Source organism: Sinocyclocheilus rhinocerous, unplaced genomic scaffold (genome assembly GCF_001515625.1).
Source record: "Sinocyclocheilus rhinocerous isolate Xijiao unplaced genomic scaffold, SAMN03320098_v1.1 scaffold861, whole genome shotgun sequence".
Taxonomy (NCBI): Eukaryota; Metazoa; Chordata; class Actinopteri; order Cypriniformes; family Cyprinidae; genus Sinocyclocheilus; species Sinocyclocheilus rhinocerous.
In genome coordinates, this window is record NW_015640043.1 from 1243102 (window position 1) to 1295569 (window position 52468).

Genomic DNA, 52468 nt, shown 5'->3' on the forward strand with positions numbered 1-52468 from the left:
GACATTGGGCAGGATGTGGAAGTGTTTTTTGTCAAAAAAAGAAAGAAATGAGAAGATCCGATTAATCGAAAAAATAATCGGTCAACTAATCGATTATCAAAATAATCGTTAGTTGCAGCCCTAGTAATCATACTGTTGTTGCATCAAAATGTGAATTAAACAGGCAGGAGACAACAGAAACATTTATTTTCTAAAAATAACTCACATCAATCTCAAAAGAATGATGCTCTCCTATGTCTCTGGCTTTCAACATCTACAAAAACAAACATTCTTTTACTCTTAGTAAAAAAAAATTTATAACATGATGGAATTCTGAAGTTTACTTGCCTTAAACCATCTTTCCCTCTCTTCTGAAGAAGCTGAGAAAATCGCCTCCTCACACAAGCAGGGTTCTATGTTGTTAACTCCCGGCGCGGGCACAATAAAGACACAAATCTCAACAAGTCTGAAATATAACATGCAAAACATTACTTTTAACAATTATCACTTCATCAGCCTCAAAATAATTAGGCTAGTCTTTATTACATAACGCCGTTTCCTTCAAGAAACTACATTCAATTTAACCGCGAAAAAGAAGTTAACAAACATGTAAATAAGTTAATAACCCTCTCTTAACACCTCAAAAAATGTAAATATTGTAAAATCTTATGTAAATATGACATAAGACACTCACTGACGTTATATTAAAAGCACCTTTTACGTTCAGTAAGACATTTTCTGAGGCGAAATCCACGTCCGCATATTTTTCAATATAAGCTATTTTCTGAATATTTCCGCCTTCCATGAAATCTCAAAATACTACCGGACTCAAACAATGAATGATGACTTTACATTTTTAATCTTTACTTACCATAAACCGTCTTTCACTCGCACTCGCTTCCATCTGAAGACGCTGAGAAAATGGCGGCTTCTCGCACTGGTGTCGTCCGATGTTAACGTGACGTGCGGTCTCTTTCACGTCTGCGTTCCAAACCCAGCACCGCTGGGTTATAGATCAAGACCAATTTTCAACCCAAATTAGGTTAAAACAACCCAACGTCCTTACTCAGCGGTCTCAACCCAGCATTTGGGTTGAAAAAAACAACCCAGCATTTTTTTAGAGTGTAGTAATCGTACACCTTTCCTCAGCATTTGAGGTATAATTCATGTTTGTAGCACAAACAGGGTAGGAAAAGATAAATTTCTTCCAATCCGTAACCCTATGAGCAATCGAAATAGTGATTCATGGCTAAGCAATCGCCTCTAATGAGTTGGTCTTACTCTTCAGTCATGAGAAGGAGAAAGAAAACCATATTCTTTAGATGCTATGTAGGTATTTTAACGACTCTTCTCTGTTCCCAACCCTTGCCAAGGGGGCTTAACCATCTAAACCGAGCAGTTGTTCTGCATTGAAAAGAAACATAGGAATAGGTGGTCATTCTGTTCTGCTCCTAAGGTGTAGCCATCTACACATTATTTTCCAGATTGGTTGGGTGCTGGTGCAGAGGGTTGGTGGAGGAGGAGCAGCCCAGTGCACCGTCTGTCTCTGGGTCTTGGGAAAGAGGGGATTTGCCCCTGAAATCATGAGGCCTCATGGGTGGAACAACCTCAATGTAGGAGCAGCCCAGTGCACCGTCTGTCTCTGGGTCTTGGGAAAGAGGGGATCTGCCCCTGAAATCATGAGGCCTCATGGGTGGAACAACCTCAATGTTTCTCTGCAGGACCAACCTACCTCCCTTTCTTTTGCTCTTTCTCCGCCTTCAGCACTGTGCAGAGCTCACGTTTAGGGTAAACACTTCTTAGAAAATCTCCCCAAGGGTTACCTCATTCCATGAATACCCCTCTTCGAGTTCTGGAAAGGGTGAAGGGGGACACTAGTGAGCCGTGTAATTGTTGGTTCAAATCCCTTTCTACTCGGAGAACAAAGTTGGAAAAAAGGTCATGCCCCCAAACAGGACACTCGGCTGAGCGAGGGGAAATCCCTCTGAAGAGGCTTCCTCTTGCTCACTAACTTGGAATTGATGAGTTGTGATAGATTTGACAGCTAGTGAGTTGTGGGTGCCCTTATATTCAGAACTGGATGCACCTTGTGCGACCCTAATAGCTATTTAAGTAAACAAATCTAATGTCAGATTAGTTTTTATTTTGTATAGGTGCCAATGGCTATTAACCTAGAAGCCACTCTGACCTGTCACCTGTCAGCACTGTGTCCAAATTAACTCATTTGTCTAATGGAAAAAGGAGTGGCTTCTCTCCTCGGTGTGAAGGTTTGCATTAAGCCCCTCTGTTTTCTTTCAGCAGTGGCCTCTTTGGTGTTAGATTTTATGCTAAGTCGAGGTTCAATTCGGGGTGACGTGCCTTGCTGAAATGGGAGGAGAAAACTCTCAGGCTTTTCATCTCCAAGTCAGCTGTGTAAACTTCTAGTATCAAACTAACGTCTGCAGTCATGAGAGCCAGATGTTACATCCAAGAGGGATTACATTATTTTCATGTTTATTTCTCCGTTCTGGGTGAAAGAGCTTTTGGAAACTGCCATTTCAAGATCTCTCAAATGTCAAGCTAAAGGGATATTTTATTGCAAAGAAGTGAAATTTGTTATCATTTATTATTCCCATGTTGTTCCATAACTGTTTGACTTTTTTTTCTCCTGTGAAACATGACAGGATAATTTTTTAAGACTGCACTGGTCACTCTTTTCTATACAAATATAATAAATGGGGACTGGAGCTTTAACACTCAACAAGAACTGAAAAACGGCGAAGTAGTAGTCTATATGAATTGTTCATTATATTCAGTTTGTTCATGAATCAGATAGCTAAAATTCATCCATTTTTTGTGTTCTAGGGAAGAAACCTTTATCCTGTTGCGTTCACACCAAAGTTCCTACTATTCTGATGTTTGTTTCACCAGCGGACTGCTGTGAGGAACAACAAATCTGCTGTATGGGTCATTTCCAAGACTGCAAGATGACAAGAGACAAAAATAGACATGTCTACTGTCTGTTACTCACGAGACAGACATATGGCATTACTACACATGTCTACATTGTACGTTTACACTAACCAGCATATAGTATCCTTCCTATAACTAACCTAAATGATTATGAGGCAAACCCCATTTCAAACCACGGCCCAGCTCATGTGCATTTTACAGTAACAAACTCTCCATTATATGACCATAATGTAAATGAACGTCAACAAGATAATATAATCACCAAATATCTGTATCAGTCTCTGTATTGCTTGACTGCCTCACAAGACAAAGATTGACTAGACTGGGATTATTGTGTAAAACAAGCATGGGCAGTCAGTATTTGTTTCGCCTAAGCCAAATGATGTTGTCAGCTACGCAGCTCTAGCTAAATTAAGCTTTGTCGTTAGGTTACAGAAGCTTAATCATTCTCAACATGGCATGTCAGAGTCTCATAAATATTACAGAACTGTACTCTAATTGAGGTATGATACCTTGAAACATTGTATATGCCATAGGCAAATCATCAATTAAGATGTTTCCAGTGGAGCCAAGGATCCTATTTGCTAAATGGAGGAGGCGAATGTGGGTCAGTGTGTTGAGTATGTAAACCACATAGCTCAGTTCGAATTCAGGGTGATTTGTCTCAGTGCCACTCGGTAGATTACGCTGCATGTTAACAGAACAAATATGAAATGCAGTCTTGTGCTTTATTTCACCCACACAATCTTGTTTACATGCACCATTTTATTTTTGCCGCTTTTTACGTCCCACAGTTGTCAACAAAGACATGACCTGAAATCGAACTTTAAGGGAACAGATTGCGACTGCAACAAACCCAAGTAATTGTGGGTCCGCTGGAAAGCCCGAAAACACAAAACAAATATGGCTGCTGTCAAGATGGATGCAGGAGGGTTATTGTCTAGTTCTTAACAGAACATTTGGGTGGAGAAGACACTGAAGTAAATTGTTGTTTATCGTACCAGCACCGACTCGTCAAGCAACAGTTGAGATGAAACGAGCGACATGCAAAAAATAAATAAATAAAATCAACTGAACATGCACAAAAGAAGATCTCTGGTCTGATGAGGACTGAGCCTTCATCCCATTTCATTGTAGCCAATATCGCTCTTGATCTGGTTTGACATATTATTGGTATTTGCAGATGACAGATTTGAGTAAAAAATACAGATTTCATATTTACCTGAGCGATTGTGAGTTTGCGGCCTATTTTGAATGTTATGCAATTAAGCAGACAAAGCTCCAAAATAATGACAAGAAACTTTCTATTGCAACATTCTCATGGGCTGCATACAAAAAACATACACTACCTAGTCCAATTCATGAACAAATTACTTAAATGAACTGGTTCCTTTTAGTGAATCATAAACATACTGCATGACTAGAATAAAGCGATTCATGAAGAAATGACTGCCTTATGAGGCAGTTTTTTTTTATAGAATTAATGAAAAAAATTAAAATTAAAAATTTAAGTGAGGTGTGGACTGTCTGGATAACTCTGAATGACAAATGATTCTTATGAACTGGTTCTTTTTAGTGAATCAAATCCAAATAGCAGGATCAGTATAATCCAATTTATGATCAAATGACACTTATGAACTGGTTCTTTTTAGTTCAATCAAAAACAAAGTGCAAGAAGTATAGTCCAATTCATTTGAAAATAATGCATTAACTGGTTATTTTAGTTAGATTTGCAGATGACAGAGCTGGGTAAAAATACAGATTTCATATTTAGCTGAGTAAATGTGAGTTTGCAGCTAATTTTGTGTGCTTCAAAATAATGACAAGAAACTTTCTCTTGCATCGTCTTCAAAGGCTGCATGCAAAAAAAAACATGAACAAATGAATCATGAACAAATGACTCATGTGAACTGGTTCACTTTAGTGAACCATAAACATACAGCGTGACTAATGTAAAGCGATTCATGAACAAATGAGTCTTATGAGGCAGTTCTTTATCGTGAATTAAAAAAATACTTTTTTGAGATGTGGACTGTCTGAATAACTCAGAATGACAAATGATTTTTATAAACAGGTTCTTTTTAGTGAAACGAGTCCAAATAGCAGGATCAGTGTCATCCACTTCATGATTCTTATGAACTGGTTCTTTTTAGTGAACTGAAAACAAAGCGTAACAAGTGTAGTCCAATTCATTAACAAATTACTGTTATGAACTGACTCTTTTAGTGAATTTAAAACCATACAGAGCTACCAGTTTACACTAAACGCAGATAAAAGCTAGGGATTTACTTACAGTCTTTACAATGACAGGAACTGTATAAAGGTCAGATCACGCATTTTTACGACTTCTGTGGAGTTTTTGTTTACTGAAAGTTGTTTTTTTCTGAAAGATGTTTCATCAGCTGAACAATAAGTATGCTGTTATACAACGTCTTTACAATGACAGGAACTGTATAAAGGTCAGATCACGCATTTTTATGACTTCTGTGGAGTTTTTGTTTACTGAAAGTTGTTTTTTTTCTGAAAGATGTTTCATCAGCTGAACAATAAGTATGCTGTTATACAACAGTCCATTGAACACACTGTACTTCTACCCCTAACAGTCTCATTTTCATTCCTGTCAAACATGTAAAATATGGCACGACCCTGAAGGTCTGTTCCAAAACAAATGAATTCTTTAGCTGGCTCTTTTAAAGAACAGTTCAAAAAGATGAGTTACTGGTTTGCGTCAGTCTGAAAAACACTGTGCTGTATAATTTACAGCATTAGCAGAGAGGAGACTTCTTTCATATGTAAACAAACTGCACATTACAAATGAAATGTACTCAGATGAACTGGAATCAAATCAAAGCAATTTAAACTAATTTAAAACGGAAATTTGCATCGATATCCAGTCCTTGCAGATAAAATATACTCATCAAATACAGAGGTGGATCAAAGGCGAATAGTGAAAAACACTGTGCAGCAACTAGGGACATTCATAAAACATGTCCATCTTTAATGCTTAGACTTTGAGCCTGCATTTCAAAAATAACAGCCAGCGTAAAAATTCAAGACCATTTCATCCAAACCATAGATTGGAGTCGGCCTGTTAGCATCTGTTTAATCTCGCTGATGATAGCTGTCTTACCTTGTATTTATGGGACCTTATCTGTAGATGTATTATCTGAAGCACAGATGGTGTGTGTGTGCGTGTGTGGTGGGGGGTTGGGGGGATGTGGGTCACAACAAATGGGAAGGAAATGTAGTAATTGGCTATGCTTCAGCAGAGGGGACAGAATACCTGCTAGAGTTGACTATGGGCAAAGGCTAAATGAGATTAGGATGTGCCATGTGGTATCTGTGGAGAGGAGACTCAATATACTTGAGCATTTTAGCCTTTAACTGAACCCTAAAGCATGCATTCATGTTATCTAAAATATATATATATAGCGTATACATAGTGTTCAGGCAAAATAACACATTGAGATTTTTGTGTCCATCTAGATGACTAAAGGCTCTCAGTTCACAAATATTTGACTCACTTTCACAATGTCCCGAACACTGTGTTCTTTAGAAGAACCAGAGAACTAGAAGCAGCATATTTTAGAAAGAGGAATTCCCAGTGACAACATTTACCCAGTGATTAGTTGCTATGCAGAATAAAAGGAACAAGGATTTTCAAATAACATTTAGGATATTCCCATTACTCTGCAACTCTATTTACTCTTTTACTCTAAATTGTTTCAAAATTATATAGTTAAACTATCTTATTTTATGCATTACTATTGTGATTTGAACTTTAATACTTAGTGATTTGAACGAACACCTAAGTAGGTATATTAAAATTATACCTGCAGATATAAAAATTATTATTTAATTATTTATTATTATTTTGATACCATAGCAAATATTAAAATATATATATATTTAAAAATAATTAAAAATGTCAAATGCTACAAGTAAATTTAGGCATAACAGGATTATGCAGTATGAAAAAGTGGATATTAATTTTGAGATTTAAAGTAAAATTTAACAATGTTAACTGACATTAACACATTAAGATTAAGTGAGCATTATATGATGGCAGAGATAATCTAAATGTAAAAACAGAAATAAGAAATATGAATGAAATAAACATGCATTAAATATTCAATATTGGTAGATACCAATTAATAATAATTAAAAATGTACTATTGTACGATAACCAATATGGTACTTTATATCATGCATCCCTACTCCTAACCCTATAGATATGAATGATATTTCAAATCATACAGCTTGTTGAGAAGAAGTGTTCTATTACTTTCCATCAGACTTCATATGCAAGATCATAAAAATCCCATAAAAGACTACAACTCCCCAGCATTGTGGCCGCAAGTTCTGTACATAAAACAGCAATGTATTTTCTTCAAAAAATGTAAAAGTTTCAACAGACTTCTTGTGCAACACAGTCTCCTAATACTCATGCTAAAAGACAGGAACCGAAAGTGTGCAGTTTCCATGAGAAAACAAAAAGCAATCTACACATTATTGAGCCTAAAACAAGCAACCATTGTAGCACTGCACAACTGTTTCAGAGATCAATAGATTAAAACATCTTTATAACCTTACAACCATTGCTTTTTCAACACACATACAGCCTGGGTAGTTTTGTTTTGATATGACAAAACATTGCTCAGCTACGATCCTGAGTATCTAATGACAGTACAAAATGGCCTCATGGGTAATAAAATGTGAGGCCCTTAGACAGGGCCTCTGCTTTTTGTGACTCAAAAGGCTCATCACAGAGTTGTCAGTCCCGTTCTACTATCTGTCTGGGTCTGCTTCAGAGGGACATGCTCCCTCCGTAGGGGCTGCTGTCTCACTGGTAATTGTAAGTGGGTGTGTGTTTGGGGTTGCGCTGTAATTTTGCATGGTGCCTGCTGTCTGGGTGAGGCTCTGACTGAACTGAGACCCAGTGATGTTGGTCACTTGCATGGGTTTCATAATTGCTGGTTTGCTACAAGTGAACCAAGATGGGAAGTTTCTTTAGGTAGACGTGGGGTTGTGAAGAACTGGAGGGTCTCCTCCACTTAAGCTTCTTTTACAAAAGCCACTAGCACAGTCAATTCTCTAAAAGACAAAACACAGATACTAAAATTAATACTAAAAGTTTTTTTTGTGATATATTAATCTAAAAAGTGATACATAATGACAGCTGTCATGCTTTATCAATATACTGAAAGAAAACTTGAAATAGATTTACACTGTAAATTTATATCCAGTTGAATGTACGGTAAAAAGTGGTGGAAGAAATTCATCATTAAAAAAATGGATGGCCAATACTCGTATAGCTAGATGGTGCACAGGGTCATACGCACAAAGACAAAACACCATGAGGGAACACAGAGACACTAAAATAATCCATTAAAAACATGAAATAACACATAATGTAACATGAAACACCCTAATGTACATTACTGATAGCAAACGTGAGAATAAACTAAATTACTTATATAAAATATTTCATGTGTCACACAGAATAATGTCTTTTTACTGGTTTTCACCTTTAATTACATGGTAATTAATAGTTTTTTGTTTTTTTTTACAAAAAATAAATAGATAAAGTGTAACCCTTTATTTTAAGGTATCTTTGTTACAGTGTAATTATACATTTAAGTACTAAGTAATATTAATTAACTACATGTACTTACTATAGGGTTAGGATTACTTAGGGTTAGGATTAGGGTTACTTGCATGTAATTATGCATAATTAATTGTTATTATAATAGTAAGTACATATAACATGTGTTACAAGGACACCTTAAAATAAAGTGTTACCTAAATTTGACACGTTTTTAAAGTAAAATAAAATAAAACAATGCAATTTAATGCAAATTACATTAAAGCAATGTAAATGTTTTACAGTATATGGAAACATAACTTCAAGATTAAACAATTAATCGTTTTTTTACTGTAGCATTTTTACAGTGATTTTATGCAAAACAAATGGGAAAACTAGCTTTAAAAAGTTATATTATGTAGTATTTCATTAAATATATGCTAATTACATATTATAATAAATGCCAGTAAATACACAAAATAAATAAATGCCACTACATTTTGATTTCTAACTTTAAAGAAGTGGTTTGCTGCACATAAAACACCTATTCGTATTTTTTGGTGTTAAAATACTAAAATAAATGGCATTTGTAGGTCTACTCTTTTGGCGCTATTAAATTAGTCTGTTTATTTGAGCATCCAGACCAGCCTGACATAGCAACGACGACTCAACCAATAGCGCAAGTTTGGGGTGTGGCTACTGTTTTTGATGGCCAATGGCTGTTAGGAAACTTGTTTGAAAACAGTGTTTATTTTGCAAAACCTTTGATGATCCTAGTGGCACTGAAACACACACTTGCATACCCACAGCACATTCACTTTGCTAACTTCCTATTGAAGTCAAACAAAAATATCTAGGCGAGTTGTTTGTGACTGAATAGGTTTGTCTGTATGCAGCACACACTGGGGAGCTCGGTCAGGTTTGTCTCTATGCATCAACACCCCCATCTCCCCATAGACTACAACACTGAACCCAGCAATTGAAAGATCCACCTCCCTCCTCTGTATGTCTGTCTCTTTCTCCCTCCACCTCCCTGTCTGCTATCCTCCCCCTTTCTCTGGGGCTGGGCCAAGATCCCACTGCACCCAAGCGTAAACTCTAGCAGAAGCTGGTGAAAGGGGATCGCATCAGCATTACTTTGCATCACGTTGGTATATTAAGCTAATGAATGATATCAGCGGTTGCTCTAATAATGTAACCAGATACACATTATGCAACGCTGCAACTGCAGGGCATGTTAGTATGTAATTGCAAACGGCGTGTGGCATTATGGTTAAAGAGTTTCCTGAAAACTACAGGTGTGGATGTGAATCACGGAACTGCAGTATATTTACAAAGATCAAGAGCAATGCCAAAATAGGCTTACAAAATCATTTATAATGACACGGGGATTTCTAAGCATCAAGTGTGGATTTAAATTTTGGCTTTCACCTGGGGAGTAAAAACGTAAATTCGTCTCCCATACTTTTTTCAGGCAAGTGTTCATGTAGAGGTTTTCAAGGGCAGTGTGAATAAATCTAGATTTCACAAGTTCACACTTACATATAATGAACTGAGTAAAGGTTATGCATATTTGGCGTGCTGTCCGGGGAGAGGGGTCCGAGCTCGGTTTTTTAGCCCGGACCCAGAGCGCTCCCCCCGAGTGCTCCTCCCCGTGCTGGGGTAGGAACGGGCTGAAGGTGAGGAGTCGGGGTGGTGGAGAGATTGCTGAAAGACTAGATATAGTGAAGGTAAGACTGCTTTGATTATTTATAGGGGTTCTCTATTGTGCTGGTTGGATAGATGGTGTAATTACTGATGATTGATTGGCCGTGTTAATTATCTGCGCGTGCTCCTCCTGAAATTTGTTAATAAAACATCACTTAAATTCAAAGAGACAAGATAGTCAATGCATGATCTGACATTTTATTTGTATCTAAAACTAGGCGATGTAAACATGGAGCGCTAAAAACTCTCATGCAGTGTACGATTCATTCATACTCGAAGCCGGAGGGCACTCTCGCTCTGAAAGTCCAAAACGGACTCACAGAACTAATAACTTATAACTTGCAAGAAATCACTAAGGCCCTGTCCCAAATCGCACCCTAAACCCTCGCGGCCTTCCTCTTTCGTGACGTAATGCCGCTTTGACTGTCGGGTAGAAGTCTTCTGCGGAGCTCGCCTCAGTGCTCGGCAGAAGTGCGTATCGAGGGCACATAGCGGCCAAAAGGCCGAAAGGGAGCACTCACGAGCACCCTTCTGAAAGCTAAAATGACGAATGGGACACATGAAGTGTGCCATTTGGGACAGGGCCTAATATGGACAAAGGCATCCAGCGATCACTGTAGCTAAGCTGAATAAAACACAACATTTGACTGATGAAATGTGAAGACAATAAACACACGATTGCAACAACATATGGTTTATGTGTGTTTTTCCAAGTAATCTCCAGCCAGGTAATAAAAAGCATCTGAATAATGTAGTGCTACCTGATACAGCATTTAGTATTTTAGGCTATAGAAACTATAAAATATTTATTCTGCCTTATTCTGTGATAAAAATGGAAAAGGTGTTTGTAGTCTATAAACAAATCATAAAATTGTCATTAGGAAAATAAAGGAAAAAAATATTATAGAATACAAATTATTGGTAACTATCCAGCAGTCAATCAGCCAATTACAGTGCCTTGCGAAAGTATTCATACCCCATGAATTTTTTCACATTTTATGTTGCTGCCTTATGTTAAACTGCTTTAAATTACTTTTTTCCCACATCAATCTGTACTCCATACACCATACTGACAAAGCAAAGACAGAATTGTCACAACTTCGAAAATTTATTTAAAAAAATACCTGATATAAGTACATTGCAACTAAATATTTCGCTGAAGCACCTTTACAGTATCGAGTCTTTTTTTGTTTGATGCGACAAGCTTTGATCATCAGCATTTGGCAATTATCTGCCATTCTTCTCCTCACCTCTTCACCTCTCAAGCTCTGTCAGGTTGGATGGGAGCAAATGCACATTTTCAAGTTTCTCCAGAATTATTTGATTGGGTTCAAGCTCAGGCTGACTGTCCCAGATAAGGGTATGAATACTTATGCAATGGAATCATTTAAGTTTTTTATTTTTAATAAATTTGCAAAGATGTTAAAAACCTGTTTTTTGCTTTACCATTATGGTGTATGGAGTGTAGATTGATGTGGGAAAAAAGTAATTTAAAGCAGTTTAGCATAAGGCAGCAACTTAACAAAATGTGAAAAAAATGAAGGGGTATGAATATTTTCGCAAGGCACTGTAAATGTAAGAGATATGAAAATAATAATAATAATAATAATAATAATAATAAAACCGGTCAATAAAAAAAAAAATCAAAGGTATTATATTTGACATTTCTGTCCCCTTCACTTTTGAAATGGTGGCTACGCCCCTGCTGTGACCTGTTGATGAGTTAGTTTGATTCAACAGTTCTCCACCCACTGGCTCCCTCTAACCTAGTCTATAATTTATAATTTTATAATCATGACTAAACTAACTTAAGCTTATGCAACTTTCATTTGATATTGCATTTCCACACGCATATGATCTTAAAAGATTCCTGTTAAGCAGACTAATACTCTTGAAATAATAATAATAAAAATAAAATAAAATAGGATAACCACTTCCTGGTGAGCCCTTCTGAAGAATCAATGCATCAGGTATGACGCATCGAGGCACACGTCCCCACATCCGACCTAGACAGTCATCTGATGCCCGATAGATATCCGTTTTATAACGATGTTTGTTTGGAGTGCGAATGCGTTGCTGCGCGCTTGGCTAGCATCGCGTGTCTAGCAGAGCCATCTAGCACAATTTGGTGACGCAGGGGAGCTATTAATATCACAGGAACTGGATGTACTCACGTCTGCAGCAGGTCACTGGAGGACAAACAAAGTGTACAACATTTGTGGAACGCTGCAGTTTTTGGTAAGGCTGCGAGAGAAAAAAAAAGTTTTCTCGCTGGACTAACACGTTTCGTCGTGTGAGACAGCGCACAGTGGGTCCCAAGTATAGGTTTCTGCAGGAAAGTAATGGGAGTTACCAGATCGGGGCGTTTTTAGACCATGTTTCCTGATTGGCTGACGTCATAGTGACGGTAGGTTTAGGGGTGGGGTTAGGTAAGGGGATCATTTTGATTGCATGATTGAGAAACACCCTTCAGTTTGAAAACACCCACAAATGCAGAAACGCCCACTTTTGCTCTGCAGAGACCTCAATCTCAGTGGGTTTGAGGAAGGAGAGTTGAACGCTGCGCAGCCCCGATGAGCCTCGCCCACTTTTGAACCCGTTGACTCGCTGCACTCCGATCAAAACAACCAGACAAAGAATGTGCACACAACGGGGGAGGGTTTTGTTTTTGGTCTAAGGGGTAGAATTAATCTTAATGGCTACCATTATGGTACTATTTGAAATGGACAGTGCAATTAAAAATCTATTTTAGTAGTAGATAAATAATTTTACAAAATGCCTCTCAAATGAAAGGGATATTTCACCCCATGGCATCATTACTTACTCACCCTATTGTTTCAAATGTGACTTTTCCCTTTCTTCTAAAGAATGTTGTATTGAAAATGAAGGGGGACTGAAACTTTGAAGCTCTGAAATGTCAAAAAAAAAAGAAAAGAAAAAAAAAGTAGGTCTAGTGATGACCAATTCATGAACGAGTCTTTTTAGTTGGATTTTTTTTCAATGAATCAGTTGGCCCAGTTCACAAAAACAGTGAATGATTAACTCATGAATCAGACTGATCTGGTTCTCAAATCACATTCACAAATCTGAGACTTTTGCTTCTCTTACAGACCCTTGTGAACACAACAATTTGTCAATGTAGTGAACTATACTTTCATGTGTCTGTAGTGTGCATACTTGTATACAGGGTGCGATTTGTAAAGAAAACAGAGGGGGGATGCTTTTGAATTTTTTCTCCATAGGTGGAGACAAGGTAAGGCTATAGTCTAAGTAACCTAATTTTACTTAATGTAATCTGTTAACAACGCACATCATATACCTGTCTTTTTAGGCAAGTACCAGATAATGGGTGTCATGTCATAAAATATTTTTAATATGACACAGTTTAATAAAAACCTTGTAAGTTAGGCCTGTTAATTGTAACAATTTAATTTACATGGTTATTCAAACAACGAATAAATTATATAGAGAAAGCAAGCAAAGAACATTAGGCTGCATTATCAAAGAATATTATCACTGACTTCAGTCAAGCACAAGTTTAAGAACTCTCAAAAAACTCCACCGTTATAAACACTGAAGCTGTCTATACACTTAAAAATACTTTTATTTTTGGCGTTTTATATGGCCTGTTGGTTTAGCAGCATTACCCTGGGGGGGGGGGGTTTTTCTAAATCCCATAGACCAGAGGGGGGAAATCCCCCCAACCCCCACCCCCCCACCGGCAAATCGCACCCTGCTTATATAGTATGCATGAATTGGAACCTTGTCTGTTTTCTGAATGCATTTTATTGATCTTATTGTAAATGACTCATCCATGTCTATGTTTTATTTTTATTTTTTAACTTTTGACCTTTTTAATGTTTTATTTACAATGTTATAACTCGATCGATCTTCCTGTGAAATAACAGAGTTCTCTCTGGTGACATGCTGGACTTCTCCAATCATTTTATCTGTTTAAACCCCACCCATTTCTTAAGATTGAATACAAGTTCACTTTCATATCTGACTCCATCCAATCAACAACCAGTGAATTGAGCCAAGACTCACCTTACATTTTTTGCTTTATTCACTTGTACATCACAGTATTGAAGAAAGGATTGGTCACTACTTCCATTACATTGTGACTTTAACTGAGTCACCTTAGTTATAATTTTAATGGCCACTATATGTTTCTACAGTCTACATTTCATAGCTTAAGGCTAAATATTTTCAGAATAAATAAACAAACCAAAAAAGTGATACAATCATCTCTGCTTCCTCCCTAATTCTCAGAGCTCTTTTTAAAGATAACGCACACTATTGCCTGCAATTTTACCTCACTATGTTATGCAACTCGATAACAGTGGTTTTGTGTACAGTGCTTGATTGTTTATGTCTCCAAAGTTCAATTTTGAATGTAAAGAGCGTGTGTCAGATATAGTTGAGTGACTAATGAATTCCATTCAAGGCCATAATAACAAATACTTTACAAACTCAGCATGTGAGTACTTCCTGCACTCCAAAAAAAAAAAGTCCATGCAAAAACCATGCATTATGCAACAAGGGTGAGGTCAGCTAATTAATGGTGTAATTAAAGCCCACATACTGCTTGTTTATTGAAAAATATATTATTGTATTATTTCCCATGGCTACCTAAATATACTGTTTATCACAGTCTTTTGGGGTCATTGTTTAGCTCCAAAAGAACAAATTTAGCCGTGAAATCACAAGCACTTGAAGATGGCATTATTTCACAGCTGCAATAATTATTTTGGTTTCATAAGATTTCCTGACAAACAATATGTTTGAAAGCAGAAATGCACGCCCACTGCACTGGCTTCATATAATATAATTCAAAATATAGATGTTTACTATGCAGGCCTATGGAGTTAAAGTTTCCAAAAAAGAATCAGTGGTCATTTTACATTTGTGTTTACTCTTGTTTTTATTGTGGTCAGTTGGTCCGCCCTCAGAACATTTTCTTCTGAAAGCTGAAAATCCCTTAAGAACACATTAATAGGAACAATCCACTTCTTTGTAGTGATTTGTAAACAAGATTGAATAAGGACAATATTAAATAAATCTTAAGAGTTCAAAATTACATTTAATAGTCTTAGCAATGATTTTGGTGCTTCAGTTTGGCAGTTGACTTCAAATCCAACCGGTGAGCTCTCTGTGTTTCAGAAGGATTTGTTCTTGTTTAATGAGAGCCTTGTTAATCTGTCCTCTCATTAGCTGCTAGAGGGCACGGCCTGTTTGGTTTTTAATATGTAAAGCCTATTGACATCCGCTGTGAGGTTTGGATGTTGGAATATTGATGTTCAATTTGCAATTTCCATAGTTTATCCCGCATGACAAAGTTTGTTGGGACAGATGTTATAATGTGATTCTAGATTGTGCCCTAATGGAGCGCAACAGTAGGATACTACAGTAAAAAACAAAAAACAAATATATATATATATATATATTTTTTTTTTTCACAATATGTAATATAAGTCTCTGGTGTCCCCAGAATGTGTCTGTGAAGTTTCAGCTCAAAATACTCCACAGATCATTTATTATATCATTTTGAAAATGCCTATTTTGAGTGGAAGCAGAAACAAGCTGTTTTTCGGGCCTGTGTCTTTAAATGCAAATGAGCTGCTGCTCCCCGCCCCCTTTTCCAGAATAGAGCTGCGCCATTACAGCTCGGACCTGCTAAACACATCTGTTTTGGTTCTGATTATCACGTTTATTTAATAGATTTTTGATAAAAATAGAACTTTTGATTTGAATAATGTATTAGTAAATGCTGGAATCAACATTAACTAAGATTAATAAATGCTTTTAAAAATATAAAAATACATTGTTAGTTTATGTTAACTAATGTGGTTAAATGTATAGTTCAGCCATGAAATTCTACTTGCGTTCTATGGTTCATTCAATTCAATGTTTCCAGCCAAACGGATTCACGTACTCATTACCGTTTACCTATATGATGTATTCAATGGATGCTAAATCTGCGCACTATGCGTGTCCTCATCTTAGCCCACCGCCTCCCCAGCACCACCCGCCTAGATCTGCTACGGGGGATCTTCAAGACCAAACCTATGCATGTTCTTTTAACATTAATAAAGATTTTATAATCTGTACCGAGAGTTGTCATGACTGAACTAATGGTAGCAAATGGAACCTTACTGTAAAGTGTTACCGAATTCTCTTATGCTCGCCAAGGCTGCATTTATTTGATTAAAATACAGAAATATTATTTAAATGTATTATTACTCCAAATTATTTTTATATACTGACTTGAAAACACTATGAAGAAAATGCATGGGGAAAATCCTTTACCAAAGGCTGCTGTAAAAGTGGGTGGTCACTGCTGAACTCCATTAGTAATGATTACGTCTTTTGATAAAGAACAGGAAAAGCAATGTTCAAAGTCCTACCTTGAGTACATTACATATGTGTACCCTAAGGCCATGCCATTGTGTGATAGTGCGCATGTACATTACACATCACTGTTGAGTTTGAATTGGGGTCGGCAAGAGGCCCTCTATACATGCCGTCATCAAGGCGAGTTAATACAGAGCCTGAGGGTCAAACTGTGTGGTTGAAGGGAGAGATAGAGATAGATGAAGGTTTCCTCCTCTTCCTCCATCAGACATGTCCCACCAGCCCACTTATTGATGCCTCGTGAATAGAGATGCTTCTCACAGGCAGTGAGCAAACATAGCTAAAGAGAGTTTGTTACAATTTGTTCTTTTTAAGCTGTATTGTGTGAAGCAGACAAAGCCTTTCCCCGCAGCATTGCTTCAGAGTGGATTGCTGCTAGCCTCAGCAAGCATCAGCCTTATAAAATAAATTTACGCTTAGCATGTCACTGATTTTTACTAATTAGCATAACTAATATGACCTTCTTGTCATCTATGTATGGTATTTATGGGTGGGACTTTCTCAATCTAAAGAGCAATTGATTGGACAAAAATATGTTGTGCAGGATGAGTCATCAGTGTTTTTGGTCTGTTTTCCCGAAAGACAACGACTATACATTTTAAATACCCATTTATGCAACATTTAAGAGTACAGTAGCACATGGACTAAGGCATAAAACTAAAAGCTACTATTTTCATTTCATGGGGTCATTAAAGTGGCTTAACTGTTATAGCTCAAACTGTAAATGAAAATTCACTGCTTTATTGCTGAGATAGAGAAGTATATAAATTACCTGTGGCACGTGTAACCTGAATATCCAGCTGGACCAAAGCCAAGCTCTGGACACTGATTAAATGACCTGCAGTTTGGACTTGTTTTTGTCTCTCAGAAGCATGAAATCCTTAACTTGTCTTTGCATGAATTCAAATTATGGCTTTTTCTCTCAAGATCTATACTACATTTTCTCACCATCATTAGTTTATTCAGAACTGCTTTATATATTGGACTAGCTGTTTGTTTATAGCTTAATTTTTCTCATTGTGTTCTAGTCTCCTTCAACAGACAAAACAAAAGCCCAGCATCTGGTTGAAGCTCAGCTCATGTACCTTTAAGTGAGCTGTTTGTTCTGGGCTGTTTGGGATACAACAGAGCAGGACAGAGTGATCCACGGTAGTCATTGAGGTCAGGAATCTTGCCAAGGACATGGGCGGAAATTTCAACATGTGAAATGATTGACCAGTCACTATATTATGCAATGCACTGTCAATGTTATTCGGGAACTTTGTGCAGGTTTTTATTCTCATGATCAGGTTTGTTTTGTAGGTTTAAGCACTTTTGTTATATGTTGTTAGTGCGCAGAAGGTTTTGTTTAAGTTGCCTTTGGGTGCTGATCTGAGACCAGTTCTGTGGTTTCTCTTTTGAAGGTTACGATCAGAATTGGGCTGAGACAAAGCTGGTCCTAGATAAGAGGGCACTGTCTGAAGACGAACAGGAAGAGAGTTGTTACATGCATGATGGGAAATGATATGTTTCCCAACTGTAGATCAAAAGAACAAAGCTAAACCACAAGTAGTAAACAGCCTCTGAGTTTCACATGTGCCAGAGCTGCTGAATTGACATTGACAAGGCTACAATAACTTCAATATAAAACACACAAAATGAAAGAAAGAGAGAGAGAAAACAAATAGCGAACACAAAATCTTTTTACAGCAATCAAGCCCTAGTTATCAGAGTCAGGCCGTGATGAGAGTGCAGGTCATTTCTAATTTATAGCTTTCACGGAAAGACGACAAACCGAACTGTATTATGTGACCTTCAGTCCATTGAGGTGTATTTGCCAATCAGACTTTCAGGTCATGATAATACGTTGTTGGGAAGCGTGCAGTCAAGTGGTGATTATGAGAGACAGTGTAAGAGGTGCCACATTATTGTCCTTCTTTACTTGTCCAGTGAGGGAAAGGAATCACATGCACAACCCACATGAGTCATGACTGGAAAAGTATCAGTTTCCGCCCATAATGACTTTGCTTAAAACGTATCAGCTTGCCTAGGTAAAAGGTTGACAGCTTTTATGGGACTTTACATCTACGATCATCTTTCTGTCTACACTCTTAAAAATAAAGGTGCTTCACGATGCCATAGAAGAACCTTTTTGTCTAAATGGTTCGATAAAGAACCTTTAACATCTGAAGAACCTTTCCGTTTCACAAAAGGTTCTTTGTGGCGAAAGAAGGTTCTTCAGATTATAAAAAGGTAAGAAAGAGATGGTTCTTTAAAGAACCTTTGTCTGAATGGTTCTTTGTGGAACCAAAAATGGTTCTTCTATGGCATCGCTGTGAAGAACCTTTTGAAGCACCTTTATTTTTAAGAGTGTATCTGTCCATCCATCCATCCATCAGTCTATCTATCCCTCATCTGTTTGACTATCTATCTATCCACCTGTCTGTCCATCAGTCTATCTCTCCTTCATCTGTCTGTCTCTCTTTCCACTTTTCTTTGGATGGAAAACATCAGCCTTGTTCTTCTAAGAAGAAAACAAAATGCACTTTTAATTTTAACAGAGGCAGATTGAGCCTCAGATCTCATTAAATCAAGTTTATATAGATAAAAACATAAAGTATGTACAATATGAATAAATATGGCATGTGCCCTAAAAGGAAACAGTCTAATCAGTCCACACAGCTACAGTATATGGGCTTTGTGTTCTAGGACAGCATGGCCTTGATTGGGCTGTACCACCTGGTGGTGCGGTCAAGCTGTCCTCACAAACTGTTCGTAAGTCCAGTGGGATTACATCTCAAAACCCGAGAGGTCATGTGCAACAATCATCAGTAATGATGCAGAGCCCCAGGAGAATGTGATGTTTCTTGATAGTATAGCTGAATGGCTGAGTCATCTCACTCGCGTGGTGAAATTGAGAATGTGATTCAACCTACTCCTGAAACATTTTGGTGATTGTTGAGAAAAGAACTCAAATTATAATAGGAGAATGATAGAGTGGATTGTTCAATGTGTGGGACTCTGAGTTTCATTTAAATTGTCTGCATTTTGCAGAAGTACTTGGTATTGTACGGTCAGGCAAACCAGTACATAATGTGATGTATTATGGAGTAATAACACTCAAAAATATTAAGTGAATCTTATACCGATTATTGAATTACAGACCAAGTGCAGATTATCAAAAAATGTAAAATAAGACCATATAGCATAATTGTAAATAAATTATTTTTTAAATTAATCTTTTTAGGTTGTTCTTTCTTCCATTTGGGTTTTGAGGCAGCCATCTTGTGAAATTGGAACTGCTGTCTTGTCATTATGCTATGATAGGATTTGCCTCAGAAACACTGCATGAAACGCAAGAACACCCAGTATTGAAAGAATATGTAAAGTAATACAACCAGATGGCTCTCTGAATGCCATGTAGACTTGCTCTCAATGAACACTTGGAACTTTCCAGAGAAGTCTATTGTGAATAGGACTGAAAGAGAGTACATGCTTTCCCACAGGAGAATAGTGCATCGTTAGAGCTGAAGTGGTGGGCTTCAGCCCTTTCTTTCCTCCTCTCCTGCTTTCATATGAAAAAGATTAAGTAACTTTTGAAACACTGATCTCAATTTTCACCCCCACAGTCTGTTTGTGAAATGCAGGAATATGAATATATTTTCCAGTCTGGGATTTTGTGCCTGAGCGTTACTGAAATTTTGAAATGTTTTGTCACTTCCAGGCCCGTGGAGTCTTTGACTCAGTGGAGCCAACTGTATAAATATTTTACAGTATTGTTTCCATTCTATATTGTTTCCATTCTATATGGGGGCTACTGCAGCAACATAAGAGAGACCTATTATAGCAACCACTGCTTTCTCATAGAGTAGATAATATGAAATAAGGTTGATTTTTACAACCTAAACGAGTGCCACTTATAAAGAGGGAAATAAGAGTGAACTCTGTGACCAACAAAATGGCTTGCAACTGACTACAACAGCATGGATAAACCAAGATGTCATGCTTCAGTGAGACAATCCTATATGCTCTTAGATATACTGTATATATTGTGCAGTAAACAAAGACAAGAAATGAAATCACATCAATAATAATAATAATTATTATTATTGTTATTTCAGTTCAACTTTATACAAATATTATGCTGATAATATATATTTGCAATTAATAGCCTAATAAAAATGCTAAATAGAAGCATTTTCACTATAGGGATCTCACACTGTACATGAGAAATCCTGTTAAATTACAATCATACAAAAAAATGTGGGATTGGAGTCATTACAAAACTGATTTGAGTGGGAGGGTGAGGGGGAATCTTTAGTAATTTTACCATTTACATTATATATGTATATATTGTTTTAAAAATAGACTCCATTCTCACACTTATCAATGCATGTCTTATATATGCATTTAGATTCTAAGTGAAGTTTCTTTTATAGGCCTACTTTCTAAAAGTTTGGTGGGGGTAAAAAAGGAAAAAATAGTTTTTTTTTTAAAAATTCTCTCATTGTCCTTTCTCTCAAAGTACTGCCCACACTCCAGTCCAGTAGGTGGCGGTAAATGCACCTTTAAGTTGGTTTGCCAACCGCCAATAAAATTTAAAGAAGAAGAAGAAGTTTGGTGGGGGCAAGTAAGGCAGTGCACTCCGGGACACATCGCCATCCAATGAGTGCGCGCCGGCTCGGTGACGTTGCCATACGCTACCGGCAGACACGCCCCCAGCATGGATACAATCAGCTCTAATCGGCGCACAGCATACTGTCACCTTAACGCTGTGATGACTACAGCCACGATGGGAGTTTTGATACTTAATCCAGACAAGTTTTCAGAGCTCTCATCGCCGGAAACTTATCTCTAAAGGACGAAAGCAGTTCGGTGTGGCACGCTCACGGCTCGATCTCGCATGATTTACATGCAGGATGTCAGTGTTGCTGAAAAGCCGGTAAGATAGTGCAAAGTGAGTTTGCTTATGAGAGCTGCCTATTCAGCATCACACAAAGGGATCTACTGAGTTCAATGGTCTACTGTCATTGGGTTTGAATGTCATAAAGAAACAACTTCTACTCGTCAACGAAATGGATCACTTCGCAGCTGAGTGCCTTGTGTCAATGTCCAGTCAAGCAATTGTCCACGGTCCAAAAGGGAATAGAGAGATCAAGCCCGAAACTGCGGCTGCACAGAGGAATGGAGAAGAAACCAAGGAGCCTTTGAAAGACAACTCATCTCTTTTTGTGGTGGCGAGAATTTTGGCGGATTTTAATCAACAGACCCCCACCAATTTTGCCGAGCAGGCAAAAATAAAGGAGGAGAGCACGCCACCAACAGCAACCCAAACCAGAGATGATGGGAACTCTGCCACACCTACCACCATCACCGGCGACTCTGCTCTTAAACAAAGAAGCAAACGATTTAGGGGTCGAATTGAACAAGAACCCCCACAGAAAAAGCACAAATGCGTCTTGTAGGCTATAGTTTCAGGAGGCGATGGTGGTAGTTTGCGAAAGTCACTGGCAATAGCGCTCGGTGCAGACAGCAAACGCCTTAGAAAGTCCAAAAACAGCAGGTTCGCGCATAATTTGGTTTTCTTTGCGTTAGTCCTTTGGATATATGCAAGGGGGGTTAAAAAAAAGACAAAAAATGAATAAAAGATGGGGGTTGGTGAGACTTCTGCGGTTGCTTGTTTGACTGTTAAGCTCTTTGTTGTGATGTGCCACACCCCCGTCGGACAGAATGCCAGCTGATCTGGCCAGCAACAGACTCGACAAGCCGAGCGCTGAACCGCGCAGCGTACCCGCCAAACTATACGGTAAACAGCAACAGTTCTTCTCCCCCCGGTGCCTCCTATTTGAGCCAACTCAACACACATATGCCCAATAAACCAGTTTTCAGTTTCAAGTTAAAAGCACTTTATTGGCACGATTGTTCTGCGTACAATATTACCAGCGCATTAATGCACCCAATAAAACGGTGACAGAAAAAAATATATATAAATAAAATAAAGTGGCAGGAATGTAAAAAAAAACAAAAAAAACAGTGACAACAATGTACTATAAAATAAACATTCAACAGAAAAAAAAAAACTATTTACAACATGTGTGCGCACGTGCTCATGCATACAGGCACATTTGTACTCATATACATTCAATACCTTCGCACAAAAATCGGCGCAAAAAGAGTCAGGCACCCCATGATGTAATCGCTCATAAAAGTCTTGTAGGCTATAGTTTCAGGAGGCGATGGTGGTAGTTTGCGAAAGTCACTGGCAATAGCGCTCGGTGCAGACAGCAAACGCCTTAGAAAGTCCAAAAACAGCAGGTTCGCGCATAATTTGGTTTTCTTTGCGTTAGTCCTTTGGATATATGCAAGGGGGGTTAAAAAAAAGAAAAAAAAAAGAATAAAAGATGGGGGTTGGTGAGACTTCTGCGGTTGCTTGTTTGACTGTTAAGCTCTTTGTTGTGATGTGCCACACCCCCGTCGGACAGAATGCCAGCTGATCTGGCCAGCAACAGACTCGACAAGCCGAGCGCTGAACCGCGCAGAGAACCCGCCCTCAGCGCTGACCTCAAGCCTTCATAATTGACGGTTGGGATGGAAATTACAGTTAGAAAAGTAATTATACGTTCTGTTGCGCATTTTCACGCGTCGTGACGTGTATTGCTGCTGCTATCATTTTATTAATGCCTTGTTGTTGTCACTTCAGGCAATAGATGGACCTTTTGACAGGAAACCCTGCTCTAAATTGAAACATTATTGACACCTAAAGCGTTGTAGCGTCAGATCAGAGATAAACCGCAGAAGTGTAAATTGTGTCAGGGTTTTTCGATACACACCCCTGGTTACTAAAAATAATGAATGTTCAGACAGTGCGATGTGTTTTATCAGGCAAAATAGATCAGATTGAGTCGTCTGGTGTCAATGTCTGATACATTCAGTTCTTTATCATCATCTGCATATTTTATGAAATGTAGAAATTTAAGAATTTGTAATTGGAAAGCACATGGTCGAGCACAGTTATCTGAATATTAGGGGAGGAGACGTGTCTATTTTGATTACAATGGATGTGCAATACTGTCTTTGAAAATTTGTAGGTTTGCACATTCATTTATAGATTTTAAGGTAGACCGTATAATTACTGTGCAAAATTGATAGCTGTTGTGTTAGCATTGTAATCTAAACAATATATAACAAAAATCTAAATAAACTAGTTGTCCTCACTAATCCAGAACCTAATTAATCAACTGTAATGACTCATCTCTTGTGGTTATGGTGTTCTGAAAATTTGACCTACTTGCTTATGACGACCTACCATTTAAACTGTCTTCTTTTAAATTACATCAAGTAGAAAAAAAAACAGTCAGAATGTACTACCAATAATGCTTGATGGGACAACTGTTGTTTGTGGACAAAAGGACAAAATCTTGTCAGGATTTGCTGCCATGAATAGCATATCTTGTGAAGCAGGACTACCCCAAAACCTCACCTTGACTTTAAAATAATACATACTGTATATAGTGTGCGTTGACTGGATTTTTGGTACAAAAGGCTTGTACAGTATATAATATATAACTTTAAAGCTTTGAAGTACTCAAGGTGGGCATGTCGTCTACTTTGCTTGATAATACGTTGGGTCTTTTACAGTATATATAATGGAATGTTTATGTCAGAACACACCACATACCATCTTGCATTCTGTCATATTTTTCTGTAAAACTCCAGCTTCAGTTTAGTTCCATGTTGTTGGTGTTGGTTATGTGTCTAGTTTTGTGATGACGTGTCAAAGTAAGTCATTTAGAGCAGATAAACAGCTCAGTTCATCGTTTGTGGTGAATTTGTTTATAGTGTGTATTTAAGACCTCCCTCACTTCCTGTCTTTCAGTTGGGCTGTTCTCTAAATAGACTTTAGATTGGGTTTCACTGTAGTCACCGTTCTGCGATCGGACCATGATTCGGTTAAACAATGAGTGTTCCATCTAATTTGTTTGGGTAATCAGAGAATGTGGGTCATTTGAATTCAGCAGCCCAGGCTCAGCCAACCTGCTCCGTTCTGGGCGCCTTACTTAAGCACTCAGCAGATTTTCCATCAGTCTCTACCAATGGAGCAAAGAGAAGATGGATCTTTCTCTCAGCAACGCACTGCTTTTGAACTGAAAGGTGAACACAGAGTCATAAAAACAAACTTGGGGAGACAGAAGAACTGCAGACCTCATCTGACTTCAGAAAATGCTTTGAATTTCCTGCTGGTTCTGGTTTGAATCCTGCTTTGAATAATTTGTCTTAATCCAGCTAGAATTGGGCACAGAAAGTTGCATCCAGTTTTTTACTTTAGTGTCGCCGATGGAGTCCTATACTGTAGCGGTAGGATAACAGTTTGGGCTCTGGGGCTTTCCTTCATTCGCAGAGATGCAGTCACACTAGTCAAACTGCTTTCGTGAACACAATTAGTCATTTCTGAAAAATGCAACAGGTCTTGATATGTTTCTTTTTTTGCATTTTTCTGTCATTGCAATTTAGGAATAAAGTGTAAATAATTATTTTTCATTTGTTTGCTAGACCTTTTCAGTGTTCTCGTGTTATTCTGTTGAACGAGTAGTTCCAGGGGAAAGGGGGAGGGCCCGAACCATCACAAGTGCAAGCTTGCTGGAAAAAGAAGGCGTTTTATGATGGAGCTGGAGCAGATGTACTGTCATGATCAAACGACACAGAAATGTGGCAAAGGGCTCTGCTTTGAAATGCACTGCAGCAAATGCAGTTGTTTAAACAGCAATGGAAGGAACTTTTTAACTTTGTACTTCTGAAGACTATACAATATTGCATTAGTATAGATAACTATGTCAGTGCAAAGTCTTTTAAGTGTTATTTCCCTCCCCAAGAATTTGTTACTAGCTAACGTAACTTTGTAAAGCACTTGTTTGCGGACTGAAATGACCCTTTTCATCTTGCTTACTGCCTTAAACCACATACGTTTGCCAAGCCCACAATTTTAGGTTCTGGGTCTATTTGTAGCTTTGTTTTCTTTTTAAAGAAAGACTATGTATTGTAAGTGCTTGCCCTCAGCAATTCTGTGGTAACCTGTGGTTACAGAGTGTCCCTCACTGAGATATGTCTGGTAAAATAACCTCCTTGTGACCTTTCGAGAGGACCTTTTCAGTTTAGTCTGACAGTACTGGCACTGCCTCTGTTGTCTGGGTGCATCCTGAACTTTTATCTCCACTTTGTTAGGGTTTATTATCATGTTAAGATTAGTTCATGGCCTAGGAGCATCAAGAATAATATTTTTATTTGATGTTTTATGGCTATGCCCAGTCTCAAGGCAAAAAAGAAGGACACACAGGAAAGTTGGAAAGGGTAGAAAGAAATGAAAATATTCCAACTAGCATGTGGCTGGATAAGGAAGGGCTCATTAATCATCCTTATAAACACAGATGGACAGATTCAGAGAGATGCTTGGTTTGCATTTGATGAGTTGTTAACTGTAATGGTGCACAATATGCTTGCAGATGATAATTTATAACATTCTCATTACTTTATTAAGCCGCAGTTGACTTGTGACGAGAAAAGGAACCTGTGGTATTCATACGCAGATGAAATGGGTGTGGGGCCATCCGGGAACAAAACAAAAAGATTTTCACAAACCTGCAAGTTTCGGTTCAGGAAGAAGAAGTGACATGGCTTGAGAAGACTGCCAAGGCCATGGTTGTGACATTCTGGCTGTTAGCTATGCACAAAAGACATGGTGTCCTTTCAGCGCATGTGAATTTTCTCATAAGTGTAGTTCCTCTGAAAGTGTTTTGCATGCAATACCTGACTTGAATAATTCTTGCTCAAAGTGAAACTGCTGTATTAGTACTTATACCTCAACAGCATTAGATTTCTACACATTTAAAGATTTAATGTAATGCAATAAAGCATTGTTTTCCTTTCAGCATTGAAGGAATATTTTGGGTTCAATTTAAGTTAAGTGCAAACAACATAATGTTGATTACCTCAAAAAATTTAAATTCAACTCGTACCTCATTTTATAAAAAAAAAAAGTAAAAATCAAGGTTACGTGAGGTTACATATCTTACAATAGAGAATGAGAGAATTTAAAAGTAGAAAAATACATAACTTTCTACTATTAAAACTTGTGTTGTGCTGTAAATCTGATTTACCGATTTAAGTGTCATCTTGGCAACAGACTGCATGTAAATTTACGCAAAAGAGTAGTAAGCCATTACTACTTACAAACCATTACTATTACATGCACACTAAAATCAGGTTTTCATCTGTATTGTTTTTGTCTTGTGGGAATACTATTGAATCCGGGAGTATTTTAAAGGGGTCATATGATGCTGCTAAAAAGAACATTATTTTGTGTATTTGGTGTAATGAAATGTGTTTATGTGGTTTAAGGTTCAAAAAACACATTATTTTCCACATACTGTACATTATTGTTTCTCCTCTATGCCCCGCCTTTCTGAAACGCGTAGATTTTTACAAAGCTCATCGGTCTGAAAAAGCGAGGTGTGCTCTGATTGGCCAGCTATCCAGTGCGTTGTGATTGGCCGAATTCCTCAAGCATGTGACGGAAATGTTACGTCCCTTACCATATTGTGATGCCTGCGGCAACCACATGTGACGACCGCTTCCACGGTGAAAGCCGATCCGGTGACCAACAGCGCAAAGTTGAAGTATTTCCTCAGCGACCAGCACGGATCAGCTCCAGGCATGACGAAGCAATATCGTCCTCTTTTGGAAGACCAAACAAAATAGTTTTGCTTTCACAACGAAGCACACAGCGCCTTCACGACATGGCGGCGGCGGCAACAATACTATAGCGAGAATAAAAGTTACGCCTTCTTTCTTTGCGTGAAGATGTGGGAAGAGTTGCATAACGCCGCCCAAATAGTGACGTAGATATGTGGGGGCGTGTTAGAACGAGCCGTTTTAGGCAGGCGTGGCTGACTCTTAACTTTTATAAAGAATATCTCTTTGGATTTGAGACTTTAGTCTTTAATCTTTACAGATCTTCTTTATGCACCAAGAGCTTGTAACACTCCAAAGAGAAAGGAAAAATTGAAATCGCATCATATGACCCCTTTAAAGTTTCTGAGTTGGCCCCATTCACTCCTGTTGAAAATCAACATTATGCCACAAATGCTGTCGATTGAGCTTAACTTGTACTGAACCCAGAATATTCCTTTAACTAGCCTGCATTCAATTAACTCACTTTCCCATTAAAAGTTTTAAGGTACGGTATTCACCAGACTTGTGTTTGTTATAATTCTCTTCTAATACTTTTTGAAAGTTAAGGCTAAATGAAACCGTTCATTAGGTTCACAAATTGCTTTCAATGGCAAACCCATGACGGACCCTCATGATCAGAATGGGTACATGTGGCCTCTGTTTTCTGGGTTAATCTCCCTAGCCCCATAATCTAATCTGCTCCCTGTACAACTCCATAATGTCATCTGGGCCCAGTTCCTAGACTCATTATCCTGATTGGGCTACTCAGGACCTGTATCACTAGTTCTTATACTCATGGGAATATCTCCAGGGGAGTGGAGGGGCATGTTACCACATCAAGCCACTAAGTACTTCAGAGAGTCTTGAATATTGATAGCATGCCTCAGATCACACTGTTGCATGATGTACTGTGCAAGGGAGATTAAATGAGATCACCTCCAAGGCCTCAGAGGTTTTTGTAATCCTCCGCTGCATTGAGATTGTAAGTATGAGCAAGCGGAGCGGTGGGACATAGAAGATGAGAGCGAATGTGGTACACAAATTGCTCATTGTGCTATGTGGGTTGGTGAAGAGAAGCGGAACACAGCAGGTCGAGGGTCTAAGGTTACCAGACAGCTTTGTCTGATCTCCTGCAAGTATGAGGAGGTGGGGTTTCTCTCCAACCCGAAATGCTATGGAGAATAGGAGAGGACAGATTTTGTCACAAATTGATGAGCAAGACTGGCTAAAGCAGCTTTGTTGGGGGAAAGATGCTAATAAGTACATTGTGCCACCAAAGACAGGACGGGATTTTAACAAACTGATGACCCTTACCTAATATTAACGAAATTGTTAAAATTAAAATTTTTGAATCCTAACTCAGCCTGATGTAGTCTATTGTCTACTTTGCCTATTATGAAACACATGGTTATTGACCCACTATGGATAGGGTCATCAGTAAAGGTCATGCTGCCACTGTGTGTGGCTAGTACGCATTAGTTTCAATCACCAGCAGCACCCTTCTTTATCATGCACATAAACAAAGCCCATAATGACATATTTCACGGTTGATTAGCTTTTTTGTTTGGCCCGTGAACTCTTATGTTCCTTACGTGACCCTTCGTATTGTCTTCTAGAGTCCCGGGAGATACAGTAGTGTGCACAATGTATAGATGACATTGTTTTGCTACAGAATTCGTTGTATGTACAAAAGCAGTGTACGCGGTCAAATGTTCTCACTTGAACAATAGATCAGACATTGGTTCAAGTGTGCATTAAAGCAGCGAGTTCCTAGAACACCCTCCTCCCAGGTTTATAGCAAATACATGCAAAATTAAACTGACTCGTCGGCCATTTTTCTTTCCTCTGTGCTGGGCTATTTACAGACGTGACATCCTGTGCAGTCATCCTGCCCGTGGTTCAGGTGGAAGGTTTGGATGGGTGGGACCTGGGCACTTCTGCCCTGTTCTGGGCACAGTGCCAAGGCTGGGACGGGGTGGGGCTCAGTGTGAGGGTGATGGCTTCACAACAGGGATTCTACTCTTCTGACTAAAACTATATTCCGTTCCACACCCCTGGCCTGCTACCTTGTAACCAGAATATGTTAGGGTGCTTTCACACCTGTAGATCGATTGCTTTGTTCCGAAACAGGGATTACAATTATTACAATGTTGCATTTTATTCTTGGTGTGGTTCGCTTTCACACGGCAATGTTTCTAAACAGACCAAATTTGTTAATACAAGTCACGCGCGAGTAAACTGTTCTCTCATTGGTCAAAGTTTCACGGTTTATTTTCCGGGATTCCACTTAGCTGTCACTCTCAGCTGTCATCTGTCAGGATGGAACGACAACAGCTTCGCGGGCTTATTGTTGTTGTTTTTTTTGTAGGTGCCGTTATATTAATTTATCACTTTGAGCAGGAGTCCAGGATTCATCGGGAAAACATTTTTAAAATGCACCTACTAGGAAGAAGAGCAATAAGACGGCATTATAAAATGAAAAAGTGCGCTTTGATTTTGAATGGCGAAGACGTGCTCACCCACAGACATTCACATGGTTCATTTTGAAGTATTAGCAAAACAACAAAGCTAATGCTTTTCACGGAACTTACGTAATTACCCATTATACATTGTGATATAGCCTGGTTCGTTGGTCCGTTAGATCGGATTGCTTTCTCACTACAACCGAACCGCTCCAGAGTTCGTTTTCAATCGAGCCGAGACCACCTCGTTCAGGCGATCTCGGACCGATTGGTTTGGCGCGGATCCGAGCGCTATTGCCTTGTTCACATATGCCCAAACGAACCGAGCTAAGGAGGGAAATGCGTTCCGAAACAACGGGCCAGGTGTGAAAACCATTAGATGCCCAAGAGGGCATTTGCCATTCAGGATATGCACCAGCTAGTTAATTGGGAAGGATGTTATGCAGGGATCATATGAGTTTTATATGTGCCCCTATGTTTATGTTTGAGAGAAGATTAGTATAAACGGAAGTTAAAAGATATTAGCTATGCTAGGTAATTGGGTAACTATTTTAGGTCACGTTGTAAAATGTCAAATGTTGTGACTACTCAAAAATGTAATATTTGATAAAAAAAAATTGCACGTTTTTTTTAAACCATATGAACCCAAAATAAATGCAAAAGTTACATATGTTGAGTAAATGTTTTTGTTTGTTTTGTTTTGTTTTTTGTGGACACACTTCACGCCATTTAACCATTTATCTATGTGCATCAGTTCTGTCCACTTAGCATGTTTCTTTTCTGATTTTTACTGTCAGCCTCCTGTGTGAGTGGTGGAAACCATGCTTTGGTGCATCTCTCTCTCTCACTCAAATATGATAGGCTGAAGTGCTGAAGCCCCCTGGGTGTTTCATCATGCACTCATCCACCCTTTTGCAGGTAGCCCTCACTGAGGGGAATACAGTTCTCTTATTTTTTATTCAGATGAAGAAAAGCATACAGTCTTTAGCTGCTATATAAAAATAAATCAGACTTTACCATACATTAAACCAAGTCAGTCATAGTTAACTCACCGTAGAGTTGGTATTAGGCCACTGCTTCCTATAAGTACCTTTCAAACTCTGCTGAACTTATGTATACTTTAGTTAGCTTTGGCAGAGCCTTATAAAAGCAAGTCTGTTCCTACCTAACCATCCCCCATTGCCCTGTGTCTTCTCCCCCCACCCATAAGGGCGTAAGGTGACAGAACTGCTGAAGCGTTGTATAGTTTGAGCTCTTTTGCTTTCTTACATTTACTATGTATGGGTGTCGATTTCTCTGTGCAGGAAGAAGGGGATCTGGAGCTAGTGTGGAGCTATATTTTCAGCTTCCTGAAGCATGAACCGCCAGCTTAGGGTCTCACGCAAACTCTGTGTGGGGTGCTAACACTGCAATTTGTGGGTGGGGATGTTCTGTACGGAAAGGCAGAAGTGTGGGGTTGGGATCCGTTGTCAAAGCCCTCCACTGATGTAGGTCACTTGCTCAGCTGCATCTGCTGGCAATCTGATTTGGTGATTCTCTGCAGCAGCAGTGCATGCATTTGGGTTTTTGAGATGAGAATTGAGGGGAGAAACAAAAAGAAACTGAGAGAGAGGTTGTTTTCTGCTGTGTGCCAGAACCTAGGTTGCCTCCCAGGCTTTTATATTTTATAGTGAGATGTTTGATACCTTACTGTCTAATAAATCTGTATATGGAGGATCCGGGCCTGTGCTCTTCCAGGCGTGGCTGCGGGATGAAAAGGATCATTCAGTGGACAGTCATGGGGGAAGGGTTGGCTTGGTGGTTTCGAACAGAGAGGATCTTACTGTGTCAGTGGTGTCTACTCAAGGTAAACCTTTAGGAACTAAATATGTTCAAAGAATAGTTCACCCAAAAATTAATGTTTAAATAATTTATTTAAACGGAATGACTTTTGTTTCTTTTGCAGAAAACAGCAACAAAAAAGTCTAAAGAATGTTCCAACAGTTTTTGTCGATAAAAGTCGATGAAAGTCAGTGACGCCCAAAATAATATGGGACCCCACTGACTTTCATTGTATTGACAAATAAAGCACCGAGACATTTCTGAATGAAGAAAGAAATTCATACAGGTTTGCATCAACATTTTGGGATGAACTATCCGTTTAAGTTTTGCATCACTCAAGGAAGTAAACAAAGCCTCAAATAGCTTTGACTAATGCTTATGTGGTTGACAAAAGAAATTAACCAGTTGGAGAGAGGACAGTTTGTCCTTAAAGCGTGGGATTTGAAAAGAGAAATCTTGTTCAAGATCAGCTTTCATTAGCGTTTTTTGTTATTACCCATTTAATGTATACTTTTTTTTACAGTATAAAAATAAAATTTCGCACAGTGTTCTGACATTTAGCAGACTTTGTGTCTGTACATGAATGTCAGAGCTGTGGGTGACCCCACCCACCTGCTCTTGCCTGTTACCATTCACGTGCTTCAGCTGGCTACAGCTGTCTTAATGTAAAATGGAAGGTCCACAGGAAGGTCCATTTCAAAGCTGTAATGATGAGTAGAGCAAAGCTGTGAGATGCACTCCTCGTGAGGTGGGAAAATAGGGGGGAGGGGACATAAATCTGCAGCAGTTGTGGCTGCTTCCTCATATAATGTGTCTTAGACCGTGTGTGCACATGTGCTGTAGAGACTGGGAGGAGTGAGTTATGTCTACTAGGCTTGGAAGGCTTGATTGAAATGCCTGATGGTGAAGGCTCTTCCATCAGACACAAGGCCAGTACTATTGTTCACATTTCTGCAGCAACAACAGCATTAAAACCCTGGGAGGAGAATGTGCAATTGAAAGGCAAGTGGTTTTTAGTGTTTTTCATTAAAGACAATAGAGGATGATAAATTAAACATAGTTGCCTTCATCACAATGTCTCTGGACAAGTCTGGCCCAGTCCTAATCGTTGCACCTGACCTAGCCATAATGTCTTTGTTACACCCACATCCATTAGCATTAATCCTCAGTTTCTCAAAGTCACTGGCACGAACAGAGTACTGAAAGCCTGATCTGACTCACCCAGTCTCAGTGTGGTTAGTCAACCCCGCATCCCCTCCCTCCATTTGCGCACACCTGTGTGTGGTGTACCTTCTGTCTTTTTTGTTCCATTCCCACAGTTGTCTCTAAATGCTGTAATCTGGGTCAAACCACCAGGAAAGTTTTTGCTCAGTCAACAGTCTGCTCACTAGACCTTCACGAGATTAATATGAAGTGTCTAATGCAGATATGATGATAACGCTGCCTATTTGTTAAATTGCCCACAACTATAACGTAAGTCCAAGCTATGTTTGTGCCAAACTTTGTGGTTTCTGGTCTCCATGGTGCGTTGCGGTCTCTGTGAACTCACTTCTTGGCAACCTCAGTTAGATGGAGGGTGTGACCCATATCTTTCTCCCAACTTGGATGCTGATGGGATTGCATACACTCCCAAAATTCCCTGATCCTATGGGGCAGTGATGAGATCATATCGGCAAGCATCTCAGCCCTGGTGGAATGGGGAAAGCTGGGTTGTTGGCAGAAGTTTGCTTTGCTGAGAGAAGCTGAGAACTTTCTTGAAGACGGGTTTGGAAACTTTGAGATTAAGAAGAGGCCTGTCTGGGTCTCCAATGGCCCAAAGCAGTTTTGTCATTAACAATGTGGGCTTGAGCTGGCAGACTTCTGTATGACCCACCAGGAATAAATTACAACTTGCTAGTAAGTGCTGCAGCTACATTTGTGGTGCCATTTTAGAGATCAGGCTTCTTGTGGTTTTCCACAGATAATGAATCGGAGTAAGTGGTAGACCGGAGGCTAGGACACAGTGTGCCCCTGATTCAGAACGTCTGATCTAATTGGGATCACCATCGGCAACATCAGGATCTAATGCATAATATATTAAAAGCATCATGTCTTGGTCTAGTTTACATCTCTATTTGTTGTATCACTTTTGCTTTGCCTCTGGCTAAAGATAACTGAAGGCACATGTGCACCATCTGTCAGATTCTTGGCCAAAAACCTTGCAAAAACAAGGACAAATTCAAACCTTCTTGATCTTTATGGTTGGAACTAGGCCTTTTATACTTATCTAAGATCAGTTTCCACTGTCCTGGTCCTGACCTTAATTTTTGCCAGTCAAAATGAACAAATAGCACAGGGTTTCTACTATAAACCCTTGTCCTCCATTCTTGTCCTGCAAGGGATGTGTTCGTATGGTGTCTAGAGGATGAATGCAAAGTCTTCTTCTAATTACCTTACTAAAACATTTTCTCAGTCAGAACTGCTTTCTGAATGACAGCAGCTGACATTGGACTTGCAGACTATGCTAATTTCAGAGCATGTTCTAGGGCATGAAGTGTATATAGCCCTTGAGCAAGCTTTGAGAGTTCACTTTGAGCTCATGGTTATGAAGGATTTGTAAAACTTCCTACTGGAGGTCCTTACTGCCTGTCTTAATGTCTTCCTGCCTTTCTCATGTTGTGTCTGGCTGTTTCCATTCCTACCTACGTCTCAGCCTGCGTAAGTGGCCTTACGGTTGAAGAAACCCGAGGAATTTTATCTCACCCACACAGAGATGCTGGTAACTCTTGTTGGAACAGGTGAGCGACACCAAGTCTCCTGGATCGACATTCAGTCTGCACTTGTGTTGCTCAGATAGTGGCCTGATCAGATGTCCGTGGCTTAGACTGTTCACCTCAAAAGGCCCTTTTCTCCTATTTCCTACAGATTCAAGGGAGTCTGAAGTTGTTCTTTCTTTGGGCCCTCTATGAAATTGAGCCATGGATTTGCGATATGTTGTTATACTTGAGAGAAGACATGAGCATGAGTTTATTTACTGACCCAGTGGCCCCAAAAGGGAACAGTTATGTAAAGCTGCTGTCTGTGACATAATGGCATAGCCTCTGAAGGGAAACACTGTTGCTCAGCTACCTTCGCTATGGGATGTCTGTACTAGCAACTGTGAGGTAACTGCTGCAAAGGGTAACTGGGTCACTGTGTTCGTTAACACAGAGGTCGAATCTAAAGCTCTCCTAATTACTGGTCCCTGTTGCGAAAAAGAATTGGGCACATGCAGGGCTGGTTGCTCCACACCAAAGAGGGTGTAGCTCATCAGTGTGAAGACATGCCAGTGCCCATGCAACACAAACCACTTCAAAAAAGTCTCTTTTTGTACAAGTGCCAGGATGCAATGCTGTGAATAAATATATTGACCACAGGCAAGGGGATGAGTAAAGTTTACATAAATTTTGTTGTGGGTATTTGCATGAACAGTATGACAGTATGGGTTAAGGCCTCACTATTGTTTTCCCAAAGGGACAAAAAGAGGAAGTGTCTTCAGTGTCCCTTTTGCATGGTTTTTGACATGGTGGATAGAGCCACAGCCACTTCCATCTGTTATGAAACTGTTGCAGGCTGGACAGTGTGACCTTTTTACATAAGTCTACTTCAGAGCCACATAAAGAGCACCCTCATTGGTGATAATAATATTCCTGGAAACATGTCCCACTTGAACTCTTAGCCATGTTCACACAATGCAAGCAGAAAATTTTAAGCATGGTAGTTCTGAATGGTCTTGTCTGTAGGTGATGCTTTTGTGTTGAGCATATACTTTGTATGCTAGCTGCCCAGCGCACTAGCCTCTGGTCTATTACAGTGAACTGCAAACGGTGTTATTGTTGACTAAAACCTAAAACTATAAAAAATTGTTTCCTGTAATTAAAACAAAGCTAAAATAAAATAAGATATAAATATTAGATGGGACGACTTAAACTTAAAAAAACTTAAAATTGTTGCCTTGACAACTAGCTGAAATAAGTTTAATTTGAAGTACTACAATGATTAAACTAAAAATGAAATAAAAACGATTTAAAGCTATATATAAAGAAAAAACAAAAACTCTTAAAAATTATAAAAATGCACATAAAAACTGCACTAAAACTACTATTACTAAAACTAAAACTTAAAATGAAACCCAAAAATATTAAAATAAAAGCTATTGAAATTATTAATAAATTTTAAAATGTATAGTATATAAATAATAATAAAATAGCACTGACCGCAAAGAGCAAAATTGTTGGTGATTTTTTTTGTGGCCTTTTTTGTTTGTTTTGTGTGTTGATTTTCAAAACCTGCCTTATTCAACTGCTTTGCTCTCAGGAGAATTAGACTAACACCTGTGCATTGCATTGATGTCACTATTCACACCTTTGCAAGGCCCAGTCCTGTTCGTCTCCTTTTTTTAACCTGTGAAGTATTCATACTGTTGCAACTCTTACCTTTGTTGAGAAGCTGCTCACCACTCATAACTCACACTTTACAATCTTGAGTTCCCACAGACTCTTTCGTGTATTAATTAGACTGTAAATTACAGGTTGGCTCCTGTCATTGCTGAAGGGAGAATCTCAGACCATCCACCGCTCTGTCCCCATTCCTACTACGCTAATGTTAGATCTTGTGTATTTATGTTTATACGCCACAATCATGACTAGATCCAGGATATTTAAAAAAGGTCAAACAACAGTGACCCTCTCAGATTAGTTCTCGTGGGTGTGGCATGTTTGAAGGTTAGTGGATTTAAATTGTGGCTTTGTATACTTACGGACGGTATGTTTGGATGGGCTTGAATATGTGTGTGGTAAATGAGTATCAGATTATGTGTTTTTGTACCAATGAGTTATTTGCTTTAGTTAGAGTGGGAGTGAGTGTTTTTGTGTGCGTAACTGTATTTTTTGTGTTTTGTCACGTGGGTGTGTGTGGGAGGATATAATATATGACAGATACAAGTAAACCTTAACCTACACAGATATTGTTATGGACACAAAGCTCATACACACACAGAATATATTTTCATGTGTGTCTGAAGGTTTTATTTGTTGACAACATAGCAAGGGTCTACATGTGAGGTGAATATGTCATCACATAGTACATTGTTGTGTGTTTGTGTGCATGGTGGGAGCAGGTCTGTCTGAAAGTGAGTGACAGGTCATAGATTTAGATGGAGGCAGTCTAGACTCGCTCTGCCTGCTGTTTCTCTCGCTTTCTCAATCTTTTATAGTAGGGGGAAGGGACCCCAGCAAAGCTGTCGTCCCACACATAAATTTGGCATCACATATATGTTTCGTTTGAAGTTGTTTTCCATTGGGGCCTTTAGGGGAAACCACAAAACAAAGGCAGCAGCAAAAAGCTGTCTGGATGTCTGTGTACTTTGCCTGTTCTGTCTAATTTAACCAAGTAATGACTGACATGTCTGACTTTTTTCTTTCCCGTTCTTTGCATTTCAAAATTATGAAAAGTGCAGACATAGAACCCATATTCTATTCAACGGTGGTTTCAAGACCTTTGTGGTGGCGCTGCTCAGGGAGGGAAAACTGCTGTTGAAAAGCTGGTAAAATAAGTAAAGCAGGTCTCACATTTGTGGGGGAAGACAACCAATGAAATGGAGCTAAAATACATGTTGTATCTGACATGTGGGCCTTTGTGTGCACAAAGAAAGGTGTTGGTACCGCATTTACTCGACTGTGAGGAAACCACACCGAGATATATGAACCCATCTGGCTTTGGGTAGATTTGTGTCAAAGCCCTCTTTTATTGCCTGAAGGGGTAGGGTATAATTTCCCATGCTTTTGGCTCACTGCTAGTTTCACTATTGAGTACAAGCTGGGGCAGGGTACCATAGTAAAGACCGTTAACCTGCCTAATTAAACTTGCTGTCTGGCTCTGCAACATGTGGTAATGGGGGGGAGAAAAAATACTTTGCAAGGTCATTTCGAGATGTGTGCCAGTTCCAAATAAACCAATGAGTATGTGTTTGTGTGTCCATCAGATATCTCAATAATGAGTCAGTAAATCCCATAAGCCTCTTTGGAGCAGTCAAAATGATACATGTCCCCCTAGTATTCTCATGATTCTCCAATTAGCATGATGCAATGCTTATTGGGCTGGAACATATGGTTTATTTTTAATGCTGTGCATTCCTGGTTTAATGTGTGGGCTTTTCACTCAGCTTAGCAACTGTAATAAAAAATAAATAAATAAATTTTTTTTGCAGACTTTTGCTTCTATAGGAGAGGATTAGCACGCTCTCAAGAGCCGCTTCTAAATAGTTGTGCCACATTAGTTGCGCCTTTCACGTCTGGTTAAAGACTGCTCATTTTGGGATTTAAAAGCCATCCATGGAGGGTAAACCCTTGCGTGACCTGGATCTGAATGGTCTGGGTCATTCACTGCTTACCAAGAGAAACCGCAAAACTGCTTCTAGATCAGTTTAAAAGAGTATATTATACCAATGAGGCATGTCAGCACAGGCTTAATGGGGGCCGTGTAGAATAAAAAAGGCCGCAGTAGGACATTCTGTGCTGAAAGAGTTCATTGTCCACATAAGTGCTGGACTTGGTTCACATCAGTTGGCACCGCCACTCCAGTTTATCGCTGTTAGCGACGCATGGTGGTGTTTATGATGTGGCCTCTTTAACACCTTGTTTTTTGGAGCAAGTTTACTTTTTCAAAAATGGATTAAATTTTTCAATTCAAAATTTCAACAATCAAATACTCTGAAGCACAGCTGCAACTCCTTATTCACAGATGGCACATTGGCCTATAACAGGGGTTCACAGCTCTGGCCCTCAAGGTCCACTTTCTTGCAAAGTTTAGCTCCAGCCTTTATCAAACTCGCCTGCCAGTAACTTTCTAGTAATCCTGAAGGCCTTGATTAGCTTGTTCATGTGTGTTTCATTAGGGTTGGAGCTAAACTCTGCTGGAAAGTGGACCTCAAGGGCCAGTGTTGAGAACCCCTGGCCTATAATCTGTAAAGAGTGTAAAATACTGTATAGCTTTACAGTCTGTTTTGAAAACATCACGTATGTCTGAGCGATCATGAATGTGTATTGTAAACAATAACAGCTGTGTGTTCTGCTTTTTCTATGTGTTTGTCACAGGAGAGCGCCCCTTTCCCTGCACCTGGCCTGACTGCATTAAGAAGTTTGCTCGCTCTGATGAGCTGGCACGGCACTATCGCACCCACACGGGCGAGAAGAAGTTCGGCTGCCCCCTGTGCGACAAACGTTTCATGCGGAGCGACCACCTGATGAAACACGCACGCCGTCATTCCGACTTCCAGCCGGCCATGCTGAAGAGGCAGCACGGCGGTGGCAATGCCACTGTCTCAAGCAGCACGCGTCCCGGCTCCCTCAGCGATTACAGTCGATCCGACGCCTCAAGCCCCACCCTCAGCCCAGCCAACTCGCCTTAACCTGGCCGCACTTTCTTCTCATTTTTTTATTCCTCTCTATCCATAATTTTTTCCCTAAAAAATTACCGGCGTAATAAGCGCCCATGCTAAACCCGTCGCTTGCTGTGGTGTACTGTACTGTACATAACTGCTTCTTGTAGTGCAATTTTCTTGTGCAACCCCTAAAAGAGAAAAAAACACAAAAAAGAAAATGCCTTTTCCACATGGCAATATTTACATGATGTACCATATGTCTGTATTTTTATAGCTTCTGGCCACAGCCTCTTTCCATTATGGGTTTTTTGTTGCCGTTTCTTTCATATACAACCGCTCTGTTCAAGTGAACTAAAAAGTTGAAAGGTTTGACAGGTAAAGATGTTTTTTTTTATTTAAAACGGATGAGGGAGAGGGGCACATACACCTCAGGATTCAGAACAGTTTTTTTCTCCTTTAATACTCACATTGACTGCACAATACAAGCATCACTTTACTCCGAAATTCAACAGAGGTTGAATTTTGCGCCCTGCTCAGGGATGGCCTCGTTAGCTTGAAAGAATGAACATGATGAAGATAAACATACGTTAAGAAACAGCCTTACACTTGGACAAAAGGAAACTTTGCACTCTTTTTTTTTTTGAGTTGGTTTGTTTGTTTTCACATCAGGGGAAGCAAATTCTGGGTTTTAACAGTTATTCATACTTTTTATTAATATTATTATTATTTTTTCAATCAGTCTTTTAACGAGAGTGGCAGAACTGCTCACCAGATACAAAGGGTTGGGGGGGGTAATTCTGTCTTGAGACTGGAAATGACTTTATTTTCAACATCGCTATCTCCCGCTAACCTTGTAGGCACACAGAGCTCTGTTGGCCTGGGTCCATGTTTCAAAGGGAATCCTCTCAATATAGCTTGAATGTCATTATCAGTCCACTTTTACATGCTTGAGCCACCCAATGAGGAGAACAGACAGCACCACTTCTCTCAGTGGACTAAACTAAACTCCCCTTGAAAATTTGGAGGCTAAACTTTCAAAGCAGCTGTTTCCTCAATAAAAACAGCACATTCATCAACTTCAGGGTTTTTCACTACAGTACGACACATTCAAAGGGACTTGTCTGGACGTACGCCTACTTCAGACTCAAATAAAGACAAAAAGCACATGAGCAGAATCCACCAAAGGCCAAGGTGTGAACGTTTGTATTCTACCCAGAGGAAGAAGGGAGGGGAGGGATGTTGGCATTCTCTCAGGTAACAGCAGAAGTCCTGGCCCTCTGCCCTCTGCAGAGCTCCATCTGCAGAGGCCTTCCTCTTAGAAAACTGCATCATCCTACACAGGGCTATTCATAGCACACTAGCCAGGGAGACAAGAGCCATTATAGTGGAGCTTTACGCACTCTGCCTCGCTCACTCTATCTGAAAAGGAGTGGGCGTATGAGAGAAATAGATGGAGGGCCAAAGCAAATGTTTGAAAGAAATAGATATCAAATCCACACACCGTGTCATGACCAGGTGCCATGTAACAAATATTGAAGTGACAATATTGCAGCCATATTTGAAGCTTAATATATGGCTGTGTGAAGCTGCAATTTGGACCAGTGAGATTGCACTGTGGGCAGAGTTGCACAGCAAAACAAACACAATTCAAAACCATGTGGTTGACAAAATGTCTTGTCAGTTATCACTTGCCATTGCACCTGGTTAAGACTAGTGGTTGACCGATGTGCATCTCTCAGTGACTGATGTAATACCGATATTTACAAAATAAAATTTAATGACAGAAAATGTTAAAAATGTTTACAATTTTTTTCTTAATTTTAACATTATAGTTGAATAATTAATCGGCTATATCAGTTGTTGGCCGATACTTGTAATCTCAAAATGGATAAATATTGGCTTAAATAATCGGAGTGGACCACATTTTCCAAAGGCATTGTAAGCGTAATTATATCTTAGAGATCATTGGTGCTTGTGATGCTTTTTGGATACATAGCCCTAAACAAAATATCTCTCAGTAAGATACTGTTATCGGCCAATACCGATAATCACAAAATTACCAATTAATCGGCCTGGCTGATATGTTGGTCTGTCAGACAGTGTTATCGGCTGATATGTTTTTTTGTTTTTTTTCCAATGGCCAGATATCAGCAGATTAACCGGCATTGCCGATATATCGGTCGATCACTAGTTAGGGCACAGATTTTCAACTCATTGAGAACTAGATTGTCAGAGTTTGTATCATCACGGCTGTTTCACTATGTGATGAGAGCAACAGGCCTCCATGAGAACAAAGAGCACTATCTACAGGAGGCAGGAAAGAGGGGGTTGACCCATAGCGAGACAGATAAAGACTGAGGCTTTATCAGGAGCTGAGCACTCCAGCAGAAGAAACACCCAGTCAGCTTCCTCTCTCTCACACGGAAACCTCCCTCCCCTCTGCACTACTCCCCACTCACCCGCCAACAGCATCCCACAATGCATTGCAGGAGCTTAAAGAGGGAAAATGGCCTCGTCTGATTGGATAGCATCCAAGCAGCTGGCCGGGGGGATTGTAATAGAGGAAGTTGAAGCCCAAATCATAACGGCTCACAGACAATAAGCATGATATGCTATCAAATCATAGTTGAACATGTTGGGAATTTTCAAATGAGATGTTATCAGTATTTTTTTTCCCCTCAGTTTGGCACTGTCGACGACTTCTCAGACAAGATCAGTCGCTCTTTAAATGACTGTACTTTTTCACAAGCACAGGTAAACACTCGCGCATCCTTTTTTTGTTTTACTGTTGCGGACCACTGATTTGTCAGTGTGACCACTCATTACCTCACTGAACAGCTGCTTTCAAACTTGACTCTCCTTAAAAAGGGGGCTTTAGGCATTACTACTCGATTTGTACATAATCATACATATCAAGTGAACAATGAATTTGCCGTCCTTTGTCGCTTCAGCCTGCGAGGATGAAGGGTTACCATGAGAAACTGTCGACCGGGCCTTACTCGCTCAGGCGAAAGGCATACAAGACCCTCCAGGAACTGAGGCACCGCTATCAAAACTACTGTGGCACTGCTTCATCCGCTGTCTCACTTTCCCATACGCGCGATGTTCCTAAAGTGACACTTTAATATTAATTTAGCAAGCTTTCTGTGACAGTTTTTCACTTTATATTCATAAGCTCATTATTCAACACCAGCCATCTTGTCTCGTCTCATATTATCTTGCACATATTCCTTGCCCACCCTCCATGCCCAGTGCGGGGAAACCAGCATCAGAGTTGCCCAGCTGGACGAGCGCTCCGGGGCTTGAGGAGCAGGTGGGGAGGCCTGTGAATGCCAGGCCTTGTCCCCCCTTTATCCTCCCTAACAGCCCCCATCCCCCTCCCAGGGGCCTCTCCCATAGCCCTCAAAAAACCCTCCACATAATCCCGGCTTTCAGCTAAAGAAAACAGCCCTAATCAAAATAAACAGTGCCATGGCGGCATTATTTCTTATTATTGCAATAAACCCACACGTAAAGCCGCCTAGCTGTGGTCGGCACCCTCCTCTGACCCTTCTAAGTCATTTCAGATTTCTACTCCAGAATTTCGCACGTCAGCTTTACTTCCAATGCAAGCTGGCCATGAATGTTCACTGTGTGCAAGAAACTCATTTGTAGACGTTTTATATAAGTTTCTGTTCAACCGCCTTTGAATGTATCTGCAAATACTCCCAACTGCTGGTCAGGAGAGGGTATTTCAGGGCAGAATAAGGTCGGTCTGAACCAACGTCCACTGCATTAGTACTTCTCAAACTTGGTAAAACATGTTCAATGAACCTTGAAAACCCGAAACCTGCAGGCAACACAAGTCTCTTGCATTTGTGTACTGGTTAGATAGAGTATACACAACTAAATATATATATTTTTCCTTGTAATATTTACTGAAAATGTATTTTCTCAATGCAAATTCACTCAGCCCGGGTTAGTGTGAATTACATGTAAAAATGAATACATGCGCGCTTATGTTTCTGTATTTTTCACTGTACCGATACTACTTGAATGCAAAGCAAGACCATTGAACACAGGTGGAAAAATGTCTAGGTCATGACTAGTCAAACTGTACCTGCTACGTTTCTCGGCTTAAACCCATGGATGTACTCATTTTTCTTGATTTGTTCAATATTTCCGCATTGTGTTGTAGTTTTTTTCTAATTATTTTCTTTGTGCTCAGATCTTAGCTGTTATTATTATAATTGGTATTTTTTGCGAAGTTTGTTAGTGTTTCATAAGGCTTTCTTTTCTGTCTGCTGCAATGATGCTAGTGAAATTGGACACTGAAAGACACTGAAAGAAAGCTTTTAATTAACAGCGGAATGTAGGTGTATAACAACCAAATTTGAAAACATGGAGGTAAAAGGTGGTTTTAAGTGAGGAAAAAAGGAAATATCCTGACTTCTCAAAAGCATTGCGTGAGGCTGAATGCATACATGCGATCAAGTTTGATATAATGCATTACCATAGAGACCACAGCATTGTGAGTAGATAGTCACATTCATGTTTTATTGTTTTGTTATTTAACATAATTAGAATTACATCTATGAGTTACATTTTTCTGTCATGTATCTTTTCAAACTCATACCTCTATAAAAATCAAAAAGGTTATGATTTTTTTTTTTTTTTTTTTGATTGGATGGGGGATTTGTTGGATTTCATATCTGGAAGAATTGTAAATTTAAATAAAATATTTTTTATGAATTATCATGGTCTTACAAGCCACAGAGCATCATATTGAAAGTGAATCATTGAAAATTCATTCTACCAGTGGATTGCATAAACCCACACACCCGACTCAACGAGAAACGATTTGTTTTGTACAAAGCTATTTGTACACAAAATCCTACTAATGATTATAATAGCATTTTATTGGATCTTTCAATCATACATTCAACAAACTGCATGTTAGTTTAATAATGAGTGCTAAAGGCATTGGAAAGATGATTTTATTTAATCATATACAGTGATAGTCAAGATAAATATGACCTTGTACAGTTTCCTATGAGTGATGTTCGTTTTTATGTGTATGTAGCGGGGTGAATGATGTATTAGATGCGCGAGTATTTCTAATTTCCCCCCTCTGGCGTGATCTTGATGTACTTTTTGTTTCTTTTAGTTATGTTTTTCTTAATTTGTCATTGTTGTACAGAACAAATGCACATATTAGTAAAAGTGAAAACTCCGATATTAACCTGTTCACCATCCTACGTAAAAGCTCTACCATTCCAAAGGATTGCAATTACATTTGCTATAATTATGCTGCTTATATCCAACCAATGCATCAAAGCTTCTTTTCTTTATGTATTTATTTTGTTCTTATTACTCTTTTTGACTGTGTATCACATGACTTTTGTTACTAGTTCAATTTGGTACTTAACTTTCCCTCTTTGTTGTTCTTCCGACATTTATTTGTCACCTGTAAACTCCTGCATTCTCCTGTAAACTCTACTTCTGTCAGGACCACTATCGTCAAAGATGATTGACAATTAGCATACAGTTTGGATTGGTGGTATGGTTCTGTTCTGGACAAGAACTCCCTGCGCATCCATGCAGCCTAGCATGGATGAGAGCAGGGAGAGCAATATATATATAATTTGAAATATTCTTATTTGTTATTTAAATATTATTTATAGATATTGTTTTTTAGCTTCAAATTAATTAACTTATAGGAATAGTTTTAAATAAATATAAATTATTATAAATATTTTAATTATTATTCATTATTTTATATATTATTATAATGTGTTTGATATTTTATATATTATTTAAAAATATAAATTTTTAAATTTGTTTTAATTTATCAGCCGTTTTATAAATATAAATTACAATTATAATTTAATTACAAAATATGTAATATTAATTAATAGCTAATATTAATTGCTAAAAAATGAAACGTAGATGAAATATTTAAATATTTTATCATTTCTTTTAATTTAAATAAATCAATATTTCATGTTTATGTGCTTGTATTTATTCAATCTATTTTAGTAGCCATGTAATAAACAGGATAATGTACAGTCAGCCAGTTATTATCACAAAATTAGCCACGACAGGATGACCAACCGAATCAAATATCAAATATAAAACTTGTTTTTTAAGTAAAAGTTGTCAAAGATTTATTCTAATCAGGCTACACAAATCCATCAAACCATAAAGACCTGCTCATTTGTATGCTCAGTAACTTCATTACCGTCTCTAAGACTGTACTCCTTAAAGATATCCATGACATACACAGTATTTGGCAGCCCTGAGCGCACTGCAGTCCCTGGCTCTGAATATCAAAAGCTTTGGCACGCAGAGCACAATTCTAGGCAGACTTTGCATCACAAATTGACCCAAACCTTTAGCGTGCATGCAGCCAATGGCCGCACTTGTTGCTCAGCAGGATGCAATAAAAAGCGAGAACAGAAAGATGCCTGTTGTGTGGAATAATGTGCTCAGATACGGCCATCTGCAGGAAGTGCACCTTGTTCTTGCCGTTGGTGCATTCATGCAAATATTTACTGTAAGTGATGCAGGGACATGTCAGCAGAGACCACAAAACAGGTGGCATTTGTGTTTTCTGTCTAGTCATTTGCAACACTGAACAAGGCCTGTGTTGAACAGAGGGTCAAGATGGTGAGATATCAAAAGAGCAATGTGTCTGGCACATGTGTGTCATGTCATACACCATGTGTGTAAAGTGATATATTTCATAAAGAAAAGACTGTTTTGAAAATCTGGACCATTGCAATATCAAATAAGGACCGATTCAAAACTAAAGAATGAGTGGCCCACATTTTGTCCCACTCAGTTGTGCAATAAAGCAACACTTTTAAAATTCATGACCACCCACTAACTGGTTTTTGACCTTGAGTTTTTGACTTGTGACGTCGGAGCCCGCACTATTATCTCCGCCTATACTGGAAACTTTTTCAGGCTTCTGATTGGCCAACATGGCTTTACGGTTGAGATTATATCGCCACCTGTTGGTTTGGCATGCTCTTGACAGTGCTTCATAGCATGCGTTTGCGTTTTCATGTGGACGGAGATTTTTTTAAAAACAGAAGAAGGAAAAACTAAACTCTACTAAAAATACCCGTGTACGTGTGGACATGGCCTGAGTTTGGAGACCCCTGACTTTAAGCGACTGTAGGGCCCCTACAGTCTTAATTTGCGTTCCAAAGATGAACGAAGGTCTTATGGGTTTGGAACACAGGAGGGTGAGTAATTAATGAAAGAATTTTCATTTTTGGGTGAACTATCCCTTTAAGTCTTTGAATTAGACTTTTTTTTTTCCATTATGATATGAGTACAGTTATATCACCCTGACATTTCTGACGTTTTTCACCACTTGTACCTTGAATGTTATGGGTCCAGAAGTCAGTCAGACAGACAGACAGACAGAGATGGACAGAGAGACAGGAAGACGAATCATTCATTTCTCTCCCCCTCAGTGAGTGATCATGCTGCAGTGGGAGCCAGTGAGTAAGAAGCAGCGAACAAACTGTTCCTCTGTTGAATATGTATGTGTGTGTGTGTGTGTGTGTGCAATGACTGCTGGTGGGTGGAGGGGTAAGGGGAAAGATTAGAAAGAGAGAGAGAGGATATCTTACTATTTTCTTTTTCTCTCTCTCTTTCTTTATCTGCTTTTGGTTTTCTCCAGCTGGGATTCTAAATAACAGCCTGCGGTCAATTGATGTGAGGCCGGCAATCATCTGACAAGCATTTCATTCAGTTTTGTGGCATGGTGGCTTTAGAGCATCAGTGCTACTTTTTAAATTGAAACAGGGTGTATAAACTGCAAATACAAAAGGAAAGAAGGTGTGTGTGTGGGAGAGAGAGAGAGAGAGAGAGAGAGAGAGGGGGGCAGCGAGATAAAGAGTGGGTGAAGCCGTGTGGTTGTACTGGGTGATCAGGACTTGAGCTTCACGAGCTCAGACTGTGAGTGGGCGTCTCTGTGGGTGCTGTCGTGGTGTGAATGTCCTCTGTCCCTCACGTACTCCAGCATGGCAAGGCGGCGGGTGGCACTGGTGCGAACTCAACGCCCGTCCAGGAAATATTACTGCCACTGTGGGTCTGATCCTAATCCCATTCTTACCCACTTTTACCCACTTTCTGTCTGGTTAAAAAAAAATGCTATGATATGATGCTATAGTCTGTTCTACAGGCAACAACAAAAAATAGCTGAAACTTTTCTGACACTGAAATATAACACTGAAATTGAGCAGATTTTACAGAATACAATATATCTGGTAATTTGGAAACTTTAAGACATAAAGTCAAACACATGACAATGTCAATAGTTTTGCAATGTGCATTACTATGTTACTGATAAATGAAATAAAGCTAAAATGTAATTAAATTCAAATATAAATATTCGATTTAACTTTAAAAACTTAAGAAATTAGAAGTGTTTCTTTTGCAATTAACTTAAATAATTTGAAGTACTAAAATTAAATGCATTACTAAGTTGAAGTAATTAAAACTAAAACTTAAATAAAAATAAATGAAAGCTAAATAGAAATATAAAAAAACTCACAAAAGCGCATACAATTATTAAATTATATAAAAAAAATGAAAATATAAAAATAAAAGCTAATTTATAATATTAACAAATAGTACAACAGTAAATAATTAATATTAAAATAACACTGGTGCATTAGACTTTAATTTATTATTATTAGTTTTAGTATGCTAAAGAAAAATCTATCTCTCATTTTTAATTTTGGTGTTGTTTTCAGTAAGAAAGTAAATAAATAAATACATAAATAAACAACTGGAGAAAGAAAATTGAAGATAAGATATAATAGAATATATCCTGAATTATTTTTCTTATACCAACCAAATTGACCAAAAGGAACGATTATCTTTCTGTCAACAGAAACCTTTTTGTCTCTTTGTAGGGTGGAGCTTAAGCCTTCCTGGATGAGTTACAGTGAGCAGGGAACATCTTTCTCTGGGGACACATAGATCACAGACACACCTCAACTAGCATCTATAAGCTGAACTGGCTCGTGTGCAGTATATGAGCCGACTGAACAGGTTTATGGGAGCACAAAGTTCCTTAAACGTAATAACACATTTAAACTTCTGAATCAAAGCAGATTTAGATGCTAAATTCTTTTATTTAAGGAGCTGTAAATTATTTTTTATGAATTAAAATTCATTGCCTAGTGAAAGTTAGCAAGGTGGCTAAAGCCTGATGCATGGTGTCCCTCTATGAGTATTGTCCAAACTAAAAAAAGCTGAACTACCTAAAATAACAATTTTGGCCAGGATTTATAATTTTCCAGCAAAAAAGACCAGAATCAAGTTGTGGCATTGTGAACAGGGTCATTTCTCTGCTTAAAAATCTTTCATCTCTTATCTATTAGTAGATTTAAATTTGCCTAGACTGATCTGATTATTTTGTCTATTAAAAAACACACCTAACAAGTGAAAAACTGCAGCTTTGTTCAAGACCTAAGGTAAAAGCATTGCTAAAACAGAAGTGATCCATTTTCCATGCTGTTACAGTCGGTCCTCTTGTTTTAATTTGAATGCTCAATGATCTTGGCAGATAATAAGCATGCATATTTATTAGAAGCTTCATTTCCTCTTGTTGGTCTCATTATGTCAGAGCCAAAACAGACACTGCTGTGACACCAACATGAACGTAAAGATGATTACTAGCGTTTCTGATAAGGGTTTTGTTGGAAAATTGCTTCCATACAAGTGGCAACACAGATCACCGGGTGTGTCTCCATCTTGGGGCTTCTCCAGTGTCTGCCAAAAGAGCAAAGCTGTTGATGGTTTCAATTGCAACCATAAATCTGGCGGACACACAAAAAAGAAAAGACAGTTCTTGTGCTTTTTCTTTGCTGTGTCTCACTGTCTCTTTCAGAAAAAAGAACCCTCCCACCAGTAAGTATTTTTGTTGTTTCCTTTCTTTGCTCGTCTACAGTACATCGCCTCCACAGGGTGGGCTGGTTCACCTGTACAAAGACCTTTATATTCTCTTTCACTCTTTCTAACATTGTGATCTTTTTATGTTTGATTAGCTACACATATAGACAACTAGTGTGCAAAAAAGGATGTCAATGGATAAAGATACTAATAAGAATGTTATGGTAGGGTGACCATACGTGCCATTTTCCCAGGACGCGTCCTGGCCAGGATTTCTATATTGCCTAAAATATCTAGGTTTTGGCTTTGTTTGCGTGTGCAGACCGATCGGTGTATGACATCAAAGTACCATACAGACGGTTATGCTTTCGAAACGCTCTCGAGGTACTTTGATGTCAAACACTGATCATTCTGAGCCGCACTGCTTTTAAAGTCGAACACACCTAATATGTACGCGTAATTGCATCGCTTTAACCGTAGAAGGACGCGTCCTGGGAAAATGGCACATATGGTCACCCTATGTTATGGCATCATCTAACAGGGCTAGCGGGGTCATGCTAACCTGCTAACCCTTGTCCAACAGGGGGAAAAAAAAAAAAAATCGCTTGGAAACATGATTAAGACAAAAACAGGTTTACATGAAAGAGATTCATGTAAACACTAACAGGGCTAATGTAACCATGCTAACCTGATAACCTTTGCTGTACATAGCCTACTGAAAAAATACAATAAAATGCTTGGAAGCATGGTTAGAACAAAAATACAGGTTTGCATGAAAGAGATAGGCCTACTAACTGCTAACAGGGCATGCTAACAGGGCTAATGCAGCCATGCTAACCTGATATACCTTGACCCTTTGCTGTAAATATTTTACAGAGAAGAAAAACAAGAAAATGCTTGAGAACATGGTTAGAACAAAAATAAATGTTTGCATAGAAGAGATAGGCCAACCTTAGGTTTTAGCATGCTAACTGCATGGGCTAATGTAGCCATGCTAACCTGATAAACCTTGATCCCTTGCTGTAAACAGCCTACAGAAAAAATGACAAGAAAGTGCTTGGGGAAATGGTTATGACTAAAAAAATTGGTTAACATGGAATAGATATTTTAGCTTTTAGTTCACTAACTGGGTTAATGTAACTATGCTAACATGGTAAACCATGGCCCTTGCTGTAAACAGCCAACAGAAACAAAAAAACATCAAGAAAATGCTTGTGAAAAAGGTTAGGACTAAAAAACAGGTTTAAATATTTAATCTTTTAGTACGTTACCAGGGCTAATGAAGCTATGCTAACATGTTAAACCACGATCTCTTGCTGTAAAACATTCATTCAAAAAACAAAACAAGCAAACAAACAAAAATGCTTGTGAAAATTAGGACAAAAATACAGATTTACATGGACATTTTTAGCCCTGTCATTTTAACACCTATTTAGGACACTTTGTTAGACATTATATACCATACTCCTGTTTTTTTTTTTTTATTACTATTTTTTTTAAAGCATTCTAGGCTGCATGTTACCATAAAATTACCACAGGCAAGCATGTTTTACTTTGCTTCACATAATGCCTGAGAAAACCTCTGTACCCATAGTAAAGTGTGGCTTAATGCTTTAATAGTATGAAATTTGTTTGTGGTATCAACAATCGGGAGAGTCAAGATGGTAAAGTGTGGACTGTGTACAATGGTACACTATCACTGCCTTGTGCTGTTATGTAGCCTACTGTAAGGCACAATAAAGCATTGACTGCCATGTCACAAGACCTCTTAACATTCAGTCCTATAAACGCATGACAGCATGCCATGCCCCAGCTAAGCACACTGCACTTTCTCCTTCTTCCTCTCCACCAATGCAGGAAAGACATGGATCACAAACAACATTGTAGCAAAGAACTGCGTGACCTTATACTGTCTCTCTCTCCCGTTTTATTTTTCTTCTCACATTTTTCACATTCTTTTGAGAAACTGTAAGCCGGCAAACAGAAAGTCGGATTATTGATGAGAGACTTCTGAGAAAAAATGTGTGATGTTTTGAAGAGGGCTGCACACAAACGCAAACTAGGTCATGGGAGAGTCGTAGGGGCCGTTCTGCTGATTGATAGATAGCAATGTTTCTTTCTCTCTGTGCGAGCTGTCTTGAACGGAGATGAGTTCACGTGTCTTCTTGAAAAGAAAAACATCTTTCTCCTTCTACTTACCCCTCGAGAGGTCAAGGCACTGTATATCAGTATTTTGGTTTTCACATTAGAAATCTCACATGTGTCCTCGAAATTTTCAGAAGCCATAACATCTCAAATTATGCTTGCATGGGTTTGCCAAGTTTCCAATCAAACGTCAGAGATTTTAATATGAGCTCAAATACTTCTCATGATTTTACGTGGCAAGTTCCAACAACTGGGAGGTGGGGAGCAAGTTCCAGCGATCGGGTGGTTTTGATAATCATAACAGAAAGCAGTGCTCAAAAAATTGAGTATCCTGTTTCACAAGTCTTAAAAAAAAAATCTCCCGCATGACGCAAATGACATTTGTCGATAACACATCTTTTGTGTGCAGTATGCAAAGAATGTCTGTCTTAAGTGAACATACAACACAACAGAGAGTTTATTGTCAGGGCGAGACTTTTCTGGCAGATGTTAAACAGGTGACCTGTGGGGCAGCTGTTTGGTGCTGTGTTTCATGCTAATGTCTTGGTCCACGACTGACAGCGACTACTGCAGGGATATAGAAGCCAAACAGCACTAGATGCGCAGTTTTATACCAGATTCTATTCCAGTTTCGCGGGTTCAATCATATGAGAAGTCAGACATTCAAATGTGGGTGTTTTGTACTGTAGACTGAAACAGCAGCCTAGGGCGCTTCTCAAATTACAGAACGTTGAGGAAAAACACACATGCAGACACGCAAGTCTGCTACCACACAGGCACACACCTTTCTTCCGCAGAAACAATTAAAAGAACCACACAGACACCGTAGTTAACAATAAACTAATCTTATTTTGTCTCTTTTTCTCCTGCTATTTACATTGGTACCTAATGTGAAAATTAATCATTTAAAGTAGTGTAAAACTCTCAAATGAATACAAAATCATATTTTACAATTCTAAGACGGTGAGAGTCCATGAGCTTGTCGAATATAAAGGAGGGAGAGGAAAAGCAGGAAGATGGGAAGCGAAAGACACACACGATTGTGGAGGTGTAGAAACGTGGGAAGAGAACGAAGCAGTGGACATCCTTGGCCAGGAAAGACAAAACGGTTATAGAGACACGGCGTTGGTTACCTGGACACCGCCACACAACAAAACACAACAAGCGCTGCTCTTATGGTAATCTTGTCCACGAAGTAGAAAAGCACTTGGTTGGGCCTTTGCTTAGCAGAGGCACACAAAGTGGCTAACATGCTAGTCACACTAGTTGATTTGATTGGCGCAGTTATCTATAACATCCTGATTTTCTAAGCACACAATTGCAGTTGAACAGGTGTATGTTTGTTAGCCAGTTAGTAGTTTAGCATGTTGTCTGTGATGGTTTTTGCACTGCTGTGATCAATAT

At 38.9% G+C, this 52468-nt stretch overlaps 1 protein-coding gene and 1 long non-coding RNA gene across 5 annotated transcripts; one reads left to right on the top strand and one right to left on the bottom strand.

The window, feature by feature from the left end:
- Positions 1 to 1373: 1373 nt before the first annotated feature.
- LOC107752328 (uncharacterized) lies at positions 1374 to 12546 on the bottom strand. Its single transcript, XR_001641345.1, has 3 exons — positions 12397 to 12546; positions 1683 to 1831; positions 1374 to 1586 (listed from the first exon to the last, which is right to left on the bottom strand). It is a non-coding gene; the product is annotated as an uncharacterized LOC107752328 (long non-coding RNA).
- An 8574-nt stretch (positions 12547 to 21120) lies between these two features.
- On the top strand, positions 21121 to 43013 carry LOC107752329 (Krueppel-like factor 13). Of its 4 annotated transcripts, none has more exons than XR_001641346.1 (2): positions 21121 to 21557; positions 38736 to 43013. XR_001641346.1 is itself a non-coding variant. In XM_016568279.1 (2 exons), exons 1-2 carry the CDS (start codon positions 31477 to 31479, stop codon positions 39047 to 39049), a joined length of 486 nt encoding a protein of 161 aa, XP_016423765.1. In that variant the 5' UTR covers positions 30761 to 31476; the 3' UTR covers positions 39050 to 43013. The 4 variants fall into 4 exon arrangements, 1 of the variants encoding a protein (XP_016423765.1); XR_001641347.1 differs by lacking the exon at positions 21121 to 21557 and adding an exon at positions 22426 to 23224; XR_001641348.1 differs by lacking the exon at positions 21121 to 21557 and adding an exon at positions 30523 to 30720.
- The last annotated feature ends 9455 nt before the right edge of the window (positions 43014 to 52468 follow it).

What these genes read in the sequence shown, in the direction of transcription:
- LOC107752329 (XM_016568279.1), top strand. Translation starts at nt 31,477, where the DNA reads ATGTTTGATACCTTACTGTCTAATAAATCTGTATATGGAGGATCCGGG. An exon ending in GTCAGTGGTGTCTACTCAAG is followed by an intron (nt 31,649 to 38,735) that starts GTAAACCTTTAG and finishes TGTTTGTCACAG; the next exon opens with GAGAGCGCCCCTTTCCCTGC.